Source organism: Lutra lutra, chromosome 10, assembly GCF_902655055.1.
Source record: "Lutra lutra chromosome 10, mLutLut1.2, whole genome shotgun sequence".
Taxonomy (NCBI): domain Eukaryota; kingdom Metazoa; phylum Chordata; class Mammalia; order Carnivora; family Mustelidae; genus Lutra; species Lutra lutra.
In genome coordinates this window covers 101,660,074-101,721,169 of record NC_062287.1, presented here as the reverse complement: position 1 = coordinate 101,721,169, position 61,096 = coordinate 101,660,074, and the positions used below count along the sequence as shown (strand labels likewise).

Below are 61,096 nucleotides of genomic sequence, written 5' to 3'. Positions count from 1 at the left end.
TTGTAGGTTTGCAGGAAGTTGCATAAATAGTACAGAGAGAGTACTGAAAGTAAAATCTTACATAACTATATGCAATATCAGAGCCAAGAAATTGACACTGGAACAATGGTATGTATAGTTCTATGACATCTTATCACATGCTTAGATTTGTATAAACACCTCCACAATCAGGATGCATAACCACCCCATCACCACAAAGATCTCCCTTGTTCTACCCCTTTATGGGCACACCTCCTCCCTAACCTTAATGCTGGGCAACCATTAATCTCTTTGTCTCTATAGTTTCGTCATCTTGAGAACATTATTCAAATAGAATTGCACAGTGTGTAACCTTTTGCAATACCTAATAAAAATCCCATCAAGGAAGTAGATTATTCTTGTCAGAACCCATCTCCTTTTCCCATACAATTTCTTAATATTCCATAATGTGTTGACTACATTATCAAAAGCTAAAACCAGGGGTGCCTGGCTGGCTCAGTCAGTTAAGTTTCTGCCTTCGGCTCAGGTCATGATCCTTGTGTCCTGGGGTCAAGTGCCACATTGGGCTCCCTGCTCAGAGGGGAGCCTGCTTCTCCCTCTGCCTGCTGCTCCCCCTGCTTGTACTCTTTCTTTCCGTCAAATAAATAAATAAAATCTTAAAAAAAAAGCAAAACCCAGTACAGCAACATGTGTCCACTAAAACACATGTACAATAATATTTACAGCAGCATTGTCATAATACCCCCAAACTGGAAACAATCCAAAAATCTATCAACAGGTGAAATGATAAATGAATTGTGACTTATTCATGCAAACACTAGACAGCAATAAAAAAGAATAAATGACAGATACACACAACAACGTAGACGAAACCTTACGGACAGTACATTAAGCTAAAGAAGTCAGGCACAAACCAGCAAATAATGTATAACTCCATTTACATGAAGTTCAGGAGTAGTCAAAACTAACTGAGGGCAATAGAAGTCAGAATAGTGGTTAACTTTGGGTGCAGGGGTAATGACTGGGAAGGAACCCAAGATAACATTTGAGGGTGTTGGAAATAGATTGTATTTTCATCTGAGTGGTGGTTATAAGAATGAATATATGTATATATATATATTTTTAAAGATTTTATTGATTTATTTATTTGACAGGCAGAGATCACAAGTAGGCAGAGAGGCAGGCAGAGAGAGAGAGAGGAGGAAGCAGGCTCCCTGCTGAGCAGAGAGCCCTATGCGGGGCTCAATCCCAGGTCCCTAGGATCATGACCTGAGCTGAAGGCAGAGGCTTTAACCCACTGAGCCACCGAGGCGCCCCTGAGTATATATTTTTAAATTTAAGTTAAGTTTTAAAAAATTTAAGCTTAAGTTTCATGTATTTTAGACAAAATGTTATACCTTAATTTTATTGAGAAAAGCTTTTTTTTAATAGATTTTATTTATTTATTTGACAGAGACAATGACAAAGGGAATACAAGCAGGGGGACTGGGGGAGGGAGAAGCCGACTTCCCGCTGAGCCGGGAGCCCTGACCTGGGCAGAAGGGAGGAGCTTAAGGACTGAGCGACCAGGCACCCCTGAGGAGAGGTTTTTAAGTAACCTCTACACCTAAGGTGGGGCTCGAATTCAGAAAGAGGTTGGGGGGTGTGGATAAAGAGTTGTGTGCTCTACTGAGCCAGCCAGGGGCCCCTGCTATATCTTTTTTCCAGATTTTATTTATTTATTTGGGAGAGAGAGAGAGAGAAAATGAGCTCAAGTGCACACTCAGAAAGAGGCGGGGTGGGGGGGGGCGGTGGAGGGAGAGAATCTCAAGGGGATTCTGCACTGAGCCGGGAGCCAAGGCAGGATTCTATCTCACCACACTGAGATCATGACCCGAGTGGAAAACCGACAGTCCCACGCCAAACTGACTGAGCCACCCAGGCACCCCTACCTTAATTTTATAGTCTGGGGGCACAGGGCTTGAGAAAGATGAGTCTTTAGAGCAGAAATAAGGGCCAGAATTTAAAATCTTAACTTTCTTAGGCAATTAGGAAAGCATATAGTGACCAAACAGCCCACCTTCGCCAATGGGCATGTATACTTGCACCGTTAATTTACATGTCCTAAACCTCGTTTACCGGGAAATCCCTTGAAAAATCAAAGGATTGGGGTGGGTTTTTGTGGTGCAGGGGTGCAGATCGAGGAACACATGAAGTCTGGTAAGATGAAAAGAGTTCACAAGTACTTTCTTCCTCCCTCGCTCAAATACACTAAGTTAGCTCTTGTGGCAGTCAAAATCACTCCTATCCATCTCTTTATGGTCCAGGGCGTCTAACAGAAGAAGCTGCATAAAACAGACTATACGTATCTCATTTTTTCTGTGAGCAGGAACCGTGCCTCGCTTCTCTGCAACCCCAGGGAAAGCTCGACCTACATGCCCCTGTATATGCACAGTCCCCTGGAGCACTGGCTCTCAAACCTGGCTGCACAAAGAAATCACCTAAGGAACTGAAACATTTACTGATGCCTGGGTATTACTCTTTAATTGGTATGAAATGAAGTACGAACATCGGGATATTTTAAAGCGTCCCAGGTGACCTTAATTCGCAGCACAAACAGAACTGCTCTTTGGGGGAGTCCTTCCTTCTCCGCGCCAGTTTGCGCTGGGGCGTGAACTCTCCAGGGGTGGGAGCGAGGTTCACTGAGCTCGGCCCTTTACCCCTTCCCACGAAACAGTTAAACTCCAATCTCTCCGCGATAACCCGGGGAACTTGACAGCCAGGCTGCAGGCGCTCTGCACTCCGCCCAAGCCTCTATGGTATTTTGGCGTCCTCTCTAGCACATGCAAGGCGTCTTTGTCTTCAGCCACTGTCGGCGGCTCCCTCTCTATGGTAGCCGATTGCCCGTCCGCCTCTTTGGTACTTCATTCCGGAAGCGAGTCCTATCATGAAGGAGGCGGGACTTCCCTCCCGGAAGTGACCACGTGCTTCCGCCTTAGCCTACCTGGTCGCACGGTGAGTTTCGAGTGTTTGCCCGAAGTTGGGGACACTGCGGGCATTGTGACAGGCCGCGGGCCGTGGTAAGTGACCTCTCTCCTCAAGGTGACCCTGATGATGGCGCCGCCATTTCATAGGTGCTGGCCCTAGACCGGGACCTTTGCATCTTAGCTCCGCGTGTTTTCGAATTCCCAGGGCCCTGGAGGTTTAGGTCCGCGGTTTAGTGTTCCTCCCCGGTCTCTAGATTTTCTCCAGGGTAGAAGTGACCAGGAGGCACTGGACCGCCAGGGCTCGATTTCCAGCCGCTCCACTGACATGTGACCTTGGGCTAGGCAGCGTTCCCTTTCTGGGCCTCAGTTTCCACGTCTGTGAGATGGGGTGGTTGAGCGCACTGAGGTCAGTGACCGGTGCTAGCCGCATGTCTTACGATTCCTCCGCATCCTCCACCCCCTTGGGATGGGAAATGGAACGGGCCGGGTGGAAGCTGACGGTGGTGTCTGCTCCCAGGACTAGGAGGCCAGAAGGAGCTCTCTTCCACGGTGCAGGGCTGAGATGGATCCGCTCAGGGCACAGCAACTGGCTGCGGAGCTGGAGGTAGAGATGATGGCTGATATGTACAACAGGTAAGGGCCCACAGTGCGCCCCCTTGTCTTTGAGAATGATCCTAGGTCACCCTCTCTGGGCTGTTTTTCGGAGGGTACCCGCCCGCACCTGCACTCCTCCTGGTTGAGGGCTAGTGCAGATGCAGTATGGGGTCACTAGAACAAGTTGGACATCTGGATTGGGATGCAGTTGGCGAGCAAGTAGCTGAGCAGGAAGAGAAGCACCAGTCCAAGCTCTGGTCGAGTTCCAGGAACAGTTGAGCATTTGCGTTTGTGCCAAAAAGCACATAGCCCACTTAGTAGTTAACATTTCTTAAATTCTTACTCTGCCTCAGGCACATGCTGAGCAGTTTACATGCCTTAAACTTTTTTAAGCTTCAGAGTGATCGACTGGGTCAATTTTAGTTGTCCCATTCTAAGGGGAGGACACTGAGGCTTCTAGAGGTTAAGTAACTTTCCCAGGGCTCACAGCCGGTCAGTAGCAATGTCAGGACCAGTACCTCAGTCCAACTCCAAGCTCGTGCCCACAACCATTTGGCAGATTTGGGAACAAATTGTAACTGCTCTAGTCACCCCTGGTTTGGCCTAGGGCAGGTTACTTGGACTGTTTGGTGGTTTTCCCAGCTATAAAATGGAGGTAGGGACGCCTGGGTGGCTCAGTTGGTTGTTCAGTGCACGTTGTGATCTTAGGATCGAAGGATCAAGCCCCACCTTGGGTTCTGCGCTCATCAGGGAGCCTTCTTGAGATTCTCCCTCTGCCTCTTCCCTGTGCAGCCGCACACTCATGCCCCCGCACATGTTTTCTCTCTCCCTGTCAAGAAATAAATAATAATAAATTTTTCTAAAAATAAAGTGGACATAGTAATGGTACCTACCTTGTGGAGACATTGTAGATGTTATGTGTAGAAACGAATGACAAGCTCTTAGTATTAAGCCCAATACACAGTAAGTAGTCCACACCTGTTTGCTGTTTTTATTGCCTTAAGCCCCCTGTATTTTCTCTTGATGGTTTATCTTGGAGGCTATATATTAGAATACTTCCAAACATTTTTTTTAAAGATTTTTATTTATTTATGATAGATTGTGAGAGGGGGAACACAAGCACGGGAGAACTGGAGAGGGAGAAGAAGGCTCCCCAGCCCGATATAGGACTTGATCCTGGGATGCTGGGACCATGACCTGAGCCAAAGGCAGATGCCCAATGACCGAGCCACCCAGACACCCCACTTCCAAATACTTTAAATAATTTTAAAATGCATGCCGTGAGGTCAGACCCTGGGGGTTCGTATCCCGGCTTTACATGGTTCTGAGGCTCTCCATGCTATAATTTCCTTATCTGTAAAATGGGGATAATGATTGTGCCTACGTCATAGGGTTATTCTAACGACTGCATGACAAGCTGTGTCAAGCACTTAGCATGATGCCTGGAACATAGCCAGTACTCAACTAATGGTTCCTATTTAAATAAACCTGGGCTCAGATAGGCGAACATTCTCAAGGACACTTTAATACGGTTGAGATGTGAACTGAGGTTTTTACACTGCCTTCCTGGAAGGTGAAATCATTACAGCAGGACAGGAATGATGGAGAGATCCTGGTATGCTTCCGGATGCTGCTGACCTGACCTTGCCCTTCCTCCCCGCCCAGAATGACCAGTGCCTGCCACCGGAAGTGTGTGCCTCCCCACTACAAGGAAGCAGAACTGTCCAAGGGCGAGTCTGTGTGCCTGGACCGCTGTGTCTCCAAGTACCTGGACATCCACGAGCGGATGGGCAAGAAGCTGACAGAGTTGTCTATGCAGGATGAAGAGCTGATGAAGAGGGTGCAGCAGAGCTCCGGGCCGGTGTGAGGCCCCAGACAGTGTACACCCCAAGGTGCGCCCTGCCCCTTCCCACTTGTCCAATAAAAGTGCCCCCATTGGGTGTCAGCTATGACAACTGCCGGGCCTCGGCTCCCTCGGGAGAGCCTCCAGGAGCCCAGAGTATGGTAGAGCTACTCTCCTGGTTGAAGAGGGGTATTTGTCACACTGTGATGTGACTGTCTATGTACGTGGTTGTGTGTGTGTATATATATTAAAACAGGTTTGTTGACACCAACTACGCGGAAAGCAGTGTGCCTGGCACTCGCAAGCAGAGGCGGCAGCCGCAGCCTCTACCAGCAGAGGGAGTCTCATGTGTTTCAAGGCATAGACTGGTGCCATATTCTGGGTTATACTCCAGGGCAGCTGCTTGCCGTGTGACCCTGAACATGTCACTTTACTGTGCTTTAGCTTCCTCGTCTGTGGAATGGGGATAATTACAGGGCTGTGGCGAGGATTAAATGATTTAATATGTGTCCAGCATGTGGAGTAATGACTGGGACATAGGAAGTGCTCTGTAGATACGAGCTGTATACACGTGTTTAAATAACAACCTAAAATTTAAATGGAGCCAGGCAGGCATTTTTCCAGATGTAAGGGAATAGAGGAGCGAGTGAATGGGAGATGGGAAGGAAGATATGAGAAGGAAGTAGCCAACGCCTGGGTTCTAAGTGGCAATATCAAAACATGTGACAGGGCCAGCTTTATGTGTGGTGTGAGTGATCCAGGGAGGGGACTGAGCAAAAATGCTGCCGTTCACCGTTCACCTGGAACAGGGACTGCACTCCTCACTCTTCATACAATATCCCATCCAGCTCTTTGCGCCATCTTTCTGGGCTGCCGTAATGGTGCACATGGGTGTCCTACCAGATGTTCGCAAGAGCGTTAATGCTGAAAAGAGAGGCAAATGCCAGGTTCTTATTAGGCCATGCCCCAGAGTCCTCGTCTGGTTTCTGTGAAGATGAAGCATGGTTACCTTGGTGAATCTGAGATCACTGATGATCACAGAGGCTTGTGAACCTCATGGGCAGGTTAAACAAGTGTGGAGGGATCAGCCCCAGATTTGATGTACAGCTCGAAGATCTAGGAAAATGGTCGAATAATCTTCCGTCCTGCCAGTTTGGTTTCATTGTGTTGACAGTCTCAGCTGGCATTGTGGCTCGTGGAGAAACAAGATGAAAACACACGGGAGGGAAAATCCTGGGGTTCTTTTTCTCCGGATGTAATGCATGCAGATAAAACGCCTCAGTGGGGGAGAAGAGTCTGATCTAATCCACTCAGCTGGGCTAAGGGGCCCTATTAGACAGTGGAGGCCCAGAGCCCTGGTTGCTTGTCGGAGTTCTCACGAGAGGAGTGAGGGCTGACTGCTGCTCTTGCTGTCTCTCTGAGGAGACCACTACCCCAAGTTCCTGAGCGTCCTGGAGAGCTGTGCACCTTTCAGAACGTGTGGCTCACTCCCTCCTGGTGGGATTTTGGTTGATGTCAATGCCACTGTGGCAGTAGTGCCTTCATAGCAGAGAGGTGGGTGTGGGGGACAGAACCTCACCAGGTCACTGGGCATGGGGTAAAGGAAGCACTAGACACTGAGTTTGGAGCTTAGAAGTGCAGGCCAAGGGACTCAGGTGGCTCAGTAGGCTGAGCGTCTGACTCTTGTCTCTTGATTTTAGCTCAGGTCACGATCTTAGGGTTGTGAGGTCAAGAGGTCAAGCCCTGCCTTGGACTATGTGTGGGGGTGGGGGGAGAAGGGAGGCTCTGGAGGAGTCCGCTTAGGATTCTTCCTCTTCCTCTGCTCCTCCCTTCACCTCTCTCCCTCTGTTTAAAAGAAAAAAGGGGAGGGGTGCCTGGGTGGCTCAGTGGGTTAAAACCTCTGCCTTCGGCTCAGGTCGTGATCCCAGGGTTCTGGGATCAAGCCCCGCTTGGGGCTCTCTGCTCAGCAGGGAGCCTGCTTCCTCCTCTCTCTCTGCCTGCCTCTCTGCCTACTTGTGATTTCTGCCAAATAAATAAATAAAATCTTGGGGGGAAAAAAAAAGGTGCAGGCCCAAGCCAGACCGCCTGTGGTGGAATTTTCTAGCTGTGTGATCATGGGTGAGACATTTACCTGCCGTGTGCCTCAGTTTCCCCATCCTTAACATGGTAATAGTGGTACCCACCTCCTTGAATGAATGGTGTGAAAATGGAAAGTATTCATAACTGCAACACTTAGGAAAGTGCCTGCCTCTGTCAGATAAGTGCTCGGTAATGTTAGCTTGTGTGTTTGTTATTGCTGAGTTTGGTGTGAGAAGACCCTGGGCAAACTTAAGCCATGTGCACTGACCTTAGTGGCAGGCAGAAGGCGAAGGCTCCTTTCTAGTACCGAAGTGCAAGTGTGGGTCGACAGGTGGCGCTCTCTGCTCGCAGGAGCAGCCTGGCAGCGGGCAATTCCACAAATACCCGTTTGCCTCTTCCGTGCAGGCGTCCTGAGAGGGAGAAGGGAGGGGTGAGAAAGATAGATGTGGTGCCTGCCCGCAGGTTTAGCAAGGAACATCAAATATTCTGAGAGCGCATAGCGGGAACATCTAGAAGGGGAGGTAGGAGCGGAGAGAAGAGGTACCAGCTGGAGGGAATAGTACTTGCAAAGGCTTTGAAGTGGCAGAAAGTGTGGAGCGTTCGAGAAACAGCTTCAGTGCGCCTGGAGTGCCGAGTGTGAAGGGAGGTGGTGGTGAGAGATGAGCCTTGGGGGCTGGGCAGGCAGAGCTCCAAAAGAGCCTTGAGGAGCTGTGTTAAGGAGTTTGGATCTTCTCCTGCCGAGGGCAGCAGCAGAGCGTTGGAGGATGTAAACCCTGGCAGCGAAAGATCTGCTCTCCCGGCTGCCCGCTGGGTGGGTAGTGGAAGATGGCGGGAGGTACCAGTGAAGGGGAGAGGTGCCAGGGAGCCCGTGAGAACAGCTGTTCAGTTGCCTGGTGTGCTAAGAAGTGTGTCACTTCGGTTAATCCTTGTAACAACTTGCAGGCGGGTACAGTTATTCTCACTTAGCAGATGAAGAAGCTGAACTCTGAAAAGGTAGTTAACTTGCTGAAGGTCACGCAGCAGGTAAGGGACAGAGGCAGGGGTCCAGCTTATTCAGACAGCAGAGCCCACTTTTAACTGTTGCTCTAGAATTCGGGGGGTAGGGGGCTTGGTCTCTCAAGAGGTACACGTCAGCAATTTCGTACTTCATTCAACAATATTTATTATTGGCTGCTCCATGCAAAGAGCCACAAAAGGTATCCAAAGTGCATTTGCTCTGTCCTGGCTCTCATGAATATTGTGGGGAGCTGGAGGGGGTACAGGAGAGATGGGACACACATACAAAGGGTGGCAGAATAGGTTAGGCTTTTTCTGCCATAAAGCAGAGTCCAAAATTCCTAATCCTAATGTATTTTTGCTAGGTTATCATTTTTAAAATCAGGAAATGTCTCAAAAATCTGGATTTGAATTTTTTTTTTAAAGATTTTATTTATTTACTTGACAGAGATCACAAGCAGGCAGAGAGAGGGGGGAAGCAGGCTCCCTGCTGAGCAGAGAGCCCAATGCGGGGCTCCATCCCAGGACCCTGGGATCACGACCCGAGCTAAAGGCAGAGGCTTAACCCACTGAGCCACCCAGGCACCCCTCCCCCCCTTTTCTTTAAACATTCATTTATTTGACAAGGAAAGAGATAGTGAGAGAGGGAACACTAGCAGGGGGAGTGGAAGAGGGAGAAGCAGGCCTCCCACAGAGGAGCAGGGAGCTCCATGTGGGTCTCAATCCTGGGACCCGGGGATCGTGACCTGAGCCAAAGGCAGACACTTAACCACTGGGCCACCCCGGTGCCCCTGCTTTTGACTTCTTTTGAAAGTTTAAAGTATCAGTCAGCCTCCATTTCTGCTTGGGAGCGGCCAAGGAAGAGCAGCGAAACTCCCACTGCTGATTTCTTTCCTTGTCCTCTGCTTGGCCAGTAGGCATTTGGTCCTAACCTGGGCTTTCAGGTGAGCCGGATGCTAGATGAGAAAACATGTCAATGTCCAGGGATAGGCAGGCTATAGGTGGCTCCCAGTGGTCCTGCCCACAGCCAGGCGTTCCTGGTACAGTCTGCTTCCCCTGAGTGTGCACTAGACCTACAGACTTGCTTCTAATAAACACCACAGCAGAGGTGACAGAATGCCCCTTCCAAGGTTAAGGTACAAGAGATTAGAATGGCCATCTTGTTAGTGGTCTCTCTCCTCTTGCTTACCATGAGGAAGCCAGCTTATATTTTGTGAGTGGCCCTTTGAAGGGGCCTGTGTGGAAGGAACTGAGGGAGCCTCGAATCGGCGAGGAACCCAGTCCCACCGACAGCCCCGTGATTGCTTCTGCTTCTCCAGATGACCGCAGCCCCTGCTGACACTTCCCAGCTCTGCGAGCCACCTTGGAAGCAGAGGACCCCTCTGAACTGCACCCTAACTCTGACCTACAGAAACCAAGATAATGAATGTTGTTAGAAGCAATTACGTTGCGGGATAATTTGTTATGTAACCATCTCTAACCAACACCTGGACAGATCTTACAACTACTACAGTAGTCGGAGATTATGATCTTTTCTACACCTCGACCCAGCATGGGCCAGGCCCCATTCCAGGCATTTGGGACACATCACTGTACAAAACATAAAGATCCCTGTCCTCTTGGAACATGCATGCAAGTGGGGACAGTTATGCATAGTAGAAGTCTGGGCTAGAAGTGCTGGGTTTTTTTGTTTGTTTGTTTTGTTTTGTTTTTTTAATTTTATTTATTTCTTTGACAGAGACAGATCACAAGTAGGCAGAGAGGCAGGCAGAGAGAGGAGGAAGCAGGCTCCCCGCTGAGCAGAGAGCCCGATGCGGGACTCGATCCCAGGACCCTGAGATCATGACCTGAGCCAAAGGCAGAGGCCTTAACCCACTGAGCCACCCAGGCACCCTAGAAGTGCTGTTTTGAAGGAGAGAGCATTTTCAGTTCCTGGGGAGAGGTTTTTAACTGCTTTTAGGTCTCAAACCCCTCATGAAACTCCAACAGACGCCATGGATGGTTCTTTAGAAATATGTACATGCACATAGAATTTTGCATACAATTTTAGGGATCATCATAAAAATGTTTGTGGGCTGACTGAAGGGGAGTTTTGTGATGAGCATTGTTTTAAGTGTTGGGACAAAGAGAAACAAGATTAAAAAATTGAATGGGGAGACATACTAAAGTCAGTTGGCTTTTGCAGTTGTGGTAAGTGCCACAGGAGATGTTCTGGAGCTATAGAGAGGAATGTGTCCCCAAGTCTGGGTGCTCAGAGAAGGATGTCTCCCAGAACAGGGTAGGTAAGTGAGATTTGAAGGATGAGTGGAATTTGGCCGGCAGGGGGCAGGTAGGTGGTAGGTTCTGTGTTAAGTGCCAGGAGGGTCCCCGCCCTCCGGCACACACAATCCATTGGATGAAACACACATCTTGATGAGTCTCCTCAAAAGGAAACTCAAATATATAGATCACATAGCAAGGGGATTTATTGCTGGAATCAGGCAGGGAGACTTCTTCCCCCAGAAAGTGACCATTAAGCCATAATCTGAAGGATTAGTTAGATAGGCTCAGGCAGGGGAATGTTCCAGGCCCAGGAGAAACTTGAGATGGGAGAACATGGGGTGTTAATGGGCTTGGAGAGGTCACCATGGTGAAAGCATAGAGAAGAGAGAGACCAGAAGGGAGGCTGGGGCTGCAGATGGGGCCCAGACGAACTTGGGGTCATTGTCGGGAGTTTGTATATTCGCCCAAGGGTCATGGGAAGCTTGTGAGGGGAGGAGTCTGATCAAATCCCTGTTTCCAGGAGATCATTCTGACTGAACCATGGGGTCATGTGCACAGGTGGAATCAGGCCAGGTTGAGAGGCGCCCAGCTGGCTCAGTTGGTGGAGCATGTGGCTCTTGATTTGGGGGCTGTGAGTTTGAGCCCCATGTTGGGTGTAGAGATGACTTAAAAATAAAATCTTAAGAAAAAAAAAAAAAAGCCAGATTGAAAGGATTGCGGGAGTGCAGGTGTAGCTGCTGATAACCTAGCTTCAGGATGACAGTAGATGAAGATGAGACATCTTTAACGATAGGGTCCATAGGCTCTCTAGTAGGTTGGATGTGGAAGATGAGGCAGGGAGCAAGTCAGGTAACTCCACTTTTGTGGCTTAAGTGACCAGGTGGCAGGTGGCACTTTTACTGACACAGGCAACAACAGAGCAGAAGGGGGTTAGGGGAGAGGAAGGTCCTTTGTGGTCATTATTGGGCACTTCTCATTTTAAAAAGATTTTAATTTATATATATATTTTTTAAGATTTTATTTATTTATTTGACAGACAGAGATCACAAGTAGGCAGAGAGGCAGGCAGAGAGAGAGGAGGAAGCAGGCTCCCTGCCAAGCAGAGAGCCCGATGCGGGGCTCGATCCCAGGACCCTGGGATCATGATCTCAGCCGAAGGCAGAGGCTTTAAACCACTGAGCCACCCAGGCGCCCCACATTTTAAAAAGATTTTAAAAAAATTTTAAGTAATCTCTATACCCAACATGGGGCTCGAACTCAGAGCCCCCAGATCAAGTGTTGCACTTGACCCACCAGCTGAGCCAGCCAGGTGCTCCCGCTGGATCTTTTAGAAGATCCAACATAGCTGGATCTGTCCAGCTGCATCCTCACACCACAGTCCCCTCATTCTGCAGGCTTCATCCATTCTGGCCCTCATTCAGCAAACTGACTGCCTCTGGCATCCTCTTGCCGTAGGACCTCCATGTGCACTGTGTCCTCCTCTTGGCGGGCTGATAAATCCTACTGATTCAGACATGGGAAGCTGTCTTCAGATCAGACTACAAGCATGCTGACCTCCGGTCTCGATCAGATCCCCTCCCCAGTGATATGTTCGCATGGCACCCTACGACTCTCTTCCTTAGCACCTCCTTTGGATGCAGTTACACCACCTGTGTAATCACTCGATTCCTCTATACCTCTGTCCCATTGGACTTTGCATTCTGAGGGTAAGGTCTGTATCCTGCTCACCATCGAATCCCTAGTGCCCAAAACGTGAAGGTGTGTGTGTGTTTGAGATATAAATTCCACATATCATAAAATTAAATATTTTATTTTTTTTAAGATTTTATTTATTTATTTAAGAGTGTGTGAGAGCATGAGAGAGACAGCCCATAAGCAGGGGGACGGGCAGAGGGAAAAGCAGGCTCCCCACCAAATAGGGACCCCAATGCAGGACTCTATCCCAGGACCCCTGGGATCATGATTTGAGCCAAAGGCAATTGCCTAACTGACTGAGCCGCCCAGGCACCCAAAATTGAAGATTTATATTTATTTTTTTAATGTAATCTCTACACTGAACTGGGGCTCTAACTCAGAACCCCAAGATCGAGAGTCGCATGCTCCCACCAACGGAACCAGTCAGGTGCCCCCTTCTCTTTTTAAAGATTAAAAAAATTTTTTGCATAATCTTAAAAGTAGATAGTTTAGTGTAAAATTCAGTGGATTTTAGTATATTCACAGAGTTGTACAACCATCACCCCTGTCTAATTGCACATTTTCGTTGCCCCAAGAAGAAACTTCACAGCCACTAGCCATCACTTCCCATTTTTCCCTCCTCCGGTTCCTGGCAACCATGAATCCACTTCTCTCTCAGTGGCTCTGCCTGTTGTGGGCATTTCATATAAGTGCAGTCACACAGTATGTGGCTTTTTGTGTCTGGCTTCTTTCACTGAGCAGTGTTTACAGGGTTCTCCCTTGTGGGCACAGCATGAATTGCTATGACCAAATACAATTACACTGGAGATGAGTACACACACATTTTGTTTATCCACCGACCGATGGATGGTTGGGTGCTTGCACTCTATGGCTATTCCGAATAACGCCGCTGCGAACACTTGTGTCCACATTTCTGTGTCTACGGCTGTTCTCAGTTCTCTGGGGTATATTCCTACAAGTGGAATTTGCTGGGTCATGGGGTAGCTCTATGCTAACTATGTGAGGAACTACCAGCCTGTTTTTCCAAAGCGGCTGCACCATTTTATCTACATTTTTCATGTAAAAGTTTATAATAACGATTTATTACACAGAAGAAATAAGTTCTGACATAGTGAACTGGATACCATTATTTCCAGCACCTAACGGACTAGAAGAGTGAGGCTTAGCAGCGTGCATGCCTTGGGCAAAATCGCACAGCTCTTCAGCTCCTCAGAGCCAGGATCAGGACTCGGGAGCGGACGCTGCTGTCGGCCCAGCCTTGAAGCAGGCTGCACCAGCAGGAGATCCTATATGATTGGGGGTGGGGTGTCAGGGAGATGGAGTTTAGGAAGGCATTACTTTTGGGGATAGGGAGTGGGCTGAGAAATCCTATCGAGTCTGATACAGAAGTGTATCTAAGGTCTCTGCCCTTTTCTATTTATTTATTTTTTCCATCTGAACTATTACAGTGGCTTTAAGGTCATTAAACTGTCCTAAGTTCTCTGTCCTTTCCAATATATTCTTCTCCTTTCATTAAGCACACTCAGGCAAACTCAAACCACATCCATCACCATCCTTAAAAGGAAAAGAAAAAAGAGATAAGACAAGACAATCCAGGAGCTCCTTTGGGCCATCTCACAGCCCTGGAAGTCCTTGGCCTCGCAGAGGTCATTCCAGACCGACCCCAGCTGACTCTTTCCACTTCAGGCCCCACCACCCTTTCCTTTATTCATCAGATGTTTACCAGAGGTTCGTTACATGCCTGGTGCCAGGATAGCGGCAGACCTATCTCTACCACATGGTTGAGGCCCCGAAGAGATTTACAGCTCGTGGGGAGGAGGCAGACAACGAAACCAATGAGTCAAGTTTACTGTGAGGGCTTCAGTGGAGATTAGACTAGTGTTTTGGGGAGTATGTGGGCAGGGCCCCAAACCCAGCCTAGGAGACCAGACAGCTTCCAGAAAAAGGTAAAACTTGAGGTGAGTCATGAGGGAGGAGTGCATTAGAAATGAAGGTGGGGGGCGCCTGGGTGGCTCAGTCATTAAGCGTCTGCCTTCTGCTCAGGGCATGATCCCAGGGCCCCGGATCAAGCCCCACATTGAACTCCCTGCTCAGCGGGAAGCCTGCTTCTCCCTCTCTCACTCCGCCCGCTTATGTTCCCTCTCTCCTCTCTTGCTGTGTCTCTCTCTGTCAGATAAATAAATCTTAAAAAAAAAAAAATGAAGAGGGGCACCTGGGTGGCTCAGTGGGTTAAAGCCTCTGCCTTCGGCTCAGGTCATGATCTCAGAGTCCTGGGATCCAGCCCCACATCGGGCTCTCTGCTCAGCAGGGAGCCTGCTTCCTCCTCTCTCTCTCTCTGCCTGCCTCTCTGCCTACTTGTAATCTCTGTCTGTCAAATAAATAAATAAAAAATCTTAAAAAAAAAAAAAATGAAGAGGGGAATCTGTCATGCCCACAAGAAGGAGGAGCAGACGCAAAAGCAAGGAGATGTGAACCTGGCTGGTTTACACTTCGTTCCACAGGTGCTTGCTGAGGGCCTCTTAGCTGCCAGGGGCTCTTATAAGATGCTGGGGATACAGCAGGGAACACAGCAGACAGACCAGGCCCTCGCCCCCATGGAGCTGACGGTCCACGAGGGGACAATGTGCAAATGTGTTGGGGATGAAGAAGGGCAAGCATTAAAGCCATAAAGGCCCATGGACCCCTAAAGCCCATCCCAGGGAGGGCACCCACAGAACCCTGAAATTTGAATGTGAAGATGTGTGTATGTGAGCTCATGGTCACAAATGCATTTTCACAGGGAGTGGACTCATAACATTGCATATGGTGTTCTCAAGGGGATCTGTGACTGTTTTGGGTTAGAACCCTTATTCGAGGGCACCTTGTGTTAAGCTAAGGAGTTTGACCTTGATCTGGAATTTCTGGGAGCGGGTAATGAATTTTAAGAGGTGAAACCATCAGAGCCTGACTCCGTGCTCCTGCCAGAGAAAACTCCTTGTGCCTTTGTCCCCACTGAGCCTTTGCTCGTGCTCTTTCTCCTGGCCAGGAGGACTGGAGCGGGCCACACTTAAAAGCCAGATCTGACTATGCATCCTTCCTCCACCCACCACGTTCCAGCAGCTGGCTAGCCTTCCCCCCGCTGTGAAAAGCTGTGGAGATGAGCCCATGATGTTTTGAGGATTTAATAGTTTTTGTTTGGCAAGTGCCCAGCGTTCGGTAGTCACTTAGCCAATGTGAATTCCTCTCTTGGCTTGGTGACTTAACTGTTCAGAGATCCTCTTGTCTGAGGTCGTGCCGGCGGTTGCTCACACTGCCACAGAGCTTTGTGGGTGTCACCACTCAACTCTTAACACGCTGTGTTAAGCTCACATCTGTATTGACTGGCCTTTGCCTCACCTCTTTAACCCACACTTCCCCTCTATCTTACCATGGAGGAACCTGAGGCTCAGGGAGGGGTCCGGTAGTGTCTGGAAGCATCCCATTGCCACGGCTTTGGAAATAATAAAACTATCCATAGCAGTAACAACAATGAACCCCCAATATGTTACTGAGCACCACCACGCTCAGCATTTGCCCTGCACCACAAGCCTCAATTCCATCCTTCACCTCCTACCTCCTTAATTAGGTACTGTTACCTGAATTCACAGAGGAGGAAACCCAGGCTCAGAGAGGTTAAGCAGCTTGCCCAAGGTATCCCAGGCCAGTCACTTTCAAAGTCCAGATGCAGACCTCCAGCTGACTATCCCCTAGGAAACCCGTGTCATTCTGCTTCTTGGAAAACACTACTCCCAACTGCACAGTTCAAAACCCCACCCAAGCCCGCCCTTGCATCGCGGCCAGTCTGCTCCAGCTAAGTCGTTCTCTGTTTTGATCAAGGATACGGAGGGCGCTGCCCAATTCTTCAGGGGGACCCGAGGGAGAGGGTAGGGGTGAGGGAGTGCGGGTGAGGGTGGAAATATTAGGTGCTGGGGCGTGTGCCGGGGGAGAGTATCAGGGGACTGGAGGCGAGTCACGTGCGCGTGAAACTCGACCTAGGGGGAGGGGAAGAAAAGGGAGCCCCCGCCCCTACCTCGGGGCGCAGCCCGGGACGAGTGTAAATACCACGCTTAACTCAGTGGATCCACTTGGTCTATGCCCCACCTTAAGGATCCCGGGTGCCCGGCGAGTTCCCAGCCCCCCGACTTCATCCGAGGGAACCCAGGAGTCAAGAACACCAGACTGCGGCGCTGAGTCTCCGAGGCGGCCCTGCCCCGGAGCGCAGACAAGTCCGAGCACCCGTGCGGTTCGGAGCTGGGCCCGCGGGACAGCGGACACCGAGTGTGGACGCGCCCCGAAGGCGCTGCGCTCCCCAAGGCGTCGCGTCCGCGGCGGCCAGAGGCGCGTTTGCCCCCAGACCAGAGGTAAGCAGCAGGTGTGGGTAGGGGTCCCCAGCTGCGGGTCCGCTAAAAGCCCCCCGGGCCGGCTGTCACCAACACTCGCAGGCTCCACAAAGAAAACTTGCTCCCGGAACCCGTGGATCCCGCGGCGCACTGTCGACGTCTCTCCAAGCGTGCCCCTCCTTCCCCTTCCCTCCGGCCCCTCTGACTCCCCTCTTCCTCTCCGCCTGCTCCGCGGCACTTCCTCAGTTTGGAGCAACAGTCTTGTAGTTTGAACGGGCGCGCGGGAACCCAGAGCCCCATTGCACAGATGAGGGTACTGAGGCCCCGGCAGCCGCAGCTGGTGTCCTCCGCCCCTCCCTCGTGCCCTCCCCCCCCTTGCCCTTCCCCGTCCCTCTCCTCTCAGCAGTATCGGTCTCCCCCCTGCCGCTCCCCGCCCCCGCGCCGCCCGTGTCCCGTCTCCTCCCACGGTGGTGGCGGCGGCCGGGGCGGGGGGAGCTCGGGCTCCTTCCCTCCCTCTGGTAAACACACCCGCCCGCCGCCGGCCCGCTGGCCCATCCGCCACCACTGCCCTTATAAAGTCAGCGGCCTCGGGACTTCCTGCCGGAGCTCGAGCCCCCTTCCCCGGCCCGAGAGCGCTGGCTGGCGCCGATGCGCGCCTCGTGGTGGCCCGCGCCCCGCGGAGTGAGTGAGGGGCGCCCCGACTCGCCCTAGGTCCCCATCCACGTGGCAGCTGTTGGCCAGGATCGAGATACTGTAGGGACACGGGTCGCCCGGTGCGGGAAGGGGGGGGGGACGAGGGCTGGCGGGGTCCGGCCCCGGAGCAGAGGAGTGGTCTTAACCCGCTCAGCAGGAAGGGGGGGGGTCTTAGGCGAGCCCCAGACTTCCCCTTCCTCCTCCTGCTTGCTTCTGGGGGGTCCTTCCTGGCGCAGGCGGCCGGATACTGGCCAGCGGTGGCTCTTCAGAGCGCGCTCTGCCCCTTGCTGACCTTTGGGGACTAGGGGGAGTGCGGGTTTGGGCCCGGGGAGCCGGGCTCCGCGCGTTCTGGCCAGGGTGGAAGAGCCCGGCAGAGCGCCAGGAATCGGCTGCGCTCGCACAGGACCTGCCTTGTTTCCGATAGTGGCCAGGCGGGAGCCCGGCGCCGCGTGAACCCCTGGCACTGCCAGTGCGCACAGAGCCAGGTTGGCGGCACCCGCCGGGAAGCCCGGGGCCCTGGGGCCTTCCCGGGCTGGCTCGAGGGGGTCTCGGGAGGCTCCATGATGCGAGACCCTTCCCGGGGGCCGCTAGGGGTTCCCCCCGCTCAGCGCTGTGTTCTCGTGCAGGCTCGCGGCCGGCATGGCCCCCACGCTACAGCAGGCGTACAGGAGGCGCTGGTGGATGGCCTGCACGGCGGTGCTGGAGAACCTCTTTTTCTCCGCTGTGCTCCTGGGCTGGGGCTCCCTGCTGATCATGCTCAAGGAGGAGGGCTTCTATTCCATCATGTGCTCAGGTATGCCGCTGGGGGAGGGACAGCAGCAGGGCAAGGTGGAAGCTGAAAAAGGACAGGTGGCCAAGGGGACTGAAAGCAGGGCTGCCAAAGAGGGAGCACTGGGCAGACGCACTTCTTGACCTCTTCACAGTTCCCCTAGAGAGTGGGTGGCTATCTGCCCATTCTACCTCCTTTATCTAATGGAGTCTTTTCCCGAATGCCAGGTGTCCTGCTGGATATTCAGACCCTAGGACTGACCACTGGAGTCTTAAGTCTTTGGCACCTCAAGTCTGGCTAGAGTAAGATGGAAACCCCTAGAAGGAGAGCTGCCGCACCCAGCTGGGGGAGGGATTTTTTTTTTTTTTTTTTTTAAACCAGGGCTCCTGGAAGGCTATACAAGACAAAGGGGATTTTTTTTTTTTTTTTAAAACCAGGGCTCCTGGAAGGCTATACAAGACAAAGGAGCCCCTACAAAGTGCACTTGAACTTAACAGGTCTGTGTCCTTCCTCTTCTAGGACTTTGAGCCCCCAGGTGTTCAAATCAGTCATCTGCACAAGGTTAATAAGCCAGGCATTGTGGAGGGACCCTGTTTTCCATTTCAGTTCCTTTGGCTTCCTGTGAGCGGCCCCTAATGAGGAAGTAGGAATTCTAAGGCTCCTGAGTGGAGGGGAGGATACCAGGTCCCCTCTGAGTTGTTTACCCTGGAGACTGCCGGCGGCTTGCTCTTTGTCACCTGGTGCTCTTGATGCTTGCCCCTGCCCATCCTGTAGCTCCTTCCTGCCTCACTCCACCTGCTTGGTTTGGGTGTTTTTGTTTTTGTTTTTGTTTTTGGAATCAGCTTTATCAAAGATTAGTCTACAGAACACAGTTTGATGAGACTTGACAAATGTGTGCCTCAGGGACCGTCACCCACCACAATCCGTATTTAGAATATTTCCATCACCCCCAAACTCCTGCTTCCCTTTTGCTGCCCATCCCTCCGGCCTGTGCTTTTTTTTTTTTAAATCCACCTGTGCTTTTTAAAAACACGTGTGAAAGCTTTATTAAGATCTAAGTTGGGGTGCCTGGGTGGCTCAGTGGGTTAAGCCGCTGCCTTCGGCTCAGGTCATGATCCCAGGGTCCTGGGATCGAGCCCCTGCTTCCTCCTCTCTCTCTGCCTGCCTCTCTGCCTACTTGTGATCTCTCTCTGTCAGATGAATAAATAAAATCTTAAAAAAAAAAAAAAAGATCTAAGTCATGTACCTTTCACTTTCACCTTTCACTCATTGAAAGTATACAATTTTTTAAAAAAATATTCTATCTATTTGAGAGAGAAAGCGCGACAGCAGGAGCAGAAGGAGAGGGAGAAGCAGACTCCCTGCTGAGCAGGGGCCCCAACATGGGACTCCATCCCAGGACCCTGGGATCATGACCTAGACCAAACGCAGCTGCTTAACTCACTGAGCCAGGCAGGTGCCCCTAAAGTATACAATTTAGTAAGTTATGCAACCATCACCATAATCAATTGTAGGACATTTTCTTTACCCCAGAAAGTAATCATGTACCCATTAGCAGTGCCTTAGTTTACCTAGGACAAAAATAGATTTTTTTTTTTAAAAAGCACTTGTTACCATTTAGTAAACCTCCCCCTTACCCCACCCTCGGGGCTTCAAGCTACCAGAACACAGCCATCCCCCTCCCCCGAATCTTCCCTTCTGCTCTTCTGTTGAAGCTTTTGGCCTTCCCAGCGACGGGTGGCTTTGGGGAGCCCTCCCTTGTCTAGCACTCTGTAGTAGCCTGATTTTACCCCTCAATGATAGGAACTGTTTGCATATTTCATGTAAATGGTATCTTATAATATGTGGTCTTCTGTGACTCACTTTTTTTCACCTAGCATGATGCTTTCAGGGTTGATCTGTGTTGTCGCCGGTGTCAGGACTCGGTTTCTTCTCCACTGTATGGATCGACCACATTTTATTTACGTACTCATGAGCTGATATGCATTTCCACTTTTTGGCCATTATGAATGCTCCTGTTAAACACTTAGGTACAAATTTCCATGTGGGCATAGGCTTTGCTTCCTCTTAGGAAAGGAGTAGAATTGCTAGGTCAGGTAGTAACTGTATGTTGAACATTTTGAGAAAATGCCAGACTGTTTTCCGCAGTGGCTGCACCATTTTCCATTCCCAGTGACGGTGTAAAGGGTTCCAGTTTCTCCACATCCTCGCCTACACTGATGATTGCTTGTCTTTTTTATTATAACCAGTCTAGTAGATACAAATATTATCTTCTTATGGTTTTGATTTCCAATTCCCTAATGGCTAATGATGGTGAACAACTTTTCATGTGTTTCTTTTTTTTTTAGATTTTATTTATTTATTTATTTTTATTATTTATTTGACAGAGAGAGATCACAAGCAGGCAGAGAGAGAGAAAGGGAAGCAGGCTCCCCACTGAACAAAGAGCCCTATGCGGGACTCGATCCCAGGATCCTGGGATCCTGAACTGAGCCGAAGGCAGAGGCTTTAACCCACTGAGCCACCCAGGCACCCCTTTTCATGTGTTTCTTGGCCCTTGGTATATCTTCTTTGGAGAAATGTCTGTTCAGATCCTTTGGCCATTTTTAAGTTGGATTATTTGCTTTTTTTAAATCAAATTAAATTATTTGACAGAGAGAGAGATCACAAGTAGGCAGAGAGGCAGGCAGAGACAGAAGGGGAAGTAGGTTCCCCACTGAGCAGAGAGCCCGTAGGTGGGGCTCGATGGACCCTAAGATCATGACCTGAGCCTAAGGCAGAGGCTTAACTCACTAAGCCACCCAGGCGCCCCCCTCTTTTTTTTTTTTTTTTTTTTTTAGATCATTGAATTGTAAGAGTTCTTTATATTCTAGATACAAGTCCCTTATGAGATCTGCGATTTGTAAAATTTTACTCCCTGTGGATGGTTTTCTCACATTCTTTTGGGAGGACAAAAGTTTTTTAATTTTGATGAAGTCCAATCCATCCTTTTCTTTGCCATTTGTGTTCCGGTGTCATGTTTAAGCAATCCTCGCCTAACCTACAGTCATAAAGATTTATGTCTGTGTTTTCTTCTAAGAGTTTTTATAGTTACAGCTCTTACATTTAGATCTTGGGTCCATGTGGGGGTAATTTCATCTGGTGTTTTGAGCTGTCCAGAAGTGAGTGTGCGTCTGAGCCTGGTTGTCTGGGATCACTCAGAGGTGACCAAATCGAACCCTCCTTCTTTCTCAGAACTTATTCGTCCACTCTTGGAAAGCAAGGCACAGCACGTCTCTCTTCCCCTGGCTCTCCTTCCCTTAAGTGACTTAGCCTAAATCCTTGAGCTATCAGGCTGATTGGGATTACTGTACCTTCAGTCATGCTGCCCCATCAAAAGTGCTCATTTTCTGCTTCTTTTAAACATTTTTAAAAAATATTTTACTCATTTATTTGAGAGTGGAGTGAGCACAAGAACAAGAGAGCATGAGTTGTGGGAGGGGCAGAGGGAAAGGGAGAAGCAGACTTCCCAACTGAGCAGGGAGCCCGGATCCCAGGACCCCGGGATCAGGACCTGAGCTAAAGGCAAACGTCCAACCGGCACCCCTGTTTTCTGCTTCCTGAAGCCACATACACAAGAACACAGAATCAGACCAGGAATGTGGGTCCCCACAGTGTGTGGAAAGAGCTGGGCTTCCAACACTCTGTGTCTCTTGGCTTCTATTAGGTGTTTACTTAGCTCTCTGAATATCTCAGTTACCCCATATGTAAAAGGGGACTGATCATCCCTACCCCATGGGACTGCTGTGAAAATGAAACGAGAGCAAGTGTGTGGCCTCCATGTGGGGGGTCGTTGTTACGTGATGGACCCAGCTTTGCTGTCATTTGCCATGTGCCTGTCATTCTCTCTGCATCTCTGCTTCTAAGTCTGCAAAACAGAGTGGATGTCCCTCATCCTTCTTGCCACAGAGCAATGACATGAGGACCAAATGATGTCAGTTAACAAATGTGGGGTTCATGATCCAGGTCTTCACTAGTGTTGGCCTTGGGGTCCCTGGCTACACCCTCTGTCTTCTCAGTGTTTCCTGCTCCCCATCGGGGTTTACCCTGGGGTGAGTGGTTGAACCACCTCTAGGGGTGTCACAGTTGAAGAGGGCTCTGTTACTCAGAATTCAGGCAAGGACAATTCAGTTTAACCCATACTACTGTATAGCCAGCAAAAAATGCCAAAATAATAAAATGATACCTAAAGTTCATCAGGCCTTTAGTATTTGCTAATAGGTCTTTATTCCTATTATATAGTTTATTAGTCTTATTATGTAGAAGAGAAAGCTGAAGCTCAGAGAGGCTAAGTAACTTGCTTGAGGTCACACAGCTCATAAGTAGCAGAGTGAGGATTCAGCCCTCAATCTGACTCCACGACCTGTCTGCTGGTCCTCATGGGAATAGTGTAGATATCTCCAACCTCCTGGAGCAGTCCCACCGTAGACGAGACAACAAACTAGAGCCCAGTCCTACAGGTGTTTGAGTGAACATGACTGTCAGTGGACGGATGGATCAGGGCGTGAAGAGGGCCTCACCCAACCTGGGAGACCAAGTAAATGGGATCCATTTTGTGAGTGTTTGTGTGCGGCAGTTCTCAGCCCAGCCAACCTCTAAGGGGGTTGCAACCCCCAATTATGCCCATTTCACAGGTGGGCTAACAGAGTCTCAGAGTTTCTGCAGCACAGCCAGTGAAGCCAGGATTTGAAAGTGCTCTGGCTCCAGAGGTGGAATGTTTAACCACGATCCTGCTTTCTGGTGCTTCACAGACCTAGTCGCTTGTAGTTCACCCTCATGATTTTACCTTTTCTACGTCATAGGTGCTATTTACTTAATGCTTCCTTTTAAACCAATCCATTTAAAAAAATTAGCTTAATTTCAAAGTGTAATATCCTTGGAATCTTGGTTTGATTGTACTTACCCACACATATACACACACATCATACACATACATGTGTCTAATAAACACAGATACATGTATATGTATCAGAAACACACACATACACGCATACATATGTGAATATATTGGAAAGACATATGCATGTTTCTAATGTACATACATATATGCAACATTTTCCCAATACATTCATATATGTATGTGTGTATATATGTGTGTTTCTGATACATATTGAAATGACTAATGACTATGAAACATCGAAATCCTTTCCCTATACCCCCAACCCATCGTGAGGGCCCCACATGCTATGCATACCACAGTTTGGGAAACACATTTTTTTCTAAGACTTCAGCTCTACCACTAACTCTATACGTTTTCCCTGTCCCACCCTATGCCTCACTTTACTTGCCTATACAACTGGGGCCGTTAGATTTTGACGACCTCTTCTGTTGTAATTGACATGAATAGAGTTCCAAGGAGTCTTGGCAACTTGGGCTGGCTTTATCCAAGAAGTCCGGCTGTAGCCAGCTACCAGAGTGATCAGGCCTCAGGAGCTAGCTCACATTAGTTATCAATCAGGCTGATTGATAGACCAGATAGAGCAATGCACTAACTGACCACGATTAGTAGCTGTCCACCGGGCTGGCACGCTCCACGGCTGGGGAACACCTCCTCTTGCCTGCACCAGGACGGGCTTGGGAAGTGCATGGAGCTGCTGCCTACAGGACTGGGGGTCCTGTGGGGGATGAAAGAGTGCTGACCTTGGAGAATGTCTTGAGTCCGAATGGAAGCCTGCCTGTAGGAAGCAGCGTGGCTGGGAGTTGCAGGGAGGTTGTGAGGATCGGATGAGATACTGTATGAAAAAGCTTAGCACAAAGTAGGTGTTAATTAATCCAGAGCTAGTCGGACGGTGTAAGGGAAGGTAAGGGAAGGAAAGACCGAGGAGTGAGGCCAGGGTCTAATTCAGCGGCTGCACACTCAGACACCAGCAGGGGTCAGGCAGGTTGTAATAACTAATTAATAATCAGAATTTAATAATAATAAAGTAAGGCAGGTGCAAGATGGCGAATGTCTGGGAGCTACTGGAGAGGTGAGGACTTGGGTGGCCTGGAGAGGGCAAGTGGTGGTGAGAAGGGGTGACCGCCGCTCAGCAAGTGCCAGATCTTCTGGCTCGATCCATCCTTCCTTCCTTCCTTCCTTCCTCCCTCCCTCCCTCCGTTCGTTCTTCGTTCGTTCATTCCTTCCTTTCCTCCTTTCTTTCTTTCTTGATTTTATTTATTTGAGAGAGAGAGAGATAGTGAGAGAGAGCATGAGCAGAGGAAGAGGGAGGGAGGGAGAGCAATGGCGGGCTCAATCCCAGGATCCTGGGATCATGACCTGAGCAGAAGGCAGACGCTTAACCAACTGAGCCATGCAGGTGCCCCGATCTTCTCGCTTCTTAAAGAGAAGCCAGATTTTTCAGGGATAGCTCCAGATTTTAAACTGCATCCTGTTACAGTTTGCATGCCAAGCAAAACAGGCGTGGGGGCCACTGCTGGTTGCCTGTTTGTAGCCTCTGGCCTGAATGATCTTTGCATTTTTTGCTGCTTTACCCATTGCCCCAAGCCGGTACCTGGCATACAGTAGAAGTTCCGGAAGCGCACGGAGACTGAATAAAGCAGAGCAGACGAACCTGGTGGAGACCTGAGACATGAACAGTGATCGTGACCATCACGAAATTATGGGGCTTACCTGAACCCCAAAGGCCGTGGTCTGAACACCCCCACTGCTTCTCCCATGGGCCTGAGCAGTCTCCCCTAGCGTCCGGGCACTGGTACTGTGGCCAGCTCCCCATGGCCTGAAGTGCCTCCTCTCCCGGTTGACCGGCACTCAGGATCCGAAACGTCTTTGTCCTGTTCTTCCTCATGTTAACACACAGGTCGCCTCACCCCTCTGCTGCCTGCACGCCCTTCGGATATCTGAAGTCGAGAGTCATCGTCCCCACCTGGGGCAGGTGCTTCCCTTCCCAGCATTCAGGCATCATCATGGCCTCTGTTTTGTTCTCTTCATAGCACTCGTCACTCTTTACCTTTCTTTCTTTCTTTCTTTCTTTTTTTTTTTTTTTTAAATGTAAGCCCTACGCCCAGCGTGGGGTTTGAACTCAGAGCCCTGAGATCAAGTCGCATGCTCTACTGACTCAGTCAGCCAGGCACCCAACAGCACCTGCCACTCTTTAAATCAGGATCCATTTGTGGACTTGTTTTGTATCTAATGTAAGCCCCATGAGAGCTGAGAGCTTCTGTTTGTATTCACTGTGGGATCCCCAGCACCTAGAGAAGAGGCTGACCCTGTCATGATCCCGCAGAAGGGCCAGCCCCCACTTACCCCTTCATCAGCTGTTTCAGGAGAACCTTCTCTGGGCCAGGCCTTGTGCCAAGCTCACCTTCCCCAGCTGAACCTCCTAAGGAACCTGTGGGTTAGGTTCCCTCTGCTTCCTCCGTGGCCCAGGGAGAGGAAGTGCCTTGTTCAAGGTTGCCCAGCTCATAGGGGCGGCGGTGGGAATTCAGACCCTGGTTGGTCTGCCCTCCAGGTGCCCCCCGAGTGTGCCTTTGGCAGTGACACCGAGGCAACAAACGGGGCAGGGGAACAGCCACCTTGTGACTCCGTGAGCCCTGAGTGAAGCAAATCGCCCTCCTTCCCCCATCGTTAACCTTTTTTATTAACTCGTCACGACTCCAAGTTGGCAGGTTACCTTGAGGGCGAGTCCTCACCAGAGTAGATAGGACTCTGGGCCACCCTCAAAGTCACCAGGTTGGCAGGAAGTCATCAGCTCCGGAGCCCCAACCCCAGGCCCTTCTCTCCTGCGCCCGGGTGTTCCCGCTGCTGCGTGCTGATCCCTCCCTTGCCTCCTCAGCTGAGAACACCACCAACGTCACTCAGGGCGAGCGGCGCAAGTGGCTGAGCTGTGACGGCCAGGAAAAGATGCTCAACCTGGGCTTCACCATTGGCTCCTTTGTGCTGAGCGCTACCACCCTGCCGCTGGGGATCCTCATGGACCGCTTCGGCCCCCGGCCCACGCGGCTGGTGGGCAGGTGAGGCTGGTCGGCAGGTGGGGGACTGAAGGCAGGGGCTGCCGCTCAGGGGCAGGGTTGGGGGCGGGGGAGGCTCAGAGTGTTCATGGGCAACTCCTCCCCCTTCCCTGGGTCTCCACAGTGCTAGCTTTGCTGCGTCCTGCGCCCTCATGGCCGTGGCCTCTCAGGACACCAGAGGTGAGCTGTTCGGCCTCTCAGGTGACCACAAGATAATGGGTGGTATGCGGGTGGATCATCTGCTCCCAGCTCCTCCCTTGGCCTCCGACAGCTCCCCAGATGCCCTCACCCAGCCCTCTCCCCTTCCCAGTTCTGTCTCCGCTGATATTCCTGGCGCTGTCCCTGAATGGCTTTGGTGGCATCTGCCTAACGTTCTCTTCACTCACGGTGAGTGTGACGGGCCCCACTTGGCAGCAGGGTACCCAGGAGTAGGGGGGAGAGTGGGGGTAGAGGTGAGGGAGGGGGAGGGGGGTGAGGGAGGGGCTGGTGGCCGCAGAGCAAATGCTTGTGTGTGTGTGGAACCGCGTAGGCGGCCGCTAAGGGTGGGTGTGAGGCTATGCACGTGGGGACTCTATGGTGTGTGAGTGTGGGTTTTGGGCCGTGCGCGTGTCCCAAGCACACAGTGTCTGCCGCCTCCGTTCTAGGCACTGGGGCCACAGCGCAAACAGGACTGCCAACTTTCTCGCCTTACTGGAACTTCTGTTTGGGAGTTGCTGAGTGAACAGGCAAACCCCCCCCCCCCAATAAATAAACTTACAAATGATCTCAGTAGTCATAAGTGCTGGAAAGAAAATAAAACTGGGTGTTGTGATAGCTAGTGACAGGGAAGGAGCAGCTGGGGTGTGTGTTTGCCGCGTTGTGTCTTGTGTGATGCCCTAGATGGGGAAGGGCGTGTGTCCGGGAAGGTATTTGTGAGTGTACGAGGTTAAGCCGGGTGAAATTACCGCCGCTTGACCGTGCCGAACCTACAGAAACAGCTTTTTTGCATGATTTGCTCTCTTACATATGTGTTTGCTGTGCTTGTTGCTCTGAGTGTGTCTGTTGATGGGTGTGAGTGAGTGTAAGAGTTAAAGGCTTGTGAGTGTGCCGTGGGGGAGGGGTTCCTGGCTGGGCCAGCTACAGGCTGTTTATCCCTGACCCATCCTGACCGCCAAACTGGGTGTTTTTGGCTGAATTTCACCTCACCCAGCAGCCGCCTTTAATTCCAGCCTGGGACATTTCACAACTCTCTAAGGAAGCGATCCCTTCCTCCCCGCCCCCCTGCGCAGCCCCTTCTCCACGCTGTGCAACTTGGCTCGGGCCCTGAATCCTTTCCCTCGCTTGCCCTGCCCTGCATTGCGCGGTGCCCAACCTCAGACCCTGCCCTCGCCCGCCTAGGGGGCTCTGCCCGCCGCCCCGTCCCCCCCACCCCCCGCCCCGCCTCCCGCCGCTCCTCCCCTGCCCCGCCGCAGTAATCTCCAGCCAATGGCAGGGCCCGGCGCCCGCCCCGCCCCGAGCCTCTGCCCTAGCCTGCCAGGACAGACCCGAGCCAAGCCGGGACATCCAGTGCTGCCCAGCCCCTCGGCCCGGGTTAGCCCGGTCGGCCTCGCGCCCTGCCCCCGGCGCGCCTTGCTGGGCGGAGGCAGCGCCTGGGGACCCTGGGGCGGGGGCGCCAAGGGTCCCGCCGCTCTCGCCCTGGCCCTGGCACTTTATCCCGCGTCCTTGTCGGCGTGCCTCGCAGATACCGGGTGTCAGGGAAACCTCTGCCCCAGTGAGGGTCAGCCTGGCCCATCCCCTTTTCATAGCCACTTGGAAGGTGGTGGAGGACTCCGTTCTCCGTGTTTACCATCTTCCTTCCCCAAGGTATTTGAGGTCCCCTTCCTGGCCTGGGTTATCCTCTCTGTAGAGAGGGTTGGATTTCCATATGGCATCTAACTCCGGTCCCAGCTGTGGGAAAATGTTGGCCTGGGGAAGATGGTGGGGCCAGAGGAGGGGTGCACACAAAGGGCAGAGTGACTTTGCTTTCTCCTTGCGGGAGGGCCTGGCTCAGGCCAGTGAGCAGAACATATGATCAGTTCTCTCCTGGTGGGAATTCTGGGCCTGCTCTGCACGTCAGAGCCACCTCTCCTGGACACCTGGCCTGCCCCTACCCCACCTTTAGTTCCACCCTTACCTCCCTGGCACCTCCCATGACTTGGCCTGGCTCAGCAGATTGGGGCCTTTGGCGTCCCCAGGAGGGTTAATTCCAGAGCCAGCCATGGTCCCAGCCTTGGGGCCTGGGAGACAGCAAGGATCACCAGCACAGGGGAGAAAGTCATTAAAGAGCTCTGTGAACTTGAGTATATTTCTCACCCTCTCTGGGCCTCAGTTTTCTCATCTTTCAAATGGGTTGCTCTAGATCAGTTTTTCTTAAATACCCACTGCATGGGTTATTAAGAGGCATTGCCCAATAGAAGGGCTCCATAAACTTGGGGAACCTGGGGGTTAAGCAAAATTGACAATTTTTTTTCTTTGAGTGCACGTCTGGGAACATTTCACATGCTAAAGTGCATTGGGAGGGTGCTGGCTAGTTTCCAACCAAATTTTGCCTTCAGACTTTTCTGTTGCGTCTCCCAGAGCTAGTTTTCCTGGAGCTCACTTTGAGGGCTGCAGGGATGGATGCATTCAGGTTTTACCCCACGGGGCTGGGCACAGGGCCCCCTGGGTGGCTGTCAGGGTCCCCTAGCTCACTAGTGCTGCTTCCCTCCCTCAGCTGCCCAACATGTTTGGGAACCTGCGGTCCACGTTCATGGCCCTCATGATTGGCTCCTACGCCTCTTCTGCCATCACTTTCCCGGGAATCAAGGTATTGGAACTGTTTGGGCTGGGGGCAGTGAGGTCACTTGGGTTTTCTTTTTGCCTCGACATGAAAACTGGGTGGGACTGGGTGAGTAGTGGCTGGCGTGTCTGAGGATCCTGTTCTTGCTGGCTGGAGGTCAGTCCCCACCACCTGGGGACAAGGCACTGCCACTGACTTGCAGGTCTGGCCTCCCTGCTTTGCCTCCTTTCCTTTACCACCACTCCGGGCCTTGCCTCCATCCTCTCTCCTAGGCTAGCTCAAGCCTTTCTAGCTGGTCTCCCTGCCTTTGACCTTCCCCCTCTTTGGTCTGTCATTCGCACGACTTCTAGAATGATCTTAGTTGGAGGCCTGGCTCATACACTTGCCCTGCTTCGCTGACAGACTCAAGTCCAACCCCTTCACAAAGGCATTCAATGCCCTTCACCTCCCTGGCCTCAACCAGCCTTTCCAACCATGTCTCCCTCTCCTGCCCTGGAGGGACTGGTTGCCTTGGGTCCAGCGTCATGAACGTAGTCCACACGGGGCTGGAGCCTGGACACATCTGCCTGGTGGAACTAGCACCAAAAGGCCTGTGTTCTAGCTTGGGGGAAAGCTTGGGGCCTCATTTCTTCCTCTGATATCAAGGAGTGGTTTCACCTGGGCCATCTCGTACCCTCCAGATTCTGCCTGGGGCAGTCACGTGTGTTATTTTAGAGGCACTTGCTTGGCATCCCGGAAGGAGTTTGAGAGTGGAGTGGTGGGGGCGGCCATCAGCATTCAGGTAGCACCAGACGTGGAGGGTGGCAGTTTCTCCCTTCTCTTTGAAGCTCTGTCCTATCCCCAGGGAAGAAAGAGCCTCTAGGCCCCAGGCTGAGGAGGAGCAGAAACATTCCCAGGCAGCACTGGAGCTCTGAGCGGGAGCCTGAGGGGGTGGCAGATGTCCGTCATCCCAGGCATGGAGGACAGGGGGAGGGACACCATCTCTGTGTACCTGGCTTCCCCATTGGCAGAGAATCCCAATCAATTCAGAACCTGCTTGTCCTGATGTGAGGAGGCCTTGCGCAGAGCCTTTGCCCGTGCACACGCATGTGCGCGCGCGCACACACACACACACACACACACACCACATAGTTGTCGTACCTGGGAGCACCTGTGAAAGGAGAGATAAGGCTTCTCATATTGGGTTTGTCTTTCCCTCAGGGAACGTGCCAGGAAGGGGCAAGATAAACACAGTTAGGCCTGGGATAACCTAGAACATTAATTTTTCTCTTTTGTACATAAGATGAAATGGCATTTTTGTGTGAAAGCCAACACGTGCATGGACTCATAGGTATACTTGGGTGCCTTTTTAAGATAGTAATTGAGATGTCAAAGACCTTCCATGCTTGTGGCCAGCAATTTCAGCTCCGTGTGGGAATTGTTTCACACCTGTTTAGGGGGCTGGGGTGAAAAAGGAAGAGTATGGTGGGTCTTCTGGGTCTGACTCTTAACTTCTGGCCTCAGCTTCCTTATCTGCAAATCAGGCAAAAGGAATGGGGTAGAAGAAACCTTGTCTCAGGCCACTGGGTCCTGGGCTCTGCCTTGGGCTGGGAGAGGTGGGGCCAGGCAGCCACCCCTATGAGTCTGCCCCCTCCTTCCACAGCTGATCTATGATGCTGGTGTGTCCTTTGTGGTCATCATGTTCACGTGGTCAGGCCTGGCCTGTCTGATTTTTCTGAACTGTGCCCTCAACTGGCCTGGTGAAGCCTTTCCGGCTCCTGAGGAAGTCAACTACACGTGAGTGGCTGTGGAGGGCTGTGTGGGGAGGGGGACACCCCTCCCTGTGGAGGGAGAGGTGGTGGTGGGGGACTGGCGATCATAGTGGTGATGCAGTGCACAGAATCAGCTTTGGTGTCAGAGAGACCTGCCTTTGCTGATGGCCTCTGCTTTCTCATCTGTACAATGGGCTTGATCCTCCCCACCCACAAGTGTTTGAATAGACGTGGCATGTAAAAGGTGGTCAAAACAGGGCAACTGGTACTGTTAGTATCCTTTCTGAGTTTGGACGGTGGGATCAGAGTAGGAGGGACCCCAGCCAGGGTGCTGTGTGCCGTGTGGTCCCAGCAGGGGAATACAAAGACTCAAATACCCCACACTTTATGGGGCAAGCTAAATGCCAACTTTCCCCCACCCCCTATCAGCTTCCCCACAAGGAAGCACATGGGGTGCCAGTCAAAAACTGATGTTTATCCTGTGTGTACTTCTGGCCAGGCACTGTGGATAGCTCTCATACCATTGTCAACAGTCCTATGATGGGGCTTCTGTTATTAACTCCTTTAATAACGAAGGCTCAGGGAACAAAGTGATTTTCCTAAGGTCATACCACTGAAGGGGGCTGGGGTAAGGCTTGGAACCAGGCTCTCTGACTCCGGAGTCTGAATTCTTAATTCTGCCTCCATGGCATCAGCCCAAGTGGAAAATGACTTATCCACCCACCACGAGGGTGCTAAGCTGGCCGCTGGCCTGGGCTCTGAGAGACAGACACAGTGGGCCTGTCAGTCAGTGCTAGGTCATGGGGTGCTCAGCACCCCTGGGGACGACTGGGACAGACCATGAGAGGCTGGCTGTTGAGGGCAGGCTCTGCGCAGCTGGTTCCCACACACCCTGGCCTGGCTGCTGGCAGGAAGAAGATCAAGCTCAGCGGGTTGGCCCTAGATCACAAGGTGACAGGTGACCGCTTCTACACCCATGTGACCATCGTGGGCCAGCGGCTGAGCCAGAAGGCCCCCAGCTTGGAGGAGGGGGCTGATGTCTTCATCTCATCCCAGGATGTTCGTGGTGCCTCGGAGACCCCTCCTGAGAGTGAGTGTCTGATCAAGGGGCCAGTCTTGGGGGACAGCGAGGGGGGGTCCTCATGCTTAGTGAACACTCATCCTAAGTGCTCATTCTCTCCTCTTGTGGTCTCTCCACACCCGTGGTGTAGGTGGAACATGCTCCCCATTTACAGATGGGGGCAATCAGAGCTCAGAGAATTCTGGAAGTTCAGACTCAGGGGTACTGGATTCCTGGGTGAAGGAGGGAGGGAGAAGCTTCCAGAAGGGGGCAGGCTCTCTAGGCCTGTGGGGCAGTTGGTTTCATCATGGCTCCCTTCAACCCTTTGAGCCCCTGGCTTCAGGTACTGTCCCCCTCCTCCCCCAGGCCACTGTCTGGCTAGACCCTCCGATGTCCGGCTGGCTGGCTGGCTCCCCCTGCTGGCCAGAAGAGGATCTGCAGCCACCTGCCTGGGGCACTTCCTGAGGTGTCTCGCTCCCAGATTAGAGGAAGGTGCACCGACCTTGGAGTCTAGAGATGGGGGTTTGAGTCTGGCTCCCCAGTTGCAGGCCATGTGACTTTTGGGTCAATCCTGTAACCCTGCTCTGGCTTTCCTTGACTCTTAAACTAGCAGTAATAACACCTACTGAACAGGGAAGTTAATCATGAGGATTAAATGGTCCACGGACGTGGAAGCTCTGTTACGGGCACAGGAGTGTGCAGGTGTGAGTGGCCTGCTGCTGGCCTCTCGTGACAGAGGGAGGCCGGCGACCTGCTGCTTCCAGCCCCGTGAGCCTGAGCAAGTCACTGAGCTCTGGGCCTCCATTTCCTCAGCAACAGAAGGCACTAAAGACAGGGTTTTGTACGCTTTGAGTAAATGGGATGGTATGTGTCGAGGGAGTGGCACATAGTAGGTGCTTAATAAATAGTAGCTAGAGTTATTATTATACACCAGCGAGCACATCAGAGATCACGTGAAAATCATCTGTTGCAATCATTATCAAACTGGGCAAGAACCTGGAGGGCAGTGAGTCTCAACAGTCATTTTTGAAGAAAGCAGTCCCTCCTGAGTCACTAGTGCAAGTCCAAGCTCCCTCTGAAGCTGCATCTGCGGGGACAATCAGAGGGAAATGGAAGCTCCGGAGGCTCACGGGCGCCCTCTGCTGTCTCCCCAGAGACCGTCCCGTTCCGCCAGAGCCTCTGCTCCCCCATTTTCCTGTGGAGCCTCCTCACCATGGGCATGACCCAGTTGCGGGTCATCTTCTACATGGCCGCCATGAACAAGATGCTGGAGTACCTGGTGACAGGGGGCCAGGAGCATGGTGAGGGGCTGCTGAGCCTGCTGGGGGCTGGGGGCACAGGAGGGTCACCCTGCTGAGCTCCTCTCATTCTGGCTTCTCCCCCCACCCCCATCAGAGACAGACATCCTGAGAAAAAGGGCAGCAGAGACAGGTAAGGGGATGAAAATTGCCCCCCCCCCACTGCCCTCTCCACAGGGAGCCTGGGCCCATCCTCGGAGCTCTGGGCATTTGGGGCTCAGGGGGAGGCAGGGCTGGCACCCCCTCTCCTACACCAAAAGTGGGTAACAGTGTCCACTGGGCTGCTGGCATCTGTCGTGACTGACAGCTCCTGACTCCACTTTTCTTGCCGTCCTGCCCAGTTGGGTTCTACTCCTCCATCTTTGGGGCTATGCAGCTGCTGTGCCTTCTTACCTGCCCTCTCATTGGCTACATCATGGACTGGCGCATCAAGGACTGTGTGGACGCCCCCGGTGAGGGCGCTGCCCTCGGAGACCCCAGGTGACCGGCACAGGGATGGCCATAGCCTGTCACTTTCTCTGCCCTTTCATATCCAGCATCTCATTTCATTCTCCCCAGAGCCCTGGGAGAGCAGGAGCCTCTCCCCATTTGCCAGATAAGGAAACTGGGGGGAGGGCGCTGCTGGCTTGGTAATGAGTGTGGCTCATCTCAAGGGCTGACCGTGAATGAGGCATCTTGCCCTGTCCTGTCGAGCCCTGCGACAGCTCTCTGAGGTTGGTATGTTGTCCTCATTTCACAGGTGAGGACCTGTAGACACAGAAAGGTTAAGTAATTTATCCAAGATCAACAGCTTTTATTTTATTTTATTTTACTTATTTTATTATTTTAAAGATTTTATTTATCGGGGCACCTGGATGGCCCAGTTGGTTAAGTATCTGACTCTTGGTTTCAGCTCAGATTGTGATCTCAGGGTCCTGGGATCAAGCCCCATGGCTCCCTGCTCAGTGGGGAGTCTGCTTCTCCTTCCCCCTCTGCACTTCCCCCCTACTTGTGTGCCCATGTGCGGGCACTATCAAATAAATAAATAAAACATTTTTTAAAGGATTTTATATATTTATTTGAGGGGGGGCCCCAAGCAGAGGGAAAGACAGAGAGAGAATCTCAAGCAGACTCAAGCATGGAGCCCAATTTGGGGCTCAATCCCAGGACCCAAAGATGGGTCCATTTAACTGACTGAGTCACCCAGCTTCCCTACCACACAGCTTCTAGTAGCAGGTTCTAGAACCTGTTATAAAGGGTATACCCTAAAGCCTTCTGTGGCTAGGAAGAGATAGAGTCGGTATATCAGATGTCGATTGCTATATCACAAATCACCCCAGAACTCGGGCATCTTTAAAAAGCTAACGTTTATTGTCTCGTAGAGTTTCTGAGTCAGGAATCTGGGGATGACTTAGCTGGATGGTTGTGGCTCAGTGTCTGTCTGAGTCTCTTTGGGCTGGTCTAACAAAACACCACACATTGGGTAGCCTAAAAACAATAGAAATTTTAGTTCTCACAGTTCTAGAAGCTGAAAGTCTCAGATCAGAGAGCCAGTGGTTGAGTGAGAACCCTCTTCTGAATGGCAGACTTGCCCCAGCGTCCTCTCATGGCCTAAGGAATAGGAAGCTCCGTGGGGCCTCCTAATCCCATGACCTAATCACCCCACAGAGGCCCACCCCCTAATACCATCGTGTTGGGCATTAGGCTTTCAGCATATGAATTCCAAGGGGACACAGCCATTCAGACCATAGCAGGGTCCCAGGAGGCTGCAGTTTGGCTGTTGGCTGTTGGCTGAGGCTACAGAGATCTGGGGTGTTGACCGGAATGGGGGAATCCATTACTGAGCTCACTCACGTGGCTGTTGGCAGAAGGTGTGGCTCCTCCCTACCTGGGTCTCTCCATAGGGCTGCTTACCACAGGGCAGCTGGCTTTCCCCAGAGCCAGGGGTCTAAGGGAGGGAGACCAAGATGGCAGCCTTTATGTCTGTTACGGTGAAATCTCACAGGAGACGCATCATCGCTTCCACGGTCAGTCGCACTTCCATCTGTCAGTCACACAGAGTCACTGGTCTGATGTGGGAGGGGACGACACAGGGTATGGATAGCAGGAGGTGAGGCTCACTGAGACCCATCTTGTTGGCCAGAGACCACTGTTGGATCTTGAACTTAGGTTTTCTGACTGCATGTTCTTTTTGTCTTTGTCCTGAGAGGTTAGGAATGGAAGACTTCTTCTTCTTTGTTTTTTTTTTTTTTTTTTTTTTAAGATTTTATTTATTTATTTGACAGAGAGAGAGATCACAAGTAGGCAGAGAGGCAGGCAGGGGCGGCGGGGGTGGGGGAGCAGGCTCCCCGCTGAGCAGACAGCCTGATGCGGGGCTCCATCCCAGGACCCTGAGATCATGACCCGAGCCAAAGGCAGAGGCCCAACCCACTGAGCCACCCAGGAGCCCCGGAATGGAAGGCTTCTAAGGAACGATCCAGTGGCTTCCCTCCCCAACATTGGTGCCCCCGCCTTGTCACTCAGCCTCCTGAAGGCAGAGCCATCTATCTAGGATAGAAGGGCAGCCTGCCCTCATCCCAGCCTGCTGGGATGTTCTCATCCTCTGGGTCTGGGGCAGGGCTTGCTAGACAGTCAGGGGCCGAGCTGCTGTCCCCAGAGTAGCATCTACTTTTGTTCAGGCTGATGGGCAGAGACGCTTTTTCTCCAATGGGAGGTGGTGTGAGCACTCCCGGTTCTCCACCTTCCTTCCCAGCCTTGTGTCTCTGACTTCAGTGTGCGCGAAACATACCTGGGCTATTTGTCAAAATGCAGATGCCTAGGCCATGCTCCTGCAGTTCTGGCGGTGGGAGCCTGGAACCTGCAATTTAAAGAAAGACCCCAGGTGATACTGGAGTCGTAGGCGGGGGAGCTAGAGACACGGGGCTGGAGACACAGCCTGCTCCCTTAGCTGCCCCCACAGCAAAGGCGCAGCGTTCAGAAGGGAGGCCAGCCCGAGAACCAGGGAGGGAGGGAGCTGCTGTGGAGTGGAGGCAGCCGCCAGTGACATCCTGTTCTCCTCAGGGATGGGGTTGCCACCAAGTCTGCCAGGCCCCGCTACCGCTACCGCAAGATCCAAAAGCTCACCAATGCCGTCAACGCCTTCACCCTGACCAACTTTCTGCTGGTGGGGTTTGGTGTCACCTGCCTCATCAACAGCTTACACCTCCAGGTACCCGCTTCCGTCCTCCCCGCTCCCTGCCTCCCAGGACCCCTCCAAAGTGTCGTTTCACCTGCCTTCCAGGAAGCATGGTTCTCATCCTCTGGGTCTGTTTTCCGGGGATGGGGTGGTCAGGGGCTCGGGGTCCCTCTTCACCTGACCCATCCTTCCTCCTGCCTCCACACCTGCTCTTCACCTCTCCCCTCCCTCTTTTTGGTTTCAGTTTGCCACCTTCGTCCTGCACACCATGGTCCGGGGTTTCTACCACTCAGCCTGTGGCAGCCTCTATGCTGCAGTGTGAGTCAGCCCGTGCTTTGCTGCCTTCCCGAGCTTTCCCCCATAGCCAGAGAATCCCAGAGCAGAGTCCAAAGGGCCCCAGACCCCCTTCCCGGCCCCCTCCACCGCCTCCCTGGAGTGCTGACTGACGTCTCACAGCCGGCGGGGAGCTAGGAGGCTGTCTGGGGGGCCACTCTCTCAAAGCTTCTCTGGTGGGGGGCCCCCACCCCCTCACCTCTATCAAAGGCAGCTTGCCCCACCGCCGGCTGGCTCCAGTGCCAGGAGGTCCTGCCTTAGAGGAAGCCGAAATTCTTGGTTTGATGACACTTTGGTTAGGTCCGCTCTCTCTCCTCCCATCAGCCCTGTAGAAATTTCCAGACTGCAGTCTTGCCTGCCTTCTAACTCTCCTGCTCCATCTGGGGCAGCCCCCAGTTCCCTTTCCCCTCGCCCTTCTGGTTTCCACTGCCGGCCCTGCTGAGTGACTCAGGTGTGTGCGGTGACACAGTCATCACCACTATCAGGTGCTTCCTCAGTGGCAGGCGCGGTGCAGGACCACTGACCCATGTCAGCAGAGGGCAGTCCCATCTCCTTCACCTGCTCCAGCCAGGGTCTTGACATCACGCTTGCATCTTCCCTCCCTCACACTCGGCATCCAGTCCCCAGCAGTCCTCCCAGCTCCCCATCCACAAACCCCAAAGGCAACCCCCTCCTCATCCCTAACACCACCCCCCTTCCCTGGCTGAGTGCAGCAGCTCCCGCAGGGCTCCCCGTGCCTGCCTTCTCCTCCCTTGGTCTATTTTTAACACACGGCTGGAGACACCTGTTGGGACATAAGTCTTTTCCTGTCACTCCGTGGCTTCCTGCCATGATCTGAGAAAAAGCCAGAGAATTTGTTATGGCTGAACAGGCCCTCCAAGGTCCAGCCCCTGGGAACCCTTCTGCTCTCTTCCTTCCCCTTCCCCACTCACTCGCTCTGCTGCAGCCACTGTGGCTCCCTCATGCCGCAGTAACCCCCAGTGTGTTCCCTACTTGGGTCGTTTGCACTTGCTCTTCCCTCTTTCTGGAACATTCTCCCTCCAGATATCAGCAGGGCTCACAGTAGTCTCATCTTGCCCAGGTCCTTACTTGGCTGTCCTCTTGTCAGGGAGGCCTCTGCTGGCCGTCCAGTGAAACCCCCTGACACCCCTACCAGCTTTCTCTGCCCTGTTTCTCTCCTTAGCTCTTATCACCAGCCCACACTCTAGGCATTTATCCCGCTCCTTGTCCAGCTGCCGCCCGTCCCACCAGAAAGCCGTCTCTGCGAGGGCGGGAATCTTTGTTGGGTCTGATGGTGAATGTGCCTGCACCTTAGGACAGTGCCTGGCCCATGGGAGCGCAGTGGATACTTGTCAAAAGAATAAATGAGCAGCCCAGTGAGGTCAGTGCTAGTTCGGTTACTAGTGGAGGAAGAAGTGGGTCCCAGAGAGGAGGGATTCCTTGCTGTTATCACCTAGATAGCAGGTGGAGAAGCCAGCTGAGTGGCCCCAAAGTCACCGCACACCTCTCTGAGGCCAGAGTCCAAAGAGCACAGGCAGAGAGGCCCTTCTGTTCTGCCCTGCCTGCCTTGCAGATGCCGGCGTCCGGGGATGGGGGTGCTGGACGGGAGAGGGCCGCACCGCCCTCCTGACTGGCCCCCCTCTCGTGGACAGGTTCCCCTCCAACCACTTCGGGACGCTGACGGGTCTGCAGTCCCTCATCAGTGCTGTGTTCGCCCTGCTCCTGCAGCCACTTTTCATGGCCATGGTGGGACCCTTGAAAGGAGAGCCCTTCTGGGTGAGAACTGGGGGTGGCATGGGGGGAGCAGGAGCCCCTTCCCAGGGTGCTTCGGAGGAGTTGGGGGGTGGGAGGAGGGCTTGTGTGTGGCCGAATCCCTGACTCCTATCCCCGACTAAAGGTCTTTAGTCGGGGGGTTCCCGAGCTGGCCGCCCATCATAGCCCCTCACAGAGTGAAAAATACAGATTCCCCAGCCTGCCTCTTGCCCTGGGCCCAGGAGTGTCTCTCCTTCAAGTGCCAGGTGAAGTGGCCCAGTTCTGAGGCAGTCTGGTGTCACCCAGGACATGGATGGTCAATCTCTCAGCACCTCTGGAAAGGGGTTCCTCCAAACCCTCAGCTCAAACACCCTCAGGATGGGGCAGCAGCCTTTGGTATGGTTAGGAGGGCTTTTCACTTCCACCAAACACACGTCTGCCTCTGCAAAGCTGGTCCTCTCTCTGCCCTGTGGGGACACCTGTCCCATAATGCTTCTCCCAGCAGAGCGATGAAGAAAGGACAGTCACAGTTTACGGAGTGTTCACGAGGTGCTGAGCTCCCCACGTACTCTGCTTCCACCATCTTTGCCCTAACGAGGCATTTATAGTCAAGGCAATTTGCCCAAAGTCGCACAACACGTCGTACAGAGCGGGGTGTGGAGACCCGTGCGAGGGCCACTGTCCTGGTCCCTCTGTCCCCCGGCCGCATGCCTCAGCTCCTTTAACCGATAGCAAACCTCTTCCCACCAACCTCAGTGTGATCCTATCGTCAATATCCGCAGCCCAGAAGGTCCCATTTCAGAAGGTGCCCCGGATTGGGCACCAGCCCAGGGTCCCCCAGTGTTTCCGCAGAGGACGCCAGCTCGTGAGGGTCCTGGTGTTAGGCGAAGTTCAGACCATGCTCTGATACTTTACGAAGCGGTTGAACAGTAGATGAGGTATTGGGGAAACGGTGACTGAAGACAGAGTAAGCAGTAGCTATGTTTATCATTTTGGCCAAGGACCTGGAGTGAAAATGGCTGTCTCCTCCTCTCTGTTGGAAGCTGAGGAGGGTCCTTGAGGCTGATGAGAGAAAACGGGTACCTACTTGACTCTTGCCTCTCTCTCCTTGCCCTCAAGGTGAATCTGGGCCTCCTGCTCTTCTCATTCCTGGGCTTCCTGCTACCTTCCTACCTCTTCTACTACCGTGCCCGGCTCCAGAGGGAGTATGCCACCTACTGGGAGGGCCCAAAGAAGGTGCTTGGCAGCTCTGAGGTGACCGCGTAGACCTCTTGAGGCCAAGGGACCTGGATGACAGGAAGCCAAGGCCTGAGTAACCAAAGGGAATGCCTCATGTGGCTTTTTTACCTGTAACATACGCACAGAGCTGGGCCGTGGATTTATAAATACCAAGAGAAGTTCTATTTTTGTAGGGACTTGCTAAAAGGAAAAAAAAAAAACCTAAAAAAAATTTCCCCAAAGCAATGCTCCATTGACTGAAGACAGCCCCTGTGCTAGAAGGATTGGGCCTTTTTCCTTCTCAGGATGGCAGAGACCAGGATGTGGGGCTGCCCTTTCTCTGGGCCTGCCTTCTGGTGCCTCCTGGGGGCTTGTGGGATCAACAAACAGGCAAACAGGCTACTCCCGGGGTTCTAGCTATGCAGTGCCCAGAGCGTGTGTGCGTGTGCGTGAGTGTGTGAAACAACCTTCCCCTTAGAGGAAAGGGATCTGAGGTGCTCGCTGTATCTTGGATGGGGTGTTAGGGGGTAAGCCCCTTCCAGGGACTGGAGGGCGGGTTCCCTCCCTGGTACTGCTTTCTGCAGGTCTTAGAGGAAAAATAAAAAGGGAACTGAGAGACTGGCTGGTGTGTGCCTGTATCTTTGTTGGGGGTGGAGGGGTTGTTTTCCCACACCCCCATCTCTTCCTCACCCAGGCTCAGCTGGGCACTAAGTAGGACACCTAAAGTGCTAGCCTGTCCACCTCTGGCTGTCGGCTCATCTTCCGGTTCTTAACCATGCCCTGCCCTTGGTGTCTGGAGGGAGTCCACGTCCTGCCCCCGGCTCCTGCCCCCCCACTTCCCATGGTCTGAGGTATGTCCAGGAAGTTGCCTTTCTCTGTACAGGGGGTCAGGGCAGGATGCTTTAGAAAAATGCCGAGGGTATGATGGAGGTTTGTTGAAATTTACACTTTTTTATAGTCTCCTGTTTTATCTTAAAACTTCATGCAAATTTGGAGCTTCACTTTATACTATATTCATACTTATTTTTAACATTGAAGTGAGGCTTTAAAATTACATAGGTAAAGACACCATGTTGGAGAACAAGGGGCCCACCAAGAAGATATACCTTATTTATTCCAGGTCTACACTTCTTCCTGTCCCTGGGACAGAAGCCTTTGAGGCCAGAGAGTGAGTCACAGAATGAAGGGATGGGCCAGGAGGGCCTGTGCCTCACAGGTATCTCATTTCATTGTAACGATGGCCCAAGAGGTTGGTATCTTCGCAATGGTTTGTAGGTTGAGGAAAGCCCAGACAGGTTAAGGCACAAGGCCATCTGGTAGGTGGTAGAGCTGAGCTTGGCACCAGGGCGTTCTGACTGTTGAGTCCTGACCACAGGCCTACCAGGGGCAGTCAGGGCCAGAAAGATCCCAAGCTTCTCAGGTGAGCTCAGCTGTCCTCTCAGGGCTGAGAGTGACCTCAAAGACCCTATTCACAACCCCCTTCCCTGGAGGAAAAAAACAAAAACAAAAAAACAAAGACAACTTTGGAGAACCCTCAAATGTCAGTGCTGAAGACAAAATTACAGATAAAACTGCCCCTTTGTCTTAAACTCTCTTTAGAAGTTAATGAAACAGATTGATCCACCCATTTCACAAATGAGGAAACATGTCCAGAGAGGTCTGGAGACTTGACAAGGTCCTACAGCAGACCCCTGCCTGCTCTGAGCCCAGAGTGCTGGCTTTCAACGCAGTTCCCGTTTTGTGAAATACTAAACCAGAATTGGACAGCGCCCACTAAGGAGTTGGGTGGGTTCTCGGAGGGCCAGCCTGGGTCTCACTGTGCTCGCCGTCCCGGACCTTGACCCTCGGAGTAATCTGGCGGGGAGTTTGATCACGAGGTAAGGATCCCACCAGAACAGGTTGCTGGTGCGCAGAGCAAGCAAAGCCCTGCACCGGGTGCTGGGTGTATCCAGCAGGCGGCGCTGCGGGGCTGCGTCTGGGATGGGATGGGATGGAGTGGGGGGTGGGTTGGGGGGAGGGGGCAGAGAACCAAAAGGGATTTCCCCCCCCAACACACCCCTCCACACACAGCCTCCCCGCTAGCCGGTCCTACCTGGGCCTCGACCCCCAGACTCCCACCCTGGCTTGTGCTGCCCTCCTTGGACGGCTCACGCCTTCCCGACCCCCACTCTTAAAAGCGTCATCTGCACCCCCACCGGCCCTCAGACCGAGGGAGGGGGGCCTGGACGGTGGCCCCGGCCCAGCTGGGGCTTCGGACCGGGTGGGAGTTGCCTCCAGAAATCTCGGCCTCCCGGGGGAGGGGTGGAGAGCTTGGGGAGGGGGCTGGGCAGGGGCGGAAGCGAGCTGGAGCCGTGTTTGTCGCGGCGCTGCCGAGCGGAACAGATGGCTGGGGAGGGGAGAGGGTACGTGGCGGGGGGGAGGAGGGGTGCGGGGGCCGGAGGATGAGGAACGAGGAATTTCGACGCCCCGAGTCTCCCAGGAGAAGCCCTCCTCCCCATCTCTTTCCTGCAAGAGTGGGGGCCAGCGCCGGCCTTTCTCCCAGAAAGCCCGGCCTCTGGCCTGCCGCGGCCCCCGCTGCGCAGCCGGCCGCCCCAGGGCGCGCCCCTCGCCCTAGGTCGCCCCCCTGTGCCGGCGGGGCGGGCTGGGTCAAGGCCGCCGCGAGCCGCCCGGGGCGCTAGGGTTAATGGGGCTGCACCCCGAGGGGCGAGGGGGCGGCGGGAAGCCGGCTCCCGAGCTGGGAGCGAGTTCAGGGATCGTAAATAGCTGAGGGAAAACGTGTTAATTGGAACTTTATGCAAATGAGCTGGGACTGGGGGTTGGGGGGTGGAGGGAGGGAGAAGGTCACGCGGGTGCGGGACCCAAGCCCAGTTCCGAGGGCAGGGGAGGCGGGCTCCGGCCTGGGAGGGATAGGTGAGTGTCCTGGCGTCTGGGCGTTGGCCTCCGGGGAAGGCCGCGGGTCCCTGCAGGGGCGGCTTCCTCCCTGACCCCCTGCCCCAGAAACCGAGAGGACGCCTCCAGCGTGTCCGCATCCCGCGTCCAGAAGTTCAGGGTCTCAGATCGCCGCGAGGGTCGGGGACACATTGTAAGCGTCTGTTTCTTAGTGGCTGCTTACCTGGGGTCTCACTTCTGCTGTGTCCTCATCCCCATGGTCTCCGCGTCCTTCCTCTGCCTCCTCCCTCCTTTATCCCCCCATCACCCTCTTGGCGCTGGAGTGTCGCTTTCACCAAGTGTCTCTGCCTTGGGGGTGGGGGTGAATCTAACTTTTCTTCCTTTGCTTTCTCTACTCTGCCCCCCTTCCCTGACCACCCCATTTTTGGGGATGTTTCTCAGCTTTTAGAGTGCTCAGTAACCAACCCCCACTTGTTAAAATGAAGCTCCAGGGTCCCTCGGTGATCTGATTCAGCAGGGCTAAGGGGCTCAGGAATCTGCATTTTAGCAACTTCCCACCTAAATCAGATGTAAAAGACCCTCATTAAAAAAAAAAAAAAAATACAGGCAGGGAATTGGTGGGCAGGAAAGAGTGGGCAAGCTTTCTTCCAAGGCTCCCCCTTCTCCCTGCCAACCCTGCCTCCGTGCTTCTGACCTCACCTCTGCTCAGAATGGCCATCCAGGCTTCTGGCACGATCGCACCAGGCGTGGAGAAGGTGCCAGGAAGGAGAAAAGGAGGGAAGGAGAAAGGGAGAAAAAGAAAGAAATGAGTCTGCACCTAGCTCTATTCTCTCTGAGAAGGGTCCTCCCCTTCCCTTCTGCTGCCTGCTTCCCTCCCCTTCACCTCAGCTGGACCATCTTCCTCTTTTACTCCACCTGCCTGACCTCCGCTTCTCGCTTCTCGATTCCTTTCCCTCTCTTCAGCTGAAGTGTTTAGAAAGGCTAAAGGATCTTAGGGGGGAGTGGGCAGAACCAACCAAAGCTCCCGCCTCCAAAAGAAAGGGGCGAGAGGCACCTGGGGTTGGAAGGAAGAAGGGGAGGGAAGCTGGACTTGAGGGAAGGTAATAACAGCAAATACTAGGTCACCTTTCCACGGGGTTATTGTATTTACTCCCCACAGCAAGTTGATTTAAGCAGGTGTTATTGTCCTCTGGTCACAAATGAAAAAACAAACAAACAAACAAAACCCCCACAATAGACAATCAGAGAGGTTAAGTAACTTGCTGAAGGTCACACAGTAAGTAGAAGAATAACTAGGTCATTCACCTTCCACTTCCCCAAAATCATTTCTCCAGAGGCCACTGGTCGCTGTCCCAGGCCTGTCCTCCCTGCCCTACCCCCAGGGGCAATGGGGATGGGGAAGGGCACCGTGTACAGAAATGAAAGGAGATGCTCAGGTTTCGGAACATCTGACAGGTCTGGCTGGAAGCATTAAAAATTCATGTAGAAACCCGACCCCAGTCGGACCTTGGGTCTGCCACCTGGACTGTCCCTGACCTTGTGGCCTCTCAGAGCCTGGTGGGCGAATTTCCTTTCAGCAGTGTCCCGGAAGCCCCTTGTCTTTGTATCTCAGAGGAGGGGGGTTCTCTTAGGGATTAGGGGTCTGAAGTCGGGTGCTAGCAGTTCTGAAAGCAGGGCTGAGAGCCCTCCCCGCCACTCTGAGGGTAAGAACCTTAGAGGCTTAAGGGCTTATAAACCCCGTCATCTGGCGTCCTTCTCCTGTTCCTCTCCCCAGGCGGTTGGATGGATGCTCACGCTCAGTTTTCTTTGACTGACGCCTGGCTGTGATTCCCAAGGCGGCCAGTGGGGGGCAGCCATCTGCCTGTAGGTAGCCTGAGCCGGAGCCTTTGCCGCTGCTTTGAAGGACAGTCAAAGAACCCCCACTGATGAGGTCAGAGAGGGGGCAGACTGGGCCTTGGCGGAAGGGGTCTGGAGTCTGTCATCTGAGGAGGGGGGAGAGGCTTCCTCGTTTGGGGGAGATCGAGGAACTTTAAGGAGATTTCAAAGTAGGTTTGTGGGTTGCAAGTGCAGGATAACTGATGGCCAGCATGATACAATCATTCTAGCCCCAGTGAAGATTTGGGGCGAGGCCATGAGAGAAAAGACGGGAAAGGCAGTTGGTAACCAACTCTGAGGGATCTTTGATGGTCGGCTAAGGCATTTCATCTTTAACCTGTAGGCAGTAAGGAGGTATTGTAGGTTTCCAAGTGACAGAAAAACACAAGGCAAATTTTGGTTGGTTGAATCTGGCCATGGGCAGCGGGTGGGAGGGAGAGAGACTGAAGGTAGGAAAACCAGGGAGCGGGGTACTGCTATTTTCTTCTCTATTCTAGGCATGAGGTAATGAGATGGAGCAGGGAGATGGTGGAGGGAATGGAAAGGGAGGGATGGGTCTGGCCAGGAGGGGACTGGGTAACCAGGCAGACAGATTATAGAGTGGAGTTAAGCACAGCGAGCCTGGGGGTCTAGTAGACAATGCAGGATGTGGGTCCTCTCACAGAATGCGGCAGGTGAATGAGCTTTGTTTTGTTCAAGGGTGGAGGCTCTTGGACAAATCCCCTCCCCTCTCTGGGCCTCAGTTTCTCCATCAGAATCCTGGTGATTGCACAGGATGGCCTTGAAAGCCCCTCCTGTGTCAGGGTGTGCAGCTCAAGGCTGTAAATCTGAGTTGTCCTGAGACGCTGGGGGATGTGTGCGCTCGAGATATCGGGAGGTGGTTTCTGTGCAGGGTCCTGCTTAGGGGGTTGTGTGGCTATGCGTGCATGCATTTGGGGTGCACCTGCCTGTTTGTGGGACCCGTGGGTGTCAGCTGGCCTGCACGTGCTCCATAGCTCTGCACTGTGCGAGTGTGTGAGAGAGCGTGTGAGCGTGGGTGTGCACGTGATGGGCGTCCGTGGGTCTGTCTGGGCTGGTGGTGGTGGAGGTGGGGGTGGTGGAAAGAGGCACTGCTGTAGGCTTCTTCCTGAGGCTCACACACTCCTCTTGCTTTCACTGTTCTGAAATAGCATCTGGACCAAAGGCCCATGAATATTTCACAGCGATAATTCTGTGACCTGGACAGCCTGCTTCTGATTTCCCAGCATCCTCCCTCCCCCTGCCCAGTCCCCAGCAGCTCCTCCTCCATCAGAGCTCTTGCCCCCCTATCCCGCTGGCTAGCCTCCTCAAAGCCAGCCTGACACGGGCTCCTGTGAGGCCCCAGCTCCCCACGTTCCTGGTTAGCTAGCTGTTTTCATTGTTCCCCCACCCACCCCGTAGTCTTATCCAAGGTCCCCCTGCCTCAGGCCTTACTATTTCTGCCTCCTCTCCTTGCCATCCTTCTGACTTGCCTGGCCAGAGTCACAGGATCTCAGCATTCCTGCTCTCTGAGCCCTGGCATCCAGGCCCCCTCTCTTTCCATTCCCACCCCCTGAGTTAGAATCTTAATCCTAAATGTAAACCATCAAACTTCTTCCCAGTTGCTCTGATAAGGCTCACCCCTAACCTCTCTCTCAAGTTCTACTTTAGTCTGGCTCTTTCCTTCCCCAGGCCTCCCTAGCCCTACCTCTATCCCTCCCTTTCACATACTGGAAAGATGAAGCTTCAGATCATACTTCAAGCCAGCAGGGTACCCCAACTTGGGATTCTTGTCCCTCTGGTCACCTTAGGACCTTGGTCTCTCCTCTAACCTGGTCCATCCCACCTCACAGGAGCCAAGGGAAAGAGATCACTGATCTATAGGGTTGTTGTGTACAACTGTGCAGGCTGTACACTGCATAAAGGCACAAGAGGGCAAGTGTTTGTTGTGGTGTGGGGCTGGGCTGCCCTGAGGATGAGGTGCCTTTTTCAGATTTGCCCAAAGCCATGTTTGGGTTGGGTGTGCCCCTGGATGTCTGTTATTTCTCCTTGAAGGGTAAGATGGAAAATGCTCTTCCTTCCGGAAGGAACAGGGCCTGGGAGGGAGCCGTTAACCAGGCTGGAGGCCTTCCCCAGCCTCAGCTCCTCAGGTGCCAGAAAACTCAGGGTGGTCTGTAGCTGCTTCTCCTGGACCAATGGGAAGTGAGGTGATATCAGCACTCACTCTTGGCTGTCAGAATTCACCTGGCCTACTTGGGACTCCAGGGTCACCCCTCTTCCTCAGTCTTCAGCTTCTCATCATGGGGGAGCAGCACTCCAGGCAACAAGAAGCACTTTGGTTGCCTGGGACGTATCCTCTTTCTCTAACCCTCTTGGCCCTGAGCCTGCTAGTTCTCATGGCTCTGATGGTTCTAAGCCCTCCTCCCACTTTTGGGGTCCTGAGCCAACAAATCTTACAGAAGAAGATAAAATAATAGAATTTTTTAATAAATTTTTTTTTTCCCAAACAACTTCTGTTGATCTTCACCACACAGGGGCCACGGTGGAGAGGAAAGTTCCCTCCAGGCACCCTAAAAAGTGTCCCGGGTAGACTTAGGAGAAAAGTATTCCTCCAGTGTCGGGAGGTTGAGGGGGGCTAGGAGAAGCAGGGGCCTAGGGTTAGCCTGGCCCCAACTGAGGCATCCCTCCAAAGGGCTCCTAGGCAGGGCTCCCTTCCCCGGAGCTTCCAAAGGCTCTGCTGGTGGGCGATGCTCTGTAGACAAAGCCCCTCTCGAGTCCACGGTGGGCGCTGGGAGAAGGGGTCGGCGGCTGCCTGGAGTGCCCCACCCCAGCCTTGGGGTGGGAAAGAGTTAATGGCCGGAGTTGGGGAGAACAGGGCTGAGCCACTGGGCGCAACCCAGTCCTGAGCCAGCAGCCCCCGAGGCAGGGAGAGGGGCCGGTCCGTCCCTGGGGAGGGGAGAGGAAGGCTGCTGAGGCCGGGGGTGGGGTGGGGGGGTTGGAGAGCGGGGGCGGGCCGAGCCGCCGCTGGGGGTGGGTGGGGGCAGGGGGGACACACAGGCCTCTTCAGTCTCAGCACCGCAGTCAGAGGTGGTGGGGCGCCAGGAGCAGGAGGCAAAGCAGAGGGGTGGGCAGCCCGGCCGAGAGCGCGGGGCCGCGGGAGTCCGGGGGCGCCTGGCAGGCCGCGCCCGGGCACGTCTGCTCCCCCCGCTGGTCCTCGCCCCCGTAGCCCCCCCAGTAGTCGTCCTCCGTGGGCGCGTCCCCACCCTGGCGCCCCCGCGGGTCTTCGGCGGGCAGGTCTCGGTAGAGGGTGGAGGGGTCGGCGGGCGGCGCCCCTGCCTCGGCTACGCCGTACAGGTGGTTGGACGAGCTGTTGCCGCGCGCGCGGCTGCCGGGTCGCGTGGGCACCGCCGGCGGGCACGCCTGGAAGTCGGCTTCGCGGAGGGTGCGCAGGTCGCGGCCCTGGCGCTCCGGCGGTGTGGCGCAGGTCACGTCGGAGCTGGACACGCGCGCGCGCTGGAACCAGGCCCAGAGCGGCCGCGCGCGGCAGTCGCACGCCCAGGGGTTGGCGTTGAGCCGCAGGAACTCGAGCGACGGCAGGTCGGCCAGCGCCTCGCCGGGCAGCGAAGCCAGGCTGTTGTTGAACAGGTAGAGGATGGTGAGGCGGCTGAGGCCGCGGAAGGCCGCGCGGTGCACGCCCTGCAGCCGGTTCCCGTGCAGCAGCAGCCGGTCCAGGCTGCCCAGGCCGCGGAACACGTGCTCCGTGAGCAGCCGCAGGCGGTTCCCGTGGAGGAAGAGGTGGCTCAGGTTGGCCAGGTCTGCGAACAGGTCATCCTGGGGTGGGGGTGGGGGAGAGAAGAAGAGAGTGGTCCTTAGAGGCACGTGGGGAGGAAGGGAAAGAGGGAGAGCTTCGTGGTGGAACGCAAAGGGTTTGACTTTTTGATTCGGACGGTTCTGGGTTTGAATCCTGCCTCCCCTAACCTGTTGAGAAGTTAATGTGGGGAAAACAATGTAGTTGAGGCCAGTAGTTCTTAAACGTTAGTGCTTTGAATGCCCTGCAGAGCCCGGCGTGCTGTGCACAGCCCCCCAACCTCGAGTTTCTGATTGAGCAGGTCTGCGGTGTAGCCGCAGGATATGTTCCCAGGTGGTGCTGATGCTGCTCGTCAGAGGGCCACACCTGGAGAATGAGAACCCTGGGCTTGCTTAAGCACGCAGGCTGGGCACCCAGACTTCCTGACTTCGAATCCTGGATCTCTCCGTACAGATTGTGCCACTCTGGGCAAGTCTCTGTATCTCTGACTCAGTCTCTTCACCTGTAAGGTGGGCAGATTAAATGAAGCAACATATACTAGGTGACTGAGAACAAGATTTCCATGAGGTAGGCATTCAGTGGGTTGGCCGCTGTTGTTAACTTGGCCAAGCCAGTAATCTCTCTAAGCTGGTTTCCTCATCTATAAAATGGGAATGAGTGTACGTCCTCCTGCGTTGGTGCTGAGGATTAAGGGAGACAATCTACACAAAAAGCAGATGGGTGAGGCACTGGGCACAGTGCCTGGCACATTGGGATTCGGTCCAGTGAAGCCCACAGGCTCAGTAGTGAGAGCCCGGGGCTTCTGATCCAGCGTGCCCTCCTCCTGGCTGCAGAGGGCTGAGGGAGGGTTTGGTGAGATCATGCTGGAAGGATACGGCCTGGGTGGGCACAGAGACCACCATCAATAAAAAGCGGTTATGGTGACGGTAGGGTCTTGGTTACAGTTAGGTCCAATCCTGTTCCTCTAACAGAGGAGTTTCCTGGGGCTCAAAAGTTCTGCTGTTCTACTTCCATAGGATATTAAAGGGACCAGGTGTCAGTGACACCCACCAGAGGGAGGAGGGAGGGGAAGGAAGCCTGCTGTTTGATGCCCTCCATCACTGGCCCCCTTCAAGGGCTGTCCCACCTGCCTGCCTGGGGCTGGGGCATCCCAGAATCAGGCGTTGTTAGTGCTGGACGGATCCTGGACGGTGATTCAGAATGAATGGGGGTGCGGGAATAGGTGTAGGTACACTTCCTGGGGGCAGGGAGCTGGATTCTGTCCCTTAAGCAGCTCACCAGCTTGGTGGTGGTCAGCCTGACTCGAATAGTGCTTCCGGGTCCACTGATCCAGCCGCTTTTTATAGAGAAGAGCACTGAGACCCAGAGAGACCAAGGGCTTGCCAGAAAAGGGCCCAGAGCCCCAGTACCGAGGTCCTCCCCTCTGTGGAGGATACCCCTGTGGTCAGCAGGCCCCGAAGGCCTGGTTCTCAGGGATGAGAGCATTGCGGCTCTGAAGCCTGCACACCCCTGGGTGCTGTTTCCAGGCTGTTTCCCACCCTTTCCTGGCTGGGGGATGATCCCGCCCTTCCCACCTAGGAGCTCGGAGGCAGGCTTGCAGGCGGGGGGGGGGGGGGGGGGGGGGGGGGGGGCGTTGACTCCCAGCCCACACCCACAGCCTCCACCTTCCTGTGCTCCTGCTCTTCTCGCCCCTCCCGTCTGCCTTCCGCCCTCTCCGCTGCAGGGACTGAGCCTGCCAAGAACCCTCCTCTTGGCCACATTGAGGTCTGTCCCCTCAACCTTCTTGGCTGTCTCTGACACTAGCGTTCTCTGCCCCCTGCTGCCATCACCCTGTGTCCGGCTCAGTGGTTCTCTGCACGCCTGTGGCCTCAGCCTGTCCCAGCTTGGCCAGGCGCCCTTGTCCTTCTCTTCCTGGCCCCCAGGGAGTGCGCTCTGAAACCCTTCCACTCAGACACCGTGTTAGGGTTTTCCTTTTTTATGGAGTGTCAGCCAAAGTGGGACACCCGGAGATACCTGGTCAGGATCAACATGGGGGAGGGGTAGAAGCAGAGGTCACCAGCACTCTTGGGACTTCCTGAGCTCAGGAAGGGAAGACCAAAGACCAGACACCCCAGAAATTCAGACACCTTTGATCCACAGCCCCAATTTGAGGGCTACAGAATCCCTTGATCTCAACTCTTCTACTTCCCCCTAGTCCCTCTTGTGAATGTCCTGGCCCTCCCCCTCGCTGAGTCTCCATCCGGGGTCCAAACCCCTCCCTTCATCCCAGCTGTTGCCAGATGCCCCAGCCACTTCCTGGGCTGCAGCTCTCAAATGCGGGCCTTCCTCTCTCCCCATTAAAATGTTCTCTGTGCATTAATAAGCTCTTGACTTTCACAGCCCTCGCCCTCCCCCCCCCCTGCTGCGCCCCCCCCCCCCCCCCCCCGGGCTGAGAGCGGCTGCTAAAGTCATCCACTTCCATTTCGAAAACCACATTTCCCTCACCTCCCTACAGGTCGGTTCACAGCTCTCTGCATCCATTTGGAATCTCAATGCTGGATCCCTGCCCTCCCCAACTCCCCCCTCCAGGCCCCAGAGCATCCAGCATCCTGCTCTTCACCTTGCTTCCTTCCACCCTCCCGGCTCTAGTCTCTGGCACCAGCTGCTGGGCTGTGTGACCTTGGGCAGCTCCACAACCTCTCTGAGCCTCAGGTTTCTTCATCTATGAAGCAAGGGACTTGAGAGAGTTGATCATTAAGATCTAGCCTCATCTGATATTTATGAGTAAGTGAGTCCTGGAGTGTACCTCATTCATTCAGCAAAGCTGTATTGAGTGTCTGCTCCGTGCCAGGCACCCCCACTCACAGGGCTCACCAATCTCTGCCAGGTGTCACCGTCATCGTCTGCGTCAGAGCCCTCGCTGGGCGCCAAGCTCTGTGCTGCCCAGACCCCACATAGTAATTGGATCATCACAGCCCCACGAGGCAGATAATATTATTGTGTCCCTTCCGGAGAATAGGAGAGGAAGGCCCCCAGAAGGCAAGTGACTTGCCTAGGGTCCAACAGCTCCATGTGCTGGAATGCGGGCGTGAGCTCCGGAGTCAGCCAGACCCGGGCCGGTTCTAGGTGGTGCTCCTAAATGTCTGGGTGACCTCACACCGGTGTCTGGACCTCACCAAGGCTCAATGTCTTCGGCAGTGGAGGAAATGATGCTTACTCTGAACCACACACATCGCTGAGCCCTTTTCAGGCAGCATCGACTTTAACCCTCACAACACGCCTCTGAAGTGCAGGTCGTTTTCTCCGCTTTATGGATGGGTCTGTGGAGGCTCAGAAAGGCGAAGTAACGCCCAGAGCCACAGGGCAAGCCAGAGGAGGGCCTGGGATTCACACCCAGCTCTGCCTGCCTGGGAAGACTGCCCTTACGCACCATGCGAGCTGTCATGATTGAAGGAGAGAACTGTGTCCACCATTCACACCACAGGGTGCAGGACAAGCACTTTCCCTTTCAGAAGGACCCCCCGCCGCCCCGTGCCACTCAAGGTCTCCTTTGCCCAGACCCCGCTTGAGCCCAGGCCTGAGAGACGGAGGGTCCGGTCATCGTGACCGATTTATTCTGCACTGAACTACGTGCTTTATATACACAAACTCATTGGCTTTTTGTAGCCATTCTTTGTGGAAGATCTTGTTTTTATCTTTTCCCATTTTAAAGATAAGGAGCCTGGGGTTCAGAATGGGGAGGCAACTTGCCTCAAGTTAAGTAAGTCGGAAAACAGCGGAGCAGGGATTCAAACTCAGGCATTCTGGCCCCAGATCCATCCTCCTGAACAAGTAATGTGTGTTGGTAAAGAGGTCAGGGTGTCAGTAGGAGTTGCTATCCAGCTACGAGCAGGAATAGGACAATGGTAGCATCCATGAGCAGTGGGGCTCAGGGATAAATTTTCAGCCTCACAGAGCGTCTTAGGTAAATGTCAAGTACTACCTTGGTCACCATTTTACAGATGAGGAAATGAAGATGGAGAGGTCGAGTGATTTGTCCAAAGACCTACAGCAGCCAGGGTTTGAACCTCGGTCAGGCAGGCTCCAAAGAGTGTGCTTTCAAAGCCAGCCCACACCGCTGTCCTTCCTGCCCCGCTGGACGGAGCCTGGGGGAGAGGTCTGAGGGACAGACATTCCTAAAATGTCATCAGACGCCAGAGGCTCCAGCACCATGGGCACTAACTGGTCGTGTGGCCCCAGGAACTTCCATTCTGTGTCCCTACTGCCCCTAACTGTACCCTACAACCAGGCTGTTGGGACTATGAGACACGAAATCCCCAGTCACACGGACAGTGGTTTAAGAGAATTGATGTGTCAAGGCCTGCTGTCTACAAAATCTTTGGGGCCCTGGGCCACCGCATCCTTGCTTCCTCGTCTGTAAGGAGACAACCTCCAACAGAGAGGAAGACGTGAGATGAGGGGGCTGAATATACTTTGTAAACGCTGAGGTGTGAGGCAAATTTAGGAAGCAAAGGAAAGGGAGGGAGTATTCTGGGACCCGCTTGTGGCCTCAGTATCCTCCATGAAGATGACCCAAATCTTCAGGATCGGGTCCAAGACGGGCTGTTTCACCAAGGCCAATGTTAAATGAGGCTTGTTTCTCTTTTTAAAATAGTATTTTAACAAGCATTTCCATAGTGCTTACCGCATGCCAAGCACTATTCTAAGTTCTTTACAAATTATTCATGCACTGAATGCTTATAAAACCCCTAGGAGATGGGGGGCTGTCGCTGCCCCTGTTTTACAGATGGGAAGACTGTGGCTCGGGAAGGTTGAAACTTGCCACATGCTTGTAAATGATACCAGAGTCAATGCCTGTATAGTCCTTAGCACAGGGCCAGACACACAGTGTGCCTCCTAAGTAGTAGTGGGAGCTACTATAACCATTGTTTAGGCAGTAATCATGGCCATGGCAGACTTCTCCAGCGGGGTCTGCATTTTTCTTCTTGTCTTTCTCCCCCACTAGAATGTTATCTCGGAAGGCAGGGAGCTTTGTCTGTTTAGCTCCCTGCTGTCTCCCTAGTGCCAAGCACGTAGTGGGTGCTTCATACACTTGTCAGGCTACTACTGCCCATGTCATCGGCACTGACCTGATGTGCAAATCAGCATATTGGTGAAACCAGGCAGGCTCCAGACCCAGGGTGGGGAGGAGCAAGGGCCTTCCAGGCTTATGGGTGGGGGGAGGGAAGAATTTAGAGGTCCTTGCCCCCTTCCAGCCAGAAGCTGGGTAGCCCAGGGAGGAATTTCTTCCAGAGTGGTTTGGAGGGTATGTGATTGCTTCCTGGGGAAATAGAATGGGAGGATCTGGCTGTCAAACAGTCAGCATAACAACAACAATAAACAATATTTAGATCAATGACAATAACAATAAATAGCAATTACTGTTATTCCTTCCGTTTCCAGAGCATCCATTTTCCAGCTACTTAACCGCTCTTTACCCTTTTCTTTTCCTTCTGCCCTTGCGCGGGAACGACAGGTTTGGGGGAATCTGAAAGATTAGGACTCCCCCTTGTCCCAATACCCAGTGAGCTGGAGAGAGGTGGAACCTTCCATGGGGCATAATTACAGGGGCTCTGCCCTCTTGCTCCTCCTCCCCATGACGTGATGTGGGAGGGCGCAGGGGTGGGTGAGAAAGGCAGCCTCCAAGGCCTCCAGGCTGGGTGCCTGGGGAAAGGCAGAGTCCCCCGAAGGCAAACAAGGGGGAAAGGAGGGATCACAGAAAGAGACACGTACATACACCCAGACAGACATGGGGGAGTGTGCAGAGTGGGCGTGTGAAGGGAGACAGACAGAAGAGGCAGAAGAAGACAGATGGGGGAGGCAAGTTAGTGAGAGAGGCAGAGAGGGACAGAAAGGGATAGACAGACAGACGGACGGGCAGAGGGAGACAGATGGGGGGTTGGAGAGTTAGGGAGAGAGGCAGCGAGGGACCCAAACAGGCATAGACAGGAAGATATAAGGAGAGAAAATAAAGAAAAGCCCCTGGTGAGAGTGAGAGGAACAGAAACTCAGGAAAGGGGCAGGGAACTGGAGAGGCTTTGGCAGAAAAGGGGTCCCCCTGCGCCCTGGGGCAGAGGAGCCCCGGGCCCAGGGGGAGGGCGGGGCGGCCCCAGCAGGTGTGGCTCTGGGGCCCAGGGGGAGGGCGGGACGGCCCCAGCAGGCGTGCCCAGAGCCGGCTCACCTGGAGGTGGAGCAGGCTGTTCTCCTGGAGGTAGAGGTACTGCAGGCTGACCAGGCCGCGGAAGATGTTGCCGGGGAGGCTGCTGAGCTGGCAGCGGTACAGATGAAGGGACTGCAGCCGCTCCAGGCCCTGGAAGGTGTCAGGCTCCAGAGAGCGCAGGTGCCGGTTGTCGCCGAGGTCCAGCTCCTCCAGGGCCTGCAGGTGGCGGAAGGTGCCCGGGTAGATGGTGGAGAGGTTGTTGGAGAAGAGCCACAGGGTGAGCAGGTTGGGCCCGAAGGTGCCGGGCCGTAGCGTGCGGATGAGGTTGTTCTGCAGGAAGAGTCGCTGTGTGCTGGGCGGCAGGGATAGCGGCACGGAGGAGAAGTTGTTGGCCTGGCAGCTCACGGTGGGCGGGGACGAGTAGCAGGTGCAGAGCATGGGGCAGCTGGGGGCCGCTGGGGGCAGGGCCAGGAGCATCAGCAGGAGGCAGGCCGAGGCGGGACCTGTGAGAGAGGGAGGCCGGGTGGTTCTGGGCAACCCCCCCTCAACGCCCCCAGTCCCCGTGGCCAGGCCTGCCAGCCAGGGGCCTGCCCACCCACCCCTAAGGGCAGCGCTCCTGGGGGCGGGGTTCTGGGTGCAACCCTCAGGGACGCAAGAGGCCCTGACCCGTGGCTGAGTTTTGAGGCTCCTGGTGTATTAAAAAAATAAAGAAATGCCAAGAGGACACTGTGGAAAGCAAGGTTTGCCCATGTAAATGCCAGGGCTCTCCAGCTCCGGACGGTCGGCCCCTGATGGTTCTTGCTTATACCGGGCAGCCCTGTAAGATGTCTTATTTAGGCTGTTTTAGCAGCATCCCTATCTTCTGCCCACTAGGTGCCAGCAACACCTGCCCCCAGGTTATGATAACCTAAATGTCTCCAGACATTGCCAGATGTCCCCTGGGGGGTGAATCGCCCCCATTTGAGAATGGCTGGAACTAAATTGAGAATCTTCGTGAATCTAAGGCTTGTGAAAAATGGCCCTCAGGCTGCCCCAGGGTCCGGCCTTGCCGAAACCCCCCATGCCTGCAGCCCCCTCCCTCACCTTCCAGAAGCTTTCACCTTGGAAGAACCAGGGCCTGTCCAGGCTGCAAGGGCCCTGGGGGACCAGGGGTCAGTGCGTTTCTAACTGGGCCAGCAGCACCTGCAACAGAATCAGGCAGGTGGTCCTGGAAAGCAGGCAGAATCAGAATTCCTGGGGTGACTGCCTGGGAATCTGCATTTCACACCAGAGGCTCTCCTCATTCAAAGTCATCAAAGTCACTTAAAAATAATGCTTTTCAAAGTAACTTTTGAATGATGGAAATAGTTCAGCATCCTTATGATACAGATGGAGAAGCAGGCCCAGGGAGCCCCAAGAGCCTGGGGCTAAAGTATTGTGTCCAGGTCCCTGTATCCCTGCGCTATAGTATGGGTGCAGGACCCCCCAACCATCCCTGTCCCCAGCCTTCTGCAGCTGATAAGCTTCTGAGCTGGACCTAGCTTGCCCTCTGCCCTTTATCATGATTTCCAGATTAGTCCTGGGGTTTTCTCCTGGCAAATTTGCCTGGGGAAAGGGAAGCCCACACCCCATAAACTGGGCAGTGATTCCCTGGGCACACACTGATGAGAACCTTCTGCTTCAAGGAATGTGTTAGCCCTATGAGGGCAGGGGGAGGAGTGGGAGACAGGTCCTTGGACCCCGGACCCGAGATCCTGGGGCTTTGTGGGTTTCAGAGACTTCAGGGGAAGCACGGAGGGTCTGTGGCTCTGAGTGGTCCTTGCACTCCAGAGGTGGTTGTGTGTGAATGTGTGTGTGTGCTTATACACAAATATATGATTGTAGGGACATGTGTGAGTGCTGCTGAGCTGCTGTGTGCACATGGCACCGCCGGTCTGAGTGTGGCATGGACAGTACAGATACCCTGCTGTGCCTTCTTCCTGGGTTGTTGGGCAGGGGGACACCCCTTGCCAGGTGTGTGTGGTGTTCCCACTCCTTGCCTCTGGGCGCCGCCCCAGCTCTGACCGGGCCCCTCGTTGTGCCCTGCGGCGTGAGCGTGTGCCGGCTGTCCTCCGCGTGTGTATGAGTGCGGCCCCGTGCGTGTGTAGGCTGGGTGTGATGTAATAACTCAGTGACACAGCGGCTGCTGTTCCGTTCCTTCACACCACCTCCGCGTTTCTCGGCCCTTCTCACCCCTCCCCCGTGCGGCGTTTCACGATTACTTTCTCCTCCCGAGTTTTTCTCAGAGCCACGTGGGGTGGAGGGGCACGTCTCTCACCCCTTCCTCTGAACCAGGCAGAGGTGGGGAGCGGGAGTGCAGCAGGGAACCCTGGGTGGGTTTCGTGAGGCATGAGGTTTGGGCCTTAGAACAGGAGATTTCAGAGCTGGAAAGGTCCTCCATGTGGTTCCAGTTCTTGTTCTATGCAAGGGACATGGGGCTCAGAGAGGGCAAGGAGCTTGCCCAAGGTCACACAGCAAAGTGACTGATTGATTGGGCAAGGACCAGAAAGGATTCTCCTGATGCCTGGCCAGGACACTTCTCTTTGTAGCAGTCACCCTCTGAGCTTGCTTCCCTGAGGACTTGACACCAGAGGAAGTCAAATCCTTTTCTGATCCTTAATCCCACCCCTGATCCACAAAGCTCACGTGAGTGTGAGCTCTGAAGGCCAGCAGCCCTCCAGAGGATTACGGAGCTCTCCGCCCCAGCCTCTAGGGCTGACTGGTACCCCAGAAGAGACAGTGGGAAGGATGTGTGGTTCCGGAGCTCTCCAGACTCCAGGGCCACTCCCTGGCCCCAGGGTCTCTTCCAGCCTGGGGGCCAAGCCTACAGGGGTTGACTGCAACTCTTTGGCTCTCTGCTTGCCCACAACGGCAGGCTCCTCTTCTCTTTCCCCACGCCCCCTCTGGCTGGTCCCCACATCTATGCCCATCAGGGCCCACTGCCCCACGTTGGAGATGGTGTTCCCTACAGGCTCTTTGAGGAGGGGCCCTGAGCAGGGGGCCCCTCCGTGACAGCTGCTGCGTAACAGTGACTCTGTTGCCATTTCTGGCCCTCTCCGCCGTGCAAAGCAGCTGTAACCCAAGGAGCCTCATCCATAATTCAGGCTGCGGCTCTCACTGGAAGCGAGGAGGAGGGGAAGGTGGGGGGCTCTGGGTTTCTCTGCCCCCAGGCCTGGCTGGAGCGCTGCTGGGCAGAGGCAGTGGGGGCTGGTGAGCCATGCCACTCTCTCCCTCCTCCGCCCTTAGTCCCTGCCCGGCGTGTGCCCTTTTCCTTCTCCACCCCCTGCTTCCCACAGCTCTTCACCATCACTCCTTCCCTCCAGGCCTTGTCTTTTCTCTCTCCCTGAGGACCACACGTCCACTCCCAGCCCCCATCTTGTGACTCCCTGGCAAAGACCAGGGTAAGATTCAAAGTGTTGGAGCTGGAAGGGGGGTACATCCATGGCCTTCAAGGGCAAACCCCTGCCTTATTTCACAGGGAGAACCGCTAAGGGCTGGAGAAGGGAGGGGTCAGTTTCGGAGGAAGCAGCTCAGGCCTCCTGATCCGGATCTCTGAGAGTCTGCCTTCAGTTTCTGTCTCAAAGCCTTCATTTTGCTGCTTACTCCTTCTATAGGCTGAGGAGAGCCCCTGTGACAGCCTCCCCCACCCTCTTGGCTCACCCCATCCTCTCTCTTTCCTCCTCTTCCTTTTTTCTAAAGTCAGCAGGTGATGGCTAGAGCCGCAGGGGAGCGTAGAGCAGGCATGGGCAGAAGCCATCTGTCGTGAAGCACCTACTGTGTGCCAGACTTTGTCTTACTCCACGGCCTTCCGCAGAGAGTATAATACAGTGTAAGCCCATGGAGTAATATTATTGCCTCCAATCTGCAGCCCAGGCGAGGGACGCTCAAGCACAGAGTTGTCTCAGGTCGTGCAGCTAGTATCTGGTGGAACCAGACCAGTCCATGTCAGAAGAGACTCTCTGACCTTTCTCTGGGAGACCTCACATCATCCACAGAAACCACACTGAGTGTGACAGTCACTGCCCTTGAGGTAAAGGGAGACAGAAAGTGCACCCAGGTGCATGGGGCTGGGCCAGCCATGAGGCTGTTGTGGGGATGGGGGAGCAAAGAAGGGACCCAGACTCTCAGCAACTTTTTTCTTCTGGGCTTCAGCTTGTGGCTGCTCTAAGGGACAGCCCATTTGGGAGTCAAAAAGGAATGACCAGTGTCTAGGAGATGTGGCTAGGATTGACCTACGGACAGAGGGGAGAGAGGCCAGAATAAGGTATCGATCCCGGAAGGCTGAGGTGCCCAGAGCCAAAAAGTATCCATTCACCGAGGGACCATTGTCAAGGACTCTGGACTATCAGCCTGGAGTCCCAAGGCTCAGAGTCAAGGTTCTCACCCCAGTAGCCACCTTTTAGTCCAGAGGCTCTGGTGAAAGAAGGAGCTTGGAGAGGAGGCAGGTGGATTCCGGGTGGAGGGCAGGTGCCAGGGTGCTGACCTGCTGGGCGGAGGGGCCCCTGGGAAAGGTGCTCCCTGGAAGGGGAGTCAAGGGCCCTGGCTCTGAAGGAAGGACACGGGGTCCCAGATGAGCAGCAACAGCTCCACACCCAAAAGGCTGGGGAAGGGCTAGGGCCTGGCAGGCAGCGGCTGAGGGGGCAGGGGCTGAGGAGGTGGGAGCCTGGAGCAAAATGGAAGTGGTGGCGACACTAGTGACGCAGGGGCCTGGGGAAGTACTGGTGTGGTGACGGAGGTTTACAGCTGCTGCAAACAGCTTCTCACTCTGCCAGAATGTAACACCCCAAAATAAGCAGCCACCGTGGTAGCGGTGGCAAGATCCGACGACGGGGCCCAGAGATATAAATGGCAGCATGCAGCCAGCCGGGGTGCCCAGCCTTGGAGGCTGCCAGCCCACTCGAATGTCCTCACCCTTTCCCCCTCACAGCCGCCCCCAAGGCCCAGAGCTCAGAGCCCTCCAGGCTGGCCCAGCGACCGCTCCCTGAGAGAAGGGATGTGACAGGCAGGCGCTTTGGGAATGGAGAGCTTCCCACGTGGAAGTGGTTACCAGAAGCCTCTTTGTCTCATCCCTGGGCAGCACCCCCCTGGTCCCTCTCTCCCATCTTGTCCTCTTCCTTCCTTCCCAGCTCCCATCCTCATCAGCCCCCAGACTCTCTCCCCTCTGTGGTTTTCTGTCGCCAACCACAGCGCTCATCCTTGACCCCCTTCCTGGCTCCTGACACCCCAGCTCTATCTGCCAGCTTCGTCCCTCTCTGATTTTTAGGCTTCGTTCTTCCCACTCCCCTTTCCTTCCCAGTCCCCAGAGTCCCAGCTCTCCTCTTTCCCATTACCCACCCTGCCTTCCGGATTCTGGGTTCCTCTCCCTCACCTTCTCTCCACCCCTCTGTGCATCTGGTCTCCTCTCTCCTCTTCCTCTGTCCTCACCTGGGTCCCTTTTCCCTCCATGCTTTTCCCGTCTAACCTTAATTCCTCCTCTGTCTTTCTCCCTCCTCTAGCCACTTTCTCCATCATACACTGCTCCTCGCTCCCCACCCCTCTCTATGACCCCTTCCTCACCCCACCCCCAATCTCTGGTCCACACCCTAGTCTGTCACTCAGTCCATGGAACTATCCCCCTTTCTAGCGCCCTCCATCTGTCTTACTAGGCAGGGCCGTTTGGATTTCCCTCTGAGCCTCCTATCCTCCCAGACAGCCCCCTACCAACACCCTCTGCCTTCCCAGGTGACTGGAAAGTGCTGAGGCACGGGGCACGAGGAGTTGCTGAGTCGGCGCTTCCCCAGCCGGCCAGAGTCCTCAGCGTCCCCCGGAGCAGGTGGAGCCCGGGCCGGGTCCGCCTGCTCCAGCGTCCCCCCCTTGGTCACGAGCTACCCGCACCTCCCAGCAGGCTCCGAGCCGGGTGCGCTCCTCCAGCCAGCATCCCTGGGCGCGGGGGCGGGGCCCCGGGCTAACCTCTCCCCCATCCCAAGGCAACCCCCCCACCCCCACAGCGGCCCCACCCTCGCGCCCTGGGGGAGGGGGCACCCGGCTCCCCTCCCCTGGTTGCCCTCCGCCCACCGGCGGGCTGGGGTCCCTACCTTGCAGCAGGCACCCGAGCCCGGGCAGCATCTTGTCTCGACGCTCGGGGGAGGGGGTGGCGGGGGGAGGGCGCTCCCTCTCGCTCCCTGAGCCCGCCGGACGGACGGCGGGGACTCCGCGGGGCTCCGGGAGGGCCCGGGAGTCCCCAGGCTGTGTGGCCCGGCCGCGGCGCTCTACCCTGCGCCCCCCGGGCTGCGGGCCTCGGGAGGAGCCATCGGCCCCGACGGGACGGGGCGGGGCGTGACGGGGCTGGGAGGGCTGGAGCTAGCCGTCGACGCCCGGTGCCGGCGCCCCCCAGCAGTACAGGCAGCGCGCGAGTCCGTCAGTCCGTCGGTCCGTGCGCCCCGGCTGCTCGCCGAGGGAGAGTGGGGACAGCGAGGATGCTCTTCCTAACCACCCCCACTCCTTCCCGCACTCGCTGGCTCCTCCCTCGCTTCCTAGCTAGCCGGCTTAACCCTCTCCTGGCCACTAGGAGGCGGGAGCGGCTCTCTAGCCCCCTCCCTCCCGGCCCCCTCCCCTCCTTGGGGAACCCGGAGGACGTTGTTCGATCGCCTTCGCGGAGCCACGCTTCGAGAGAAATCCTCTCCGGGTGGAGGGGGGGCGGTGCAGTAGTGTGAGGGAGCTCCGTGGACTTGGCCAGGTCCCCCTCCCAACTTTCCTGGAGGCGATGGGC

The 61,096-nt window shown here is 54.3% G+C and overlaps 3 protein-coding genes and 1 pseudogene across 11 annotated transcripts; 3 read left to right on the top strand and 1 right to left on the bottom strand.

The window, feature by feature from the left end:
* Window positions 1-2,891: 2,891 nt before the first annotated feature.
* Window positions 2,892-12,577, top strand: TIMM10 (translocase of inner mitochondrial membrane 10). 5 transcript variants are annotated; one of them, XM_047691927.1, is made up of 4 exons: window positions 2,911-3,038; window positions 3,463-3,578; window positions 5,205-5,431; window positions 12,175-12,577. In XM_047691927.1, the coding sequence occupies exons 2-3, from the start codon at window positions 3,508-3,510 to the stop codon at window positions 5,404-5,406; spliced, it is 273 nt and encodes a 90-aa protein (XP_047547883.1). In that variant the 5' UTR covers window positions 2,911-3,038; window positions 3,463-3,507; the 3' UTR covers window positions 5,407-5,431; window positions 12,175-12,577. The 5 variants fall into 5 exon arrangements, with proteins under 5 accessions (XP_047547884.1, XP_047547883.1, XP_047547882.1 ...); XM_047691928.1 differs by lacking the exon at window positions 12,175-12,577 and having other exon boundaries at window positions 2,892-2,973; window positions 5,205-5,653; XM_047691926.1 differs by lacking the exon at window positions 12,175-12,577 and having other exon boundaries at window positions 5,205-5,653.
* Window positions 5,795-7,237, top strand: LOC125078771 (40S ribosomal protein S15a-like; annotated as a pseudogene).
* A 3,962-nt stretch (window positions 12,578-16,539) lies between the features above and the next one.
* On the top strand, window positions 16,540-40,204 carry SLC43A1 (solute carrier family 43 member 1). 5 transcript variants are annotated; one of them, XM_047691920.1, is made up of 15 exons: window positions 16,540-16,793; window positions 18,092-18,258; window positions 26,046-26,223; window positions 26,345-26,400; window positions 26,531-26,607; window positions 28,952-29,044; window positions 30,660-30,793; window positions 31,680-31,858; window positions 32,983-33,129; window positions 33,224-33,259; window positions 33,468-33,606; window positions 36,166-36,313; window positions 36,525-36,598; window positions 38,266-38,389; window positions 39,485-40,204. In XM_047691920.1, exons 2-15 carry the CDS (start codon window positions 18,105-18,107, stop codon window positions 39,629-39,631), a joined length of 1,686 nt encoding a protein of 561 aa, XP_047547876.1. In that variant the 5' UTR covers window positions 16,540-16,793; window positions 18,092-18,104; the 3' UTR covers window positions 39,632-40,204. The 5 variants fall into 5 exon arrangements, with proteins under 5 accessions (XP_047547876.1, XP_047547881.1, XP_047547879.1 ...); XM_047691925.1 differs by lacking the exon at window positions 16,540-16,793 and adding an exon at window positions 17,288-17,453; XM_047691923.1 differs by lacking the exon at window positions 16,540-16,793 and adding an exon at window positions 17,388-17,525.
* Window positions 40,205-46,848: 6,644 nt separating this feature from the next.
* Window positions 46,849-61,056, bottom strand: RTN4RL2 (reticulon 4 receptor like 2). Its single transcript, XM_047693919.1, has 3 exons — window positions 60,423-61,056; window positions 54,352-54,833; window positions 46,849-48,175 (listed from the first exon to the last, which is right to left on the bottom strand). Exons 1-3 carry the CDS (start codon window positions 60,451-60,453, stop codon window positions 47,426-47,428), a joined length of 1,263 nt encoding a protein of 420 aa, XP_047549875.1. The 5' UTR covers window positions 60,454-61,056; the 3' UTR covers window positions 46,849-47,425.
* Between the last annotated feature and the right edge of the window lie 40 nt (window positions 61,057-61,096).

Excerpts from the sequence above, each read along its gene's own strand:
- SLC43A1 (XM_047691920.1), top strand. The coding sequence starts at position 18,105 with ATGGCCCCCACGCTACAGCAGGCGTACAGGAGGCGCTGGTGGATGGCC. Across the intron at positions 29,045-30,659 it reads TCACTTTCCCGGGAATCAAG|CTGATCTATGATGCTGGTGT; the intron begins GTATTGGAACTG and ends CTCCTTCCACAG. Across the intron at positions 30,794-31,679 it reads CCTGAGGAAGTCAACTACAC|GAAGAAGATCAAGCTCAGCG; the intron begins GTGAGTGGCTGT and ends GGCTGCTGGCAG.
- TIMM10 (XM_047691927.1), top strand. The coding sequence starts at position 3,508 with ATGGATCCGCTCAGGGCACAGCAACTGGCTGCGGAGCTGGAGGTAGAG. Across the intron at positions 3,579-5,204 it reads ATGGCTGATATGTACAACAG|AATGACCAGTGCCTGCCACC; the intron begins GTAAGGGCCCAC and ends CTCCCCGCCCAG.
- RTN4RL2 (XM_047693919.1), bottom strand. The coding sequence starts at position 60,453 with ATGCTGCCCGGGCTCGGGTGCCTGCTGCAAG. Across the intron at positions 54,834-60,422 it reads GCTCGGGTGCCTGCTGCAAG|GTCCCGCCTCGGCCTGCCTC; the intron begins GTAGGGACCCCA and ends CCTCTCTCACAG. Across the intron at positions 48,176-54,351 it reads ACAGCCTGCTCCACCTCCAG|GATGACCTGTTCGCAGACCT; the intron begins GTGAGCCGGCTC and ends CCCCCACCCCAG.